General features: G+C 40.8%; 2 protein-coding genes across 2 annotated transcripts; both read right to left on the reverse strand.

Annotated features, from left to right (window-relative positions):
• Positions 1-16,017: 16,017 nt before the first annotated feature.
• Positions 16,018-19,530, reverse strand: LOC122659288. Its single transcript, XM_043854418.1, has 6 exons — positions 19,527-19,530; positions 17,897-19,319; positions 17,538-17,731; positions 17,403-17,442; positions 16,768-17,058; positions 16,018-16,636 (listed from the first exon to the last, which is right to left on the reverse strand). Exons 1-6 carry the CDS (start codon positions 19,528-19,530, stop codon positions 16,018-16,020), a joined length of 2,571 nt encoding a protein of 856 aa, XP_043710353.1.
• A 3,251-nt stretch (positions 19,531-22,781) lies between these two features.
• Positions 22,782-46,883, reverse strand: LOC122660174 (ranBP2-type zinc finger protein At1g67325-like). Its single transcript, XM_043855366.1, has 10 exons — positions 46,697-46,883; positions 46,048-46,093; positions 27,082-27,197; positions 25,989-26,262; positions 25,807-25,877; positions 25,104-25,155; positions 24,904-25,013; positions 23,560-23,584; positions 23,329-23,480; positions 22,782-23,083 (listed from the first exon to the last, which is right to left on the reverse strand). The coding sequence occupies exons 1-10, from the start codon at positions 46,703-46,705 to the stop codon at positions 23,081-23,083; spliced, it is 858 nt and encodes a 285-aa protein (XP_043711301.1). The 5' UTR covers positions 46,706-46,883; the 3' UTR covers positions 22,782-23,080.
• Between the last annotated feature and the right edge of the window lie 25,206 nt (positions 46,884-72,089).

Below are 72,089 nucleotides of genomic sequence, written 5' to 3' on the forward strand. Positions count from 1 at the left end.
GATGAGCATGCTAGGGTTTGGAAGAATTTTAGGTCACTAAAAATTGTGAACGCCCGGGCGGTCCAAGTGGAGGACTTTCACCAATACAGTCTCTTTTCTAGGTTCAACATCTTGGGTTGGACCTCAATGTTGACCCCCACTGAGCCTTGTTATCCTAACTTGGTTCGGTACTTCTATTGCAATTTGGTGCCATCTGGGGCACAAGAGTTTGGTCTGTTAAGTAGAGTGAAGGGAGTGGATATTAGGTTGACCACTGCCTCACTAGCAGGGATATTGGGCATACCCAACACAAGAGAGAGGGTTTACTACAAACCCGGGATGGACATCTACGAGATGTTTTCTTTGGAGACCAGGAGGTTGGTTTTCAAGGCTTTGACAGTTCACAGGACACTCCCAAATCGAGGCTTCCTATAAGCCCGGTGCTGAGTGATTAGTAGGTGTGTAACCTACAACATCTACCCCAAGGGCGACAATAGGGGTAGTATTTCTATGATGAGGGCGTACATCACATATCGTTTCTTGGGAGTGGCGGAGGAGGTCCAATCATAAACCTCCCATACCTATTACTCCAGGTTATGTTGTACCACGCTCAGAACCCATCGATGGGAACCTTCCATACGGGAAGTTCCTCACCTTAGTCTTTCGGCATTTTGAGCTTCCTTTGGCGGGAGAGTACATGGAGAAGGACAAATCCAGGCCTATTAATAAGACCTCGATTCTAAAGATGAAGGTGCCTGGAGAGGATCCACCGGAGGATGAGGAGCGAGATAGAGATGCAGCAGAGGGATAAGGGGCTGGAGGAGATGTAGGGTGGTGATGATCATGATGAGGAGGTGCGAGTGACATCCGGGATGTACATGGAGAGGGCAGGTGCGGGTTAGAGCGACTTCGAGGGTGTTGGCACACAGTTCACGACTTATCGCCTATGAGGCGCAGTGCCACCCTTCTCAAGTTCCAAGGCCTTCCGAGTGGGCACGATGATGTCACATTTCCCGAGCCTCGGTACCTAGCTTTGATATGGCGACTAGGATGGATCGGTGCTTCACTTCCTTGGAGAGCGAGGGTAGGGTGCATTGAGCAGCGCTTGGACTTACGGGATAGATTCTATCATGTTGACTCACATGGACACTGACCTCCTTCGAGTGAGTTACCCCACAGGAGTAGTTCTCCAGACCAGCTCTGGTGCTTATGCTACGTGGTTCCAGCTTATCTTTTTCTTTTTATGCTTATATACTTTTTTTTCTTCTTCTTTTGTGTTGGGTTTATATGTAGTTTTTTTTTTTTTTTAACTTATGTAATTATCTGAGAGTAGTACTTTCAGTCAGAACTTTTGTGGTGGCTCAACCACAGTTATTTTTTATTTAATGGAAATTATGCATTTTCTATTTAATTGCATCTACCTCCCCTGTAACTTTTAGATATTACTTGTTTTAGTGTTAGTAGCTTATTAACCCTAATCTGCACCCCGTGAATATAAGAAGAGCCTCACGCTCCGATACCAAAACCTGTCACACCCCAAACCACCCCCTGGGAGGATTAGGTAGGTGACACGAATGCGTAACGGCAATCCGTCAAATCCCAGTTCTAGAAGCAATGCTTACATTCATGGGTCCAAATTCATCACATTACTACAGGTAAGATCAGAGTGCTACAGAATAAACTACAATTATAAATAAAGAAAGCGTAGAAATACGGGAATGAAAGTGATATATACATATATATTGTGTTCTGAAACATTCCCACCCAGATACAACCCACAATAAGAAACAAAGCTGACAAAAGCTAAAAGAAAGAAAGATATACATACATATATGTACAGGGTGAGCTAACTCAACTCCAAAAAGAAAAGTAAGAAAACCTACAATAGAACCACAAGCAGAACGGGGATAAACTCCTAAACAAAATAAAAAGGAGTCCCCAAGATAAAAAGCATCAGGTGCACTCCTCAATGGTCTTCATTAATGACCACCGAGAATGCACGCATCATTGACACGACCTCCATCGGGGTCCACACCAATATCATCATAACAACCAGGGCTCTCCTCCTCGTAATGAGCCTCCATGCCACAGCGGCATCCACCTGCAGAATCATCTAAGAAAAACATTGTATAACAGAGTGTGAGTCCCACTGAGCCCGTGAGCAAAACATATCATCATGCATGCACGTGCAACCACAATTCACATGATCCTACATGATATGCAAGTCCAGATTATTTATTAGCCACCTAGCATCACAACTAAGTCAGGTCAGTACTACTACAATCCCCAATACATGTATCCCTGGTGCGGGCTTTTAACCCCTTCCCGCGATACACCCATTGAGTTGTCGGAGAGGACTAGTTAGCTCCCGCATTCGTTCACCAAGGTTAGCCCGACCAGCCCTCTGTGATTAACCTATAGGGTAATCCATCACATTTCTCATTTCCATTCTTTTTTGGCTTAAATCCCGACATATAGCTCATATTCACCATTCCGGTGCAAACACATTTCTTTTCTTTTCATTTCTTTTCTTTTCTCACATACATATATGGTAACCCTCCACAGGCATCCAACACCTTAACCACGATGGCAAGGGTGCGTAGCACGGTGATGAAACTCTAACCCCATGTCTATATGGCATCGTATGAGTCGGGTGGTGTCAACCGCATCCCATTCTATGGGCAACCACAGGCCTCATTTCCAAGCCGAATATGGCATCTACTCTAACAATCACAATCATCAGATAAAATTCATAGTGTTGATCAACAGACAATCAATGTGTAATATTTTGAATAATTGAACAGAATTTAGATAACACAACAATTATGATTTAAATTCAATAAATGGCATAGCATCACGTTACATGTACATATATAATAATATTTCACTCACTGGGTTTGGTTCTAGGTACTCGATCGCAAATTCGGTTCAACAGAAGTCTAATTGTAGACCTCGGCGCGAGAATCAAATCCTAGATGTAAATCATAAATTGTCATGTTAAGTTTCCAATCTGTCTGCAGTAGTCCTAGGGTTAACCTAAGCTCATCAGGTTGACCCGGTGTTCGGATTGGTTCTCACTTGGAACTCTTTGGGCCTTGTCTTGGGCCTTAGGTCCATGTCCGGTGCATCATCCAGAGATAGTGGTCTAGGGTAAAATGGTCATTCTCGGTGATTGTACTTGACCTAGGTCAGATTAGGTTCAAGTGTTGTCCATAGCTTGCTCGTGCTATAGGACCAAGCACGAGCGGGTTTCCATCACTGCAGGGCCCACTTAGGTTCCAAGCCATACCTTCATAGGACGGATGTGGGGAGGGGCATTTAGGTCATTTTCCACCTTCCCACACTGCACCATGGCCAATGGATGAGGTTTCCTAAGTCGATTGCAAAATCGTAGCAAATCCCTCACCGGCGATGGCTCTGGGCATTGGGTGCATCGCCTAGTGCATCGCCAAGAGTCCGCAAATCGACAAAGGGCTGAGATTCTAAGGTTGGGCTTCATAGGCAGTGTTCTCAACATCACCCCATGCATGTTAGGGGGTCAGGTAGCCCTAGGGATGATCATCATTTTGGTCCAGATGGATTCTCCACTAGGCCCACCATTTGGCTGCCGAGGCTACCCAAACAACCGAGTAAATAGTGTCACAGATTTTCTCCATACATGAATCTCGGTTTCAGCCACATGCAAGGCTGAAAACAAATGTAATATAGGGATTCATGGCCGAAATTACCAGGGCTAGGTCTATGTAGCCATGGTTTGCCTCCCGGGGTTTCAAACACTAGCCCATAGTGAATCAACGGGCAGGTGTGTACAGGCCAGATTTGGCTTCCATAAACACATATCGGTCTTGTATTTTTGTTCAAAAATCTCAGATCTTCCATGCTCTAAGCTTGCATGGCAGATCTGGAGCCATTCCTAGCATTTCCCGGCTATTCGGGCTGCCAGAGAGCGAAATACATCATCACAAGCAGAGATCTTAAGAGGGCAGCAGGTTTTTCATGAGATTTTATACCGCACAGGTGTGAGAAACTCGATCCAAGCTTGGATGGGTGGCAGCCCAGATCCCCTTCCGTCTTCTTCTTCTTTCTTCTTCTCCCTCCTCTTCTTTCTCTCCTTTCTCTCTTCTTTCTCCCCCACGGTTCCAATAGTGCTATGGGTTCTAAATGAGCCCAAGGCATCCCTATTTATAGGCCCAGCCACACTGAGGCATGTTTGGCTATTAAGGCCCATTTTGAAAATGAGTTTTTAAACGATTCGAGTGACTTTGGGCACACCGGGTGGGGTCCACAGTGAACCAAGGGTATGAGGTGGTCCCTCGGACTCCCCTCTACCTATGGAGGGTGTCCATGTCCATGTTGGGTGGTCCCTCAATTAAAATCCATTAAAATATACTATTTCACTCATTGGGCGATGTCTCTGGGCCTTGTCTGCATCGCCCAGAGATTGCAGCAAGGTTGAATCTCATTGGGGCTTGCATAGGGGTTTCACCCTTGGTCAGGGCATTATCCCCACATGCCATTTGGAGATTTTTACACACTTTTCTAGAGGTGGGTCCCACATTTATTGAGAGGAGAGAGATTACCTGGAGTCCAAGCCATACATCATGCTGTGGGTTGTACAGCCGCAAGGGTCAGTGATCCACCTACTGACAGGCATGTAGGATGATCCACACAGGGTTTCTTCATCAATCCAAATCACCGGAGTGATACTCCACAGTGTTCTTGGTTGCCTGATTAGGGGTTCCTGTCCTTCAATCAAAATCCCAGCCAGTCAGGAGCAGGATTTGACATTTAGGATATGGTGGAAAGCTTTTGCAAGGTGAACGGTCAAGCCATTAATGTGAAAAAGTTGAATCTCTATTTCAATCCTAATACAGCCTCTCGTAGGTTCTCTAGAATCTTCAAAATTCCTTATGGCAATGGTCCTTCAAAATATTTAGTGCTTCCCTCGGAAATTGGAGTGAATGAAACTCAACTTTTTCATGAAATTAATGATAGGACTACTATAAAGTTTTTTTTTTTTAATAGGTAAGTGTGATTGTATAAAGAAAATGAATAAACTACAAAGAAAGGCAGCCTCCTCCTACCCCTTAGATAGACCTAAGGAAGGAGGGCCCTCACACCCCGAGGACAATCCCTCAGTTATACAAGGATAATGAAAGACCAAAACCCAAATTAAGGGGGTCTAAAGTGGCTCTTCCTATCCGCATCATCTTGTATCAACCGTAGCAAATCACCTGGACACTTTGGAGGATAGATAATAGATTCCCCTTCCCCATTATCCATGGATGCAACCAAATCGGCTGGTTGGTTCAGCTCCTTCCAAACATGTCTAATTTCCTTATGAGGTAATTGGTCCAAAAGAATAGTAATCCGACACTTCAAGACGTACACACTCCAAGGGCAAGTAATCGTGCCATTAAGAATATCCACTGCCAACTTTGAATCAGACCTGATCGAGACGTTATGAATATCCTTCTCCAAGCACAAAGTTATCCCTCTATAAATGGCTAACAACTCCATACTGAGAACTGAGGCCTCCTCCCCTTTACCAACATAAGCCAAAATAGGAACCCCTATGGCATTTTGAATAAGACCCCCATAAGAAGCTCTATCCGCTGTCAAAGACCCATCACAATGAAGGGCTGCCATGTGAGGGGGGGCCTGAACCATGTGCAAACTTTTGGGGTCATGACCACCCAATTCACTTGAACCCCCCAATTATCAGCCAGGAATTGATTTCTTGGACTATGTGAAGGCATCGCAAGTGCGATCGCAATGGAAGTCATTCAAGTAACAGAACGAATTAGAGATCGATTATTACCTAAGCCTCACAAGTGCAAGACCTCCAATCGATGATAGCCCTTTCTCGATCATTCCACGCACAACGCAAGCTTTGCATTCCCACACGGTCAAGCTATCTCCTCCACACTTCCAAGAGCACAAAGTATGGACTATCTCTAAGATCAAACACTAAGAGAGGGGAAGGAGAAAATGGTTTTAGGAGGGACAGGGAGAGCTCCACGTTTGGGTGCCTTGTGCATTCCTTGTGTGTGATTTTGCAATCTCACAAATAAATATAGATTGCACCTCACACAATCTCAATATGGTAGCTCACATAGACAAGGCATATTGAGTTTCCTAATGGGACTCAATTGCTAGCCTATCTAATCTTTTCTCACAAGGAAAGATATGCATTGCTAGGGGAATCCGATCTTGGGTGGAATATCCAATATTCCCCCATTGGCTTTCCTTTTCTAACAATCTCCTCCATCCTACTGTAAGATCTCATCTTACAAGACGATCATGAAAAGGAAACCATGATCAACCGTTACAGCGTAGATGAATGGAACCGAAAGGAAAGGGGTAGGATCGCAATGGGATTCCACTCAGCTTCTAAGACGTGTGACATCGAAGATGCTAAGCAGATGTAATAACCTACATCCAAGGTAAGTAGTTAAAACACGCATCAGTCCCCCCCACAATGCAATGTTACATGGTTCAATATAAGGCATGTGCAAGAGACTATCAATCCTCAATGACCCGACACACCGATCAAGAGATTCAATTACCTTGATTGGACCGAGAGAAAACATTTCAAACAAACTGTTTAAGAAAATAGATAATGTTTTATATATATAACTAAAAATGTTTCACAAACATTTTGAAGATGCCACCGGATCCAGATTTGGGTCCAATCCTACATAGAATACTCTCCTCAACATACTCCCAACGTATGGGTTGTGGGTTCCATGTTGAGCATCTCTTTTGAATACAGTCAGACATTGAGAATCCAACGCACCGATATATAGTCAGAGAAAGGCATCAATCGTTGGTACACCAAAACTCTCAACATATGAATGTGTCGATAAGGACCCCTCAGGTCAAGGGACCAATCGTGAACTCCTTAAGAGAATCTCATTTTTGTTATAAACTGACAGTGAACCACATGTGAAATTCTCAAGTGATCTAGTCCAATGTACACACCAAATGTACACTCACATTTGTGTCCTGGAAAAATATCCTCCCTAAGCACACACAATGTGACCACCATTCCAGAGGGGATGTCTAGTCCCATCCCTAATGGTGAACAGTTTTAGGTATGAATACCTAAGGACAATGACTGAGCTCAACAACTGATCATGCTAATCAAAAACAAAATTCATTAATTCAATAGAAGGAGTTTTGTACATCAGTGCCATTCACCCATGGACTTCACCCCCATATTCCCAACATGTTTCTCAAAAACACTAGGAGGCTATGGCTACATCATCACGCTGTGGGTCAAATAGATTATCTGCAATATCAACCTTAGCTATGGCTACATCACCACGTTGAATAATCTCATGAATCAAGTGATATTTTCGCTCCACATGCTTGTTCCTATGATGAGCTCTTGGTTCCTTTGCTTGTGCTATAGCTCCCCTGTTGTCACATAACAATTGTATGGGTCGCTCCACTAGCTCAGGGACCACCCCTAGGTCTGTCAAGAATTTCTTGAGCCAGACACCTTCCTTGGCTGCTTCACTAGCTGCCAAGTACTCAGCTTCTGTTATGAAATCAGCTGTTGACTTCTGTTTGGCACTCCTCCAAATCACTGCACCTCCACCAATCACAAAAACATCCCAGAGGTAGACTTTCTGTCATCCTTGTCGGTTTGGAAATCTGAATCCGTATATCCAACTACTGACAACTGATCACAACCATATACAAGGAAGTAATCTTTGGTCCTCCTGAGGTACTTGAGGATCCCCTTGACAGCTGTCCAGTGTTCTTGTCCTGGATTGGATTGATATCTACTCACAATCCCTATGACATGACAAATATCTGGAATGGTACATAACATGGCGTATATCAGACTTCCTACTGCCGAAGCATAAGGAACCCTCTTCATAGTCTCAATTTCCTCAGGAGTTTGAGGACATTGTGACTTGGAGCACATTACCTCTCTTCGAATCCTGCATGTTGAACCCCTCAAGCACTTTGTCAATGTAGGTGGATTGTGACAATCCCAACATCCTTTTCTTGCGATCTCTCACAAGCTTAATTCGTAGGATGTAGTTGGCTTCACCCAGATCTTTCATTGAGAATGTTTTGGATAACCACATCTTTACAGATGAAAGTAACTCTACATCATTCCCAATGAGCAGTATATCATCCACATATAGGATAAGGAAACAGACGGCACCACCACAGACCTTCTTATACACACATGGTTCATCAATGTTTTGTTCAAACTCAAAATCCTTGATAGTTTGATCAAAACGGATGTTCCATGATCTGGAAGCTTGTTTTAGTCCATAAATGGACCTCAACAACCTGCATACCTTGTTTTCCTCTCCTGGGGAGACAAAACCCTCTGGATGATTCATGTATATGACCTCATCAAGATAACCGTTAAGGAAAGTGGTCTGTACATCCATCTGCCAGATCTCATAATCATGGTATGCAGCAATCGATAATAGAATCTGAATGGATTTAATCATCGCTAGAGGTGAGAAGGTTTCATCATAGTCAACACCTTCCTTCTGAGTGTATCCCTTCGCCACCAGTCTTGCCTTGAAATGTTCTACCTTTCCATCCACACCTCTCTTCCTCTTGTAGATCCATTTACAGCCAATGGGTTTTACCCCTTCTGGCAAATCTTCAAGAGTCCAGACATGGTTAGAATCCATGGAATCTATTTCATTGCACATAGCTTCCTACCATTTTGCCGAGTCAACGTCCTTAAGAGACTCAGCGTAAGTATAAGGATCTGTGTCTGAACAATTAGACACCATATGAAATTCTTCCACCTTTTGATCCTCCTCTATGAGAAGGTTCAAACGAGTTGGTGGCCTGATAGACCTCCCACTCCTCCTAGGCTCTTGAGGTTGTTGCTCAACTGTGAGTACGTCAACTGAAATTTCTGTCGACACAGAGGGCACTTGGTCATTAGTTACTTCTTTAATGACCACCGGATCTGATCTAGGTGAGATCATGTCATCCTCAAGAAATGTCGCATGCTTACTAACTATGACTTTCTGATTAACGGGGTCATAGAAGTAGTAGCCTATTGTAGTCTTAGGGTATCCCAAGAAGTAGCATCTATCTGTTCGGGATTCCAACTTATCTATCTGTTATTTCCTTACATGTGCAATATATCCCCACACTTTAAGATGTTGAAGACTTGGCTTACGCCAATACCATAACTCAAAAGGTGTTTTGGTCACAGACTTTGTTGGTACCCTGTTCAGTATATAGATGACAGTTTTCAGTGCGAAACCCCAAAAACTCAATGGCACTTCTGAATAACTCAACATGGACCGAACCATGTCCAACAAGGTTCGGTTCCTCCTTTCTGAAACTCCGTTCTATTGAGGTGTTCCTGGGGTAGTCAACTGGGTTATGATCCCAGCTTCTTTTAGATAGTCCGTGAACTCATCTGATAAGTACTCTCCTCCTCAATCAGATCGAAGGCACTTGATGCAATTACCCAACTATTTGTCAACCTCCGCTCGAAATTCCTTAAATTTGTCAAAGGTTTTTGACTTGCGGTGCATCAAGTATATAAAACCATAATGAGAGTAGTCATCAGTGAAGGTCACGAAGTATTCATAACCATACCTCGCTTGAACGTTAATGGGTCCACATACATCTGAGTGTATCAATTCTAACACAGCTTCGGCTCTTCTTCCCTTGTGAGAGAAGGGTTTCTTGGTCATCTTTCCTTGTAGACACGACTCACAGGTTGGATAAGGTTCTACCTTCAATGATTCCAAAGGCCCATCCTTCACCAACCTGTTTATCCTTTCTACTCTAATATGACCTAACCTCAAGTGCCAAAGATATGTTGAATTATCTTGGGCTGATTTTCTTTTTAAACAATTATTGGAGATCTCATTTATCTCTAGTACCGGTTTTAAGAGATATAATCCATTATCTAGTAGGCCAGAAGCAATAAAAGAATTATTCAGCCAAATAGTTAACTTATTACCAAAAAGGAAAGTATAACCATCCAAAACAAGCCTACTAACAAAAACAATGTTCCTCCTAAAATGAGGAACATAAAAACAATCTCTCAAAATTAAAGTACTATTATCAAAAACTAAAGTAAAATCTCCAACGACATCAGCAACGGCCTCAGCACCCGTACCCGTTCGCAACCAAACTTCATCCTTACTCAGTCTTCTTGTCAGCTTGAACCCCTGCAACAAGTTGCAAATATGGGCGGTAGACCCCGAGTCTACCAACCATGTGTTAGTAGGTTTCTCTGACAAATTAGACTCATAAAGGACCAAGGTTTCAAAAATACCTTCTTCCTGTTTCTCTTGCTTCTTTTTCTGAGCAGCCAGGAAAGCACGACATTCCTTCTTCCAATGTCCGTCCTTACAATAGAAACATGTCCCCTTGCCCTTGCACTTCTGAATTCCCTTATTGCCAACCTTAGGGTTTTTGCCCTTGTCATCCTTCTTCTTCTTCTTCTTCTTCTTGCCCTTGGGCTTTGAGGAAGAAGACTTGTCCTCTTGTAGTCAAGACCTCAACTTTCTGCTTCTTGGATGTAGCTTCCATTTCTTGCAACATGTTGCCCAACTCAGGGAGTTCCACGGTGAGTTTATTCATGTTATAATTAACAATAAACGATCCGTAGATCTCCTGAGGCAGAGAGTAGAAGATGACATCCGTCTTATAATTCAGCTTGAAGGATCTCCCAAGGTTCTCCAAATCTAGGAACAAGTTCCGTATTTTCATGACATGGTCAATAACCGGAGTACCTTGAGCCATCTTTGTGCTATGAAGGAGTGTCACCAGTTGATGATGGGCATGTCTTTCTTCTCTCCCATACATCTTCTTCAACTCCTCCATCATGTCCTTGGTCAAGTAGAGATCCTTGACCGAATCAGCAATGGTCTTTTCTAGAGACCTCAACACAAGGAGTTTTGCCTTAGAGTTCTTCTGTCGAAACAACTCATAGGCAAGCTTAGAATCGGGGTTCTCCTCATTAGGGAATTCAGGCTCATCTTCGTCCAAGACAGACATTAGACCTTCTGCAGACAGGAGTAACTTAATGTTCCTCCTCCAGTCGACATAGTTTGGGCCGATCAAAATATGATCTTTGATAGGGCGACATAGTTCATTTGGGTTGACATTTTTAAAATCTACATGATGTACAAAAATAATAATTAGCATGATCGACAACCATTGAAATAATCGGGGTAAGAACAATCAATGGTCAATCACACCCCAAGCTTCCCTCTAGCTTGTAAGGCATGAATTGGAAACCATTAACCCTCATGCTCTTGACTTAGCCTATCGGAGGTTATCATTCGTATCTTGGTTGGGTGGACTAATCTGTCCGTCACTTAGACTTCCAATATGATTTGGCCACCTGAGTGCCATGCCCATTCCTATCGGCTGACACACACTCAAGTCAAGTGTTTACCCTTAATTTTGGAGGGAACTATAGTGTTTGTGGGTTAATGCCTATTATTATAGTACATATACCACTGACCACATTCTCTACCTATCACATGTGAGATGAGTGCAGACAATTTCACCAATTCACCCAAATATTATCCTATCGGCATCTACAAGGGCGGATCAATAAAAATTCTACACTCATCAATTAAGGGAGGCCATGAGAATCCCACCAACCAGGGTTTTCCATATCACACTTGTATTAAAATGAGAAAAAACGGGAACGCATATAATCCACAACCATATATGCAATGTATAAACACAATAGCACATCCATCCAATGAAAACTATAAACATGTAAACACCAATGGTTATAGGGTAGCATCTTTAATCAACATGAGTTCATAACCATGATAAACTCACTTTGATTAAAAGATGGATGGAAGTAATCATAGCCTCATATGTCACTCCCACTCATGGTAATTATAGTGTGATAATGCATATGCAACTAACTATTACAGAAAAATTTCAAAATTGCAATAAATTTGGACATTCCAAGTAAGTAAGTCCATCCTTCAATCTTCTCTCCAATAAACCGACAAGATCCTTGATCCTTGATCCACGATCCATAATCCACAATCCATGATCCATGATCCACGATCCATAATCCATGATCCACGATCCACAATGGTCTCCAAGTGGTTACAATGAATAATTTTAAACTAATTCCCAAACATTATTACAATTCTTTCGAAATAAATAAAATTACATAACAGGAAACCAGTCCACCAAAATTGAACTGCCGGGAGGATAAAAAGGAAATTACATATAAAATCACATCCATGCCATGCCTAGCACACATATACATCTAATGCATGTAATTTTTAAATCCCATAACCATGGTCATCATTACATATATGATGCTCAAAAATAATATTCCAATATTTATGTGAAAATTATCCAAAAACACATAAAATCATCATTACTATGACAATCCAAGTCATTATGATCATGTGCATCCAATGCATCCTTCATGCAACCATTACCATGGCAACTTATGTCATAATGGTTATGTGCATTACATGACCATTACCATGACAATCCAATGTCACTATAATTATGTACATCACATAGTCATTACCATGACAACTTATGCCATAATGGTCATGACACATGCCCCCACAAAGCCATCACATACATGCTTAAAATAAAATTAATAAACATAAAATTATAATAAGCCATTATGCTTATTGGGGAAGGTGGGTGAAGGGAAGAATCTCTCCACCCATCTTCTCCAATGAAATTTCCTTCATCAAGTAAAACAGAATTTTTTTTTTTTTTTTATAATAATAAAAACTGCTACACAAAATATAGCAAAAGAAAGAGAAAATCATGAGATCAAGTACACAAAGGCATAAGGCAACACCGCACGCAGCAAGGCTGCCCACGCACGCACGCGGCTGGCAGCCATGCACGCATGCCGCAGGTAGCCAGGCACACACAGACAAAGGGGCATAGGGCGGCAAGGGGTTGAGGTGCGTGCGATAAGTGGGGCACGCGCAGGCACCAAGCCCACGGCCCCCTTATGCGCATGCATCTCATCCCAATTTTTTTTTTAATAAACAAAAAACTAAATAAAATTTTTATGAGCATCACATAATAACAAAGGCATAATAATGAACAATAAATTGAAAACAACCCCATCGATAAAGAGGCTCTGATGCCACTGAAGGCATCGCAAGTGCGATCACAACGGAAGCGTAAACAAGATCACAGTATCGATGGAGAAGTCATTCAAATAATAGAACGAATCAAGGATCGATTCTTACCTAAGCCTCACAAGTGCATGACCTCCAATCGATAATAGCCCTTTCTCGATCGTTCCACGCACCACATAAGCTTTGCGTTCCCACACGGTCAAGCTGTCTCCTCCACACTTCCAAGAGCACAAAGTATGGACTATCTCTAAGATCAAACACTAAGAGAGGGGAAGGAGAAAACGGTTTTAGGAGGGACAAAGAGAGCTCCACGTTTGGGTGCCTTGTGCATTCCTTGTGTGTGATTTTGCAATCCCACAAATAAATATAGATTGCACCTCACACAATCCCAATATGGTGGCTCACATAGGCAAGGCATATTAAGTTTCCTAATGGGACTCAATTGCTAGCCTATCTAATCTTTTCTCACGAGAAAAGATATGCATTGCTAGGGGAATCCAATCTTGGGTGGAATATCCAATATTCCCCCATTGGCTTTCCTTTTCTAACACTATGGGTAGCCGAAATAGGAGAGGCCGAACCTTTGGTAGCAACATCAAATTTAATATCTTCAAGAATTCGATCATAGGTTCTGGATTTATTATTAAACAGACGTTGATTACGCTCCCACCAAATATGGTAAACCGAAGCACAGAAAGCCAGCTTAGGGATAGCATCCATTTTATCAGTAGTGCACACCATATAGGAAAGCCAATTAACCGCATCATTGAGTTCAGTTGAACCTCTACCACTTTGGGAGCATAAGGAACTTACCCTCCCCCAACTGGTTTTGGAAAATGAGCACTCAAAGAATAGGTGGTCGTCGCTCTCCTCCCACCCAACAAAGGACACAGTTCTGTCCAACCGAGATGTTCCTTTTAATTAGTTGGTCCTTGGTTGGGAGGGCCCCCACAAGATACCTCCAAGTTATGCAAGAATGCCTTGGAAAATACCCAGGGAACCAGACATGTTTATACCAATCCACCTTAGGAGTACTCCTCCTGACCAGGTCCCAAGCTGTTTTGGTGCTAAATAAACCATTTGGGGCTTTCTTCCAGATAATAAGATCATTCCCTCCATGCAATATGGGAACACTAGGGAGATCCCTCCAAACAGTAATCAGATCAAACGATCCACGAGGTCGAGGATGCCAATGGCCATCTCTAATAATATCCGAAACCAAGGCAAGGCAATGCGAACCAGCATCATACCGGATACAGTCCCCAAACATTTTGATCAAAACTCCCTTGGGGTGCCAGTTATCAAGCCATAGTCTGGTGGCCTGCCCATTCCCAACAAAATGGTGGATATGAGGCTCAACCAAATCTCTATATTTTAGCACTTTCCGCCAAACCCAAGCACAGTTTTGAGGGGTTTTAGCAGTCCAAATAGAATCATCTTTTAGGTAATGGGTGTTTACCCATCTTACCTAAAGGCTGTCCTTTTTAGAGGCAATCCACCAAATTTGTTTAAGAATGTCCGCTATGTTCATGTCAGAGATCCTCCTGATTCCTAACCCCCCCCCTTCATTTTTACCTTTGCAAACATTTTCCCAAGAAATATAATGTACCTTCCTTTCCAAAGATGGGCTTGTCCAAAGAAAATTAGAGAAGATGGACTCGAGCTTTTTCTTGACTCCCCCAGGAAGGGCAACAACCCCCAACCAATAAATATAGCAACCTTGAAGCACGGAACTGAGGAGTTGAGTCGGCCAACAAAGGACAAGAATCAAGCCTTCCAACCATCAAGTATGCTCCTCACCCAATCAATAATAGCAGAGCAATCAACTACAGACAACTTGCGAGAAATAAGTGGAACACCAAGATACCGGATAAGCAGCTTGGTATCCACAAAGTTCGTTAATTCCAAAAGTTGCAGTCTGGCCATTTGGGTAAGGCCCCCTAAAATAATAAAGGACTTAGCTCTGTTGAGTTTCAACCCAGAATAGGTATGAAAGTCATTCAGAGCCCCCAAACAAGCCGAAATAGAGTCTGAAGAGGCCTTCACAAAGATCATTAGATCGTCTGCAAAAATGAGATGGGAAAGATGGGAACTCTTACATCTGGGGAGGAGACTGATTCGGCCTTCAATTTCCAACTTCCTCATTAGAACAGAGAACCCTTCCATAGCAATAGTAAATAGGTAAGAGGATAGGGGATCCCTTTGCCTAATTCCTCTTCTTGCTTGGAAATAACCTATAGGGCTTCCATTAAGAAGGATCGAGAAACATGGGGTGTCAACACAAGCCTTCACCCAGTTTATGAATTTTGTGGGGAATCCCATTCTTCCCATGATTTCAAAGAGGAACTTTCTGCTAAGAGAGTCATAGGCTTTATGCAGGTTAATTTTCAGCATCGCTGTAGGGCTAACTCCCTTCTATTCAATGCCTCTAACCACATCATTACACACCAGGATATTGTCTACAATGGACCTCTCTTTGATAAATGTTGATTGGATATCACTGACCACATTCCCTACAACTCCTTGTAATCTATTAAATAAAATTTTATTGATAATTTTGTAAAATAGATTGCAAAGAGCTATAGGTCTATACCAAGCAAAAGAAGTCACATCCCTGGTCTTTGGAATCAGGCTGATAAAGGTAGCATTGATAGAGCTTAGAAGGAGAGGCTTGGAGAAGAACCACTTCACAGCCAACAACAGGTTTTCACCCACAATATCCTAGGAATGTTTGAAGAAAGCAGCCCCAAACCCATCAGGCCTTGGAGCTTTGGAATTTCTCATAGAAAACACCACCTCCCTTATCTCCTTGTTTGACACTTTCCCAATAAGACCCTCCTATTGGGCACTGGACAGCCTACTTTGTAAAGGGACAGAATTAGGAAAAAAACCCTTCATCATCAGCATTGGCCCCATACAAATTTATCTAAAATGAAATTTCTTCCTTCTTAATGAGATTTGGTTCCTTGATAATGACTCCCCCTTCATCCCGAATCTCCAAAATATGATTCCTATTCTGTCTGCAAACCATAGATTTATGAAAGAAGCTATTGTTTCCATCACCCAACTGGATATGTTTAACCCTGGATTTCTCCTTTAGGAACTTTTCATCAATAGCCAGAGCTTCCCATAATTTTGGTTTGGCTTGTGATTCCATGGAGACCAAGTCTAGATCTTCTGGATAAGCACCAAGAGTGCACTGAATCTGATTCAGCTTAAAATCTGCAGCTTTAACCGCTTGAAACACATCTCCCACACTTACTTTGTTCCATTTCCTAAGCTCCTTCTTTACATTTTTAAGCTGGGCAGCAAAACGGAGGATAGGGTTAAGAGCCATGCTAACCGACTGGTTCCATCCCTTAAGAACAGTGTCATCAAAACCATTTCTGCCAATCAAAGCCTCAAAGAATTGGAATGGTTTTGGGCTGAAGTTAGCATCTTCAAGAATGGACAAAACTACTAGAGAATGATCCAAAAGACCTGGAGGAAGAAAGACAGCTTCAGAGGATCTTAAAACATCCATCCAAGTCAAATTAACCATAACCCTGTCCAATTTGCAGCAAATACAAGAGCTACTACTCTGCTATTATTCCAAGTCAAAGGTTCTCCCTTCCAATTCAAATCAACTAGCCTTGTATCAAAAATGAACGAGTTAAACTCATCCACAACATCCTACCGAATAGGGTCTCCTCCAACCTTCTCATTTTGATGTCGCACCACATTGAAGTCCCCAAGGACTACCCGGGATTCCAAGATATTGTTGGCAATTGCATCCACCTCCCTCCAAAGATCCCTACAGTCCTCCATAGAATTAAAGGCATATACTGCAGTACAGAGAAAGGCAACAGAAGTGCCCAACACCGACACCTTAACATGAATAAATTGTTGAGATTTTTGAACTTCTTCAACCTTAAAAACATTTGTATCCCAGCCCAACCAAATCCAAATAGAAGAATCAGCTTCACCACTATGCATATACTTCTAATTAGTTACAAAGGGGTCAAAAATGTCAGCACAATTATCCACCTTCACTTTGGTTTCAAGCAAGCAAGCCAACTTAACATGATAGTCCTTTATCACCTTTTTAATCCCTAATCTCTTTGTAGAGGCATTCATGCCTCGAACATTCGAAGAGATGCAGTTCATTTGGCAGCCAGGCGAGGAAAGTCACCCTCCACCTTACTAGATCCGTCCCCCTTAGCACCAGCATTTTCTTTAGAGTTTAAAGGGACCCATTGGGCCTGGAACTTTGACCCCCTCCCAGTGGGTCGGCCCAATAAGGATGAAGAAATTGAATTTAAGGGCCCATACCTTTCCTTGAAGACCCCTGAGTGGAACGAATCTCTGCTGCCTGCTTTTTCAACCTTTCAAAATTGGCAAAAGGTTTAGAAATCGGGAATGCCCCTTTCTCCCTCAGAATCCGCCCTCATTCTAAGATCTTGTCACCTTCTAATTCTGCCTCATCTTTATCCATCGTCAGATTAGAATAGATCGGATCCAATGAAGTCGACTTGGAGGAATTAAGATTGCCTAATCCAAGCATATCCATCGGATTATCTTTGGCCACCTCAGCGAATCTTCCTACAATATTCACTCCATCAATCTCTCCCTTCTCCAAAGAATCAGCACCATTATTCTTGCTCAGGCAAGAATTTGAAACAGAATCCAAATTAGATAGGGAACCCTATAAAAAAAAGGAAAATCCCCTAAATCTTCACATCGAATCTGCATTCCTCCTCCAAGATTTCTCCATCTAAGGCACCATTTCCTTCTCCCAAACTAGGAAGAACATTCAACGGTTGGACATAAATCTCTCCTTCCTCTTTGTCCTCCTCGGCAAATAATTCATTTCCTCAAAGAATTGCGCATGAATCTGGGTCAGCATCATGTCCTCCGGGTTGTATCGAATCTCCTCCGTTAGATTTTCCAGCAAGGCAAAGGCATTTGGGTGTGCAATTTCCTTCTCTTTATCTTTATCCACAGAATTAGACGAATCTCTCCCCATTCCTTTTTTACTCAAGATTGAATCAGGTTGGCTTCTTCCAACTTTCCCTTTATTCTTGCAAGAAATAATGGGTAACAAATTTGAATTTGAATCACCCGAGTCAACCTGTCCAGCTGGTTGCAAAGCACCACGATCAGCCCCACCTCCGGTCAAATGGCCACCTTCACCTCCGACCAAGGAACCACCACCATCTTGGGCCAAGGAGTCTCCACCATCTCCTGCATCCTCACGATCATGATTCACTGAGTTTTTCACTCTCCACTCTTTCTTGGGCTTTGAATTCTTCTGATTTGCATCTCCACTACCAAACTTACAGGTATAGTCCGAGTGACCAAAGACCTTGCAATGCTTGCATAAGGGCGGCTTCCAATCATAATTCACACGCTGATAAAAGCAAAACCCCTCATCATCATAGATCGGAATAGAAGATGGGAGGTCTTCACCGGCAGAGATCTCCACATATAACTGGGCATAAGACAAGCGTTCCATAGAACTTGTCATTTTATCAGTTACAATAGGTCTCCTAATAACACTGCCAATTGAACTGAGAGCTTCCGACAACCAGAAATGAAAAGGTAGATTAGGAAGAGTAATCCACACCGGTACAGAACACAAATCCACCTTCTCCATACTAGCAAATGGACTCCAAGGTCGAAGGATCATCGACCTTTTCGGAACATACCAAGGACCCCCCTCAAGGACCTTAATTTTATCATCTTCAAGGTTGAATCGAAAAATGAAAATTCCACTATCAAGCAGGTTGACATCCACATGCCCCACAACCTTCCATTGCTTCAAAAGCATATCTCTGGCATAGGGGAGGCTAGGTCTTCCTCCAATAAAGTGACCCATAAGGGTATTCCTCCACTTTTCCAGCCCATTATTGATCACCCAAGAAGGACATTTAGCAGCCAGCTCTCCATCTATCTTCAAAGGTTCAACAAAAGAAAGCTTTAATCCATCTTCAATAGCCGAAGAACTTGAAGAGGAAAACAAGGCTGACCATGGCAACCCGATCCTCTTCTTACTAGCATCAGACCCTCCTTGCACATCATCACCCGAAACAGAAGTTGCAGTCCCACCACCCAAAAAAGAAGCACCACCACCATTTCCTCCACTAGCAACACCCCCATTCAAAACAACAAGAGCACCCCCAACACCCGAGACCCTCCTTGCCTCCCCTTCTCCCGGAATGAGAGTGGGAGGGAGACCATAAGCCGGAGCTAATGGCCATCACCAAGAGCAACCTGTTCACACTATCTCAAAATCGTCAGACTTTCTCTCTCCTCTCAGAAAAATCTCCTTTTTTTGGACTACTACAAAGTTGAGTGGGTGCACCCAACATTACTTATCCCATGCAAGGAGTGAGGTGCTTCCGAAGGCCTCAGCTATGCCGATGTCAAATTTCGTTGCAGCTCAGCTTAAATTACCCATCACTTTCCATAAATGGTCCAATATCCTAGCGGCCTGTTTCTTTTGGGGAGGCAGTGATGATTCTCTAAAAGTTCATTGGTTATCTTGGGGGAAGTTGTGCCAACCGAAACACAATGGAGGATTGGGAATTAGAGATTCGGCTCTTCACAACAAAGCCTTACTCACAAAGTCTGCCTAGAGGCTGTGGAAGGAGCCGCAATCAGCCTGGATCAGCGTATGAAGTATACCTACTTTTCCTCTTGTGATTTCATATAAGCACCTTCTGGCCATTATCCTTCGTACGGTTGGAGAAGCATTATGAAGGGAAGGAAGGTCCTTGAAGAAGGTTAGTATTGGAGAAATGGGACGGGTGAGAGTGTAAATATTTGTAGAGACGGGTGGGTTCCAGGTCTACCAGGTTTCAAGGTGTCAAACCATAAGGGTTATGAAGGAACTATTCAGCAGGTGGCTGACTTAATTGAAGCTGATTCTTGTCAATGGAAAATGGAGGTTCTTGATGCTCTGTTCTCGAGAGAAGTTAAAGAAGCAATCTCAAACATTCTCAATTGTCGGTTTTTCCAATGACTGATCAGATGATATGGGGTGAATCCAAAGATGGCAGATTATCAGTTAAGTCTGCATATTACTATGTTCTGTAACAAAGAGAATGGCCTTATCTCTTAATTTACCAACTTCAGCAAAGGACAGATGGGTTTCAGCACCAGAAGAAGTTTAGAAGGAGATCTAGAAGTGTAATACTTTACCCAAGGTGCTCTCCTTTTTATGGCGTGTGTGCGCTGATGGACTTGCTTCCAGTGAGGGGATGCATAAACGCCATTTCAAGATAGACAGCCATTGTTTGAGGTGTAAAGCTGAGTTGGAGTTGGTGGATCATATTCTACTACACTGCCCTTACGCCCAATCAATACGGTTTGGGTCATATTCTACTACACTACCCTTACGCTCAATCAATATGGTTTGAATGTCACCATCTTTAAGTTCTTTAAACCCAGATCTCAAGTTTTCAGAGTGGATTGCTGAATGGAAAAAGCTCTATAGTCTAAGCAAAAAAGAAGGGCAAGCTTTTTAAACGTTCAATTGTAGTTGATGAACATGTCATTGAGTCAGATAATAGGGACATGATCGTGTTGGACACTTCCAGGGTGATCCCTAGCTTGCTCCAACCGACCATCAACGACATCAGGCATCTTGCTACCTTCTTGTTTACCTGTAATTTCACTTACATTCCTATGAAAGCTACCGCAGTTGCAGCCTGGAAGGCTGTGTCTATGCAGTGTGCGATAGTTTGGCCAAGTCACACTGCAGCTAAGGGAACATTGTAATTCTCCGGCAATGAATAGTTTTGATCTTTACCACACAAAAAAACCAAAAAAGACAATGTGCTACCGTAAGACAAAATGTTTTAGGGAAGCAGTTTTCTGTACGGAAGTGTGGCCTACGCCAACATTCCTATGTGTCTATCTCTCTCCTTAAAACAAGGGGGCAGAGGTGTCTTTTCACATGGGGAGGAGAGAGATAAACTCATGAGAGTGCTGGCATAGGCCACACTCCCGGACAGAGAACTTTTTCTCAATGTTATATTAACTTCTCTCCTCATAGATTTATCCAAAATAAAAAGTTCAGATATTTTTTGGATGACTAATTTTGCTTGGAAATCAGTCCACTGCCATCGACACTTTTTGTATGAAAAAGACACTAAATACTTTGTTCATACCTTAATATATATATTTTCTAGTTGCAGAAAAAAAAAAAAGAGTTCTAGTACTGGAATGTTTTTTCATAAGAGGAAATTTCCTCCCAAGAACGATTTTAAGAAAGTGTTTTCGATAAAGTGGGAACAATACGAAGAAAACTCCTCAGTTTCCCTAGTCTTTCCCCAAGTGCAACTAAAAAAGACATTGAGGGAAACCCTTTTCCTTATTTTTCCTCTCCCACATCTTTGCCTTTCCATGCATCCTCCTCCCAGGAGTTCAACCAAACAAAAGACTAAAGACTCGAATTACCACTGATCCACCAATGTATTTCATGATCACAACAGGCTATACAGAAACATATGATTCCCATAAACAACAGAAATGCCACAAACAAGTTCTCAAGCATGTTGTACTGAATACAAGACCTTGAGAGCGATAAATATAGGGCAAATAAAGAAACAAATAAGCAAAGAAAACAAAAGAGTAAGTAACAGCCTTCGGACTCTAGACGATCATAAATCGGTAGTCAAAAATGATAGCAATAAGACTGCTAAGATTGGGTCAACTGTACAATATCAGGTCAACTCGCCTGAGTTCTGATAGGATCAGTTAAGTTCAGACAACAAACAGTGTATTCCACGCCTCCCGCAACCAAATTCTCGAGGGAATAGACTCGGGCGATATGGCCAATCTGATCCTAAGTCCTGTATCCTTGGTGTACACCACAACTCTTGCCATATTCAGCATTTAGCAGAATTGATTACTTCAGAAGTAAAAAAATCGATTACTTTCCAGACTAGCTTGGGAGATAATAGTAACCTAAATTTTAACAAAAACACTTAAACAAATGGAGGATAAACTACTCAAATCACCAGACAGAAACAAACCACTGAAGAGAAAATAAGGCAAACCACCGGAAATTATACTTCAAAGAGGAAAATATATTTCCAAATCACTAATTTCTGCCTTGTGTTTCTTTAAGCATTCTAACACCATTGGGCAGACGGGAATTTCCATGGAGTCTCCTCATTCCAAATTAGATGGGCAATGTCAACCATATGATATGTGGTTTTTCAGTGGTCCTTGTTCTGTCACCTACCCCGCCCCGGCCCTCCTCTTCTTTCCCACAGTACCAAAACAACAAATAAATTGTCAGGTGGACGATGAGAGCCTCTTTTTTTTTTTTTTGGGGGGGGGGGGTTGGGGAGGGAGGGGATACTGAACATGGAAGAAAAAATGAAAGGCAAAAGGCAAATCCCCAACCAAAAAAAAGGCATTAAAAGGATCTTCCTTCTCACCTGAACATGCCAAATGCTACTGACCAGAATTACACTAGAAGTTTATCTATCCTAACAAGTCATGAAACCTAGGTGAGAAAAAGGACGACTTTGGTGGGACTCAGGCAAATTCTATCAAGATCTGAGTAAATTAACTATTCAGACCTGAAGGAAACCACACAAAAAAAATGCAGCCCGACAAAATCCTATGCTTAGCTCACATCTACAGTCCATACCAACTAGAATAGACGAGTTAATTTCCAAAGTACAAAGGCCTAGCTGAAACCAAACCAGGAGAACCAACCTGTAAGAAAATCATACCAAATTAAATGGCTGACATATGACAAGTTCCGAATAAAAAAAGATCCAAAAAGCCCACAAGTGCCATTTTCCAAGTATCAAAAACCACCATAAAGGTTTCTGCTAATACAACAAGTTTGACACTGATAATGAGAAGGCAGAGTAACTCGACAACCGCTGCAACATGATGAAGACAACAAGACTGACTTTCGGACACCCAAATTGTGCAATGCCGTACGATGACTCTGGACCTTCTCAACCCTCAAAGTGTTCTAGTACTCACTGGAACAGTAGACAACGTGGATCAATGGATGAAATGGGAAATACAGAAATACTCCGAGTGGGAAAAAGATGGAAAAGAAAGAGGAAAAGCAGCAATATTTTGAAAAAAAATCAGTAATAAAGAAAGATCATAGCTATTTTACGTATAGCAAGTTCGAACCAGTTACACTGAAGATTATGAATAGGTAAGACCACAAAGTCAAGCACTTAATGGACATACAAAAAGCAAACACCCCACAACAAACCTGTTCTTCCTCTTCTGATGTTGGTGCAGGGGACTTGTTTGTCTCAGACGGTTTCTCAGCACCACAATTCTGTCTATTGCACTTGGTCCTAAATGGATAGTTTATGTTATTACATTTCTCACATTTCCAGCTACCCTCAGGCATTTTTTGTTCTGCAAGACAGGAGGATTGTTAGTAGAAGATCAGAATGGCCAGCCAACCAGATGAATATTTATCCAAAAAGTGACTTACTGGAGTTTTTCTCAGATTTGGCAGCCTGCACCCAAAAAATAACAAAAGAGGGTGTTACAGACTTACAGTGCAGTATGAAAATTGAAGTATTGAAAGAACTCCAGAGAGTCCAAAGGGTCTCAAACTATCAATATCTGAAACAGTGAAATCCTATAGAATAACAAAGCATCAGCTCAAGTCAAGAAAAACAAAATTATGCAGCAATGCTTATATAGATACACAACTGTGGGGTTTAAGAGACCAGATGGTGGGGGATAAGTAGACTGAAGTCACTGAACCCAAGATCAAGAATTCACACCCCTTTAACAGGATCAAACCCTAAAACAGAAACTACGTCAAATAAAGTCGAAGTCAACCTTTCCCGATGGAGCCCAGATTCTGATCAATAGTAATACTGAAAAAATAGATAAACCCCAGAATACAGCAATGTTTCGACAGTCAGATTGAGCACAATAGTCAATACAGTGAAATCTGAAACCCAAAAACCAGAATTTGGGAGATTTCTTGTATCAGCAGATCTGATCAGCTTGAGACACTGGTCAAAGTATTGGAAGCCTGTTTCATTCCACAAAATATGGAGGGAATCTGATGGTTAGATTCCTGTCAACAGTAGATTTTGATCTCAGCCAAATAGACCCCAAAACAGGGCTGCCGCCAACTTCACTTGGTGGTAACTTGCTGTATTTTTAAATCTCAGTACTAACAGCATGTAAATAGAAATAACAGTAGATGATGACCCCACCCAAACTTAGACTAAAATAAGTTCCAGCAAGCACACAAGTAACAGTTGATAATAGTCCTTACTTGGAGAAAACAGAGCATAGAGAAGAAGGATATGACCATTGATTTCCTACAAACAGGCCTAGATCAGAATCTATCTAATCCTAGAGTTTCTCACTCTTCACTGGGTCTCACAGCAGCCAAAGGCAATAGCCAATTATTCATTCATCAATTCGTTGGATGGCAAATAGCCTACAATAAGTCTTATTAAAAATAAATGAGTCCCTCACTAAGGTTAAGAAATTTGTCTAACCAACTTACATAGCCAATAAGAAATTTAAAACAAAGGACACAGAACAAAGAAACCCCCTACACTAGGTAAAGGTCTTTAACTTAAATAAAACTTAAACTTACCTAATAAAGTAAATTCTGCATTCCTACCTCCTACTCTTTATTTTGGCCCATTACCCATTATTTAGGCCCATTAAAGTGGCATATTACAATGAAACCCATTGGACCAAAGGCCCAACCCAATGCTTATTTCTAATAAAAATAAGCCCATTTATATGATTTATCTGCATCGCCAGAAAATACAAAAAACACAAACTGCAGTAGTACTCATACCTGGGATCCTGGCTTCAGGGTACTGCACTTCCTCATATTGCAAACTGTTCTAAATGAGAAATTCACATTTCCACAATTGGGACAGGTCCAGTCATTATCACGTGTTGTCTCTACCAGGAGAAAAGCAGGCACTTGTTACTAACACACAATAGTGTTAATGTAAAAATGTCAGAATCCACATACAGAGTGACAATGCCTACCTGCAGGCTTTTTCTGAGGATTTTCACCTGGAAAAACTCCTGGTCTAACCCCCTATCCAAATTTTCAAACATTCAGATATTTAAGATGAGAAACCTGGTTGTAACTCATGCATGCAATGCTTGTGAACAGAAGAACAAGGCCAAGAACAAGTGCAGGTCTTTTTGTCAAGAAACCCATGCAATGCATGAGAAACCAAGTACATATCAAAACCTCCAAACGAATGTTTATGGAACCGATGGTTGACACTTGACAGCCAAGGCTACACACCCTGGTTGAGACTGGGAATCATTTCCTTGAAAACGATAATATAGTGAATCTACAACTTACGTGATTGAATTCTAACATTTTGATCCAATGATCGTTGTATAGTGTTATGCAGTCAGACCTCAGCGCAACGGTAGGTTTGCTCCATTGCAACCTAGTGACTACAGGTTCTAGTCAGGAAACAGCCCCTCATGAAGCGGATGTAAGGCTGCGTACATTAAGACCCTCCCAAGACCCCGCATTGGAGGAAGCCTCATGCACTGCGTCCTGATCTTTCTACTACAACAAGATACTAGCCACTGTGTGTGTGGCCGTGTGTGGGCGTGAGTGTAGACATAGGAGTGCTTCTGTGTGTGTGTGTGTGTGTGTGTATGTGGCGCGCAGGCATGTATATGCATGCATGACCAACCAGCACTTGGGAGGGCACTTGATACATACCATAGGAGCATGACCCATGGGCAAACCCAGGCCATAGCGGTCCATCAGAGGGGGCATACCGTACATCCCTCCTGAAGCAAGAGTACTCAAACAATATTAAAATATATTAAAAAATAGATATAACTGACGGAAAATGAAGAAAAATAAATGTATCTTTCACCATGAAAAGAGGGAACACTTACCAGTTCCAAGCATAGATCCACTGGAATATGGAGATGGCCCAGACAAATGCAGTGGTCCATAAGGGCTTCCTGATGAAAGGCGGCTGCCATAATCATAAGGATATCCTGAACCCCCAGAGAATGGAAGATCATACGGAGGAAGAGACGTTCCATTAAAGAGTGAAGAACCATATGGTGGAACAGCCAGATACATTGAAGAGGGTGCACCAGAACCTAGATAGGGAGCTGATGAAGAGTAAATCTGAGGGGCTTGAACAGGCTTTGTGGCAGATTTCTGGAAAGAGGACAAATATTAGTTTAAGATTGTACCCGAGCCTCTCAGTTTCTATAATGTTTTCTTTAATTATAACTTGTGCAGTAGAAAACAAAATTTCTGAACTTTTGAGCACTAAATATAAGTTAAGGAAAACACATCATAAAAAATAGAAAAAACCATCAGCATTGAATCTCAAAATGGAAGGTCGAGAGAATATCTACAGATATGAAGTGTCTGTTGGGTATGAGAAAAGGCAAAATGGGGTTCTAAATTCTAATACAGTTGTTAAAACAAGATGAATCATCAGCACATTTGGGGACATTGCAGAGGGTCGAGTCAGACAACCCTTCCAAAATATCATAGGTACAATAACATGCTTTCTCCAAACCATATGGTTTCCCTTTTCTTCTCTATCAAGAGCAGTTCTAGAGTACACTTTTTACAAGTGGCTAAGTGTTCAAGAATACATATTAATAACCAAAAAAAATACAAGCAAGAAGCAACATGGACAAGAGCATCCAGTAGTCAAACCACTGATTCAACAGAGTTTTCTTATAAGCAGTATCCAAACTCTTACAGAGCTATTGGTTTTCTTGCAGTTGGTCATTAATGACTAAATCTGAAATTTCATTGCTCATAATTACAAGCCTGCATACAACCAAAAAGGTGACGAAGCACAAGGCCCAAACACATGTTCACAAAAAAGTGCTGAATATGGCAAGGACCTTGTCGTTAATATTCCTCGGCAAGGTCCCTGTCTTAATCATTATATGAAGCTCATTCATGATTAACATATGTGTATATATATATTCAAGGTATACTAAGTTGTGATCTTACTAAGTTGTGATCAACCGGCCTGGACTGGGTACAGTTGCCCCTGTTACAGGTTGTCCTAAAAGAGAAATTGACATTGCCACAACTTGGACATGTCCAATCATCTTCCCGGCGGCTACCTACAAATGGTAAATCAAACAAATAAAGCATTAAAATTATTATACCAAAATATGCAAAACAAAAATTGTAAGAGAATATGAGTATCACAACCATATCCAGAACTAGTGTATTAATATGACCAATGCAAGGCTCTTCAATCCTGTTTTTAACAGAGTGCTGTTGTATTCAAGGTCTCAAGTATCAGTATCGAGCAACATGTCAGAAAGATGGTTGTAAAGGACATCTCAGAGACATATTAGAGAGACAGTAGATGCGCTTAAGATACGCTTTGATTCAGATGGATAATGTTATGATACATGCAAAACTAGAGTTTTTAAGTATGTGCACCATAAATAAGTAATAAATAAGGATATCCAACCAATGTCAGGTTATCTATGTATTCGCGACAACTATGTGAATCAATTATCATTGGCAAGTGAAATATCAAACCTACTAATAAGTAATAAGAAACAATTAAGAAAGAAGATTTGAAAGATGAAATCTAACCGATTCAATCTTCATTGTAAAGTGCCCATTTTTGCTCGTTTAACTTCTCTTGAGCTGTTTTTTAGAGTAGATGGGATCCAATTAGGGTTTGACCAAAAAAAAAATCAGACTAGGAAGAAGCTTTCAGAAATTGGGATTTTTGGGCTTTGGCAGCCTCTGTATCAAGCATATCAGTCCGTAACAGTAACACATCAGTCCATATCAGTACAATAATGGTTTTGATACAACTCTGTACATAAACAGTTATATGTGTCGGTTCTATGTTGTATAGACAAGGCTAATCCTAATATGCATCTGACCGTACCAGTCAATACGTATCAAGACTTAACACCAAGATCGTATTTTAAATTTAAGACGAAATATACTTGACAGTTTAGACACATCATCAATTGCTATAAAAATGGGAAAAATAAAAAGGAAACCAAAAATAGTCGTATAGTAAGATCTATATATATTATACCCAGAGTACATGTTTGTTTTTTTGTTCCCTACAAAATGTGACCAACTTAACTAACAAAATTATTCAGCACAACCCTTACACCGTTACTTTCATTAAGGAAATTATTGTCTAAATCTCATCTTTAGTTTGTTTAGACTTAAGAATAGAGGGATAATTAAAAGAACACACTTGCATAATGAGAAGACATTGAATGCAAAAGTTTTCTACAAGATTCATTGTCCAATGCTTTGAAGTTTGAACTATAATCAATGTTCGTAATTTTAGTTAGAATGACTGAATTTCATGAAATCTTTAGGGTTCGACAAAGGTGCAGTACCTGGGTGATGCAGAATCATCACTGAAATGGGCTTCTTGTATTAGGAATAAGTCTAGGGTTTGGTTATATACATGTTGGGCTTTTGATCCCATGGGTTTTATATGTAATAGGCCACTTTAATGGGCCTAAAGTATGGGTACATAGGTTGCATACGGGATTAGCCCTATACTTGGTTTATTTTCATGTTTTTAATGTTTTAAATTGAACCGGTCCAAAGCTGGTTTGAACCAATGGTTTAATTTAAGTGATTTTATTAGTTTTTTCTTTTAGTTGTTTAGTTGGGCTAGATTAAGACTCTATTTTGAGTCTATTTCAATTTCCTAGTCAGTTTAAGTTAGCTAATAGGTTAAGGATTGGGTAGGCCTTTCCTTTTTAGTGTATGAGTCTAATTTGAGTCTTTTATATAAGGTCGTAAGGGGGCCAAACATTGAATACAAATTTAATTAATGAAAAAAATTTTGTTTGTTGCCATAGCTGCTGCTCTGCTCTGTTGAGTGAACCTTATGAGTACTATCAAGGTGAAGGGCTGGTGGATTCTAGTGACTCCTTGAATCTGTTCATGATCAGGAGGTTTTTCTTCAAGCTTCTTCAAGTTGCTGCTACTGCAGATCTTCAAGTCCAGTAAATTTATTTAAATTCCTGCAATTCCCTTCTTCCTCTAATCCTCCAACCTAGCCCTAACCCATCCCATCAATTAGCCCTAACCCATCCCATCAATTCCCCCTAACCCTAACTTCACTTAAACACTGTTTAGCCTATTCCCTCCAATCAATCATCATTAAACTTCATCCACAGCCTTCATACTTTACTTGACAACAACCCTAATTTCAATTCTTTATTGCAGCCTTATAATCCCTTAAACCCTAATTAAGCCCTACAACCCTAACTTCAACCTAGACCTAACCACCCATCAAAATCTGATCTTTTTATTTTCATCTCACTCCCCATACTGCCATTAACACTCAACCAGCTCACTTCACCCAGATTCCATCTCGAAACCTAGATTTTAAAAACACCCAATTTTTACAAGGCCTCTAACCCGAAACCCTAGATTTCCAACTTCATCCAAATCAAACTAAACTTACATTAATAGACTCCTAAAAACCTACACATCATTACCAAATAAAACCCTAACTCAAAACCCTAATCCTAACCGTAATTCTGCCCTAGTTTGTCTATTCTGCCCCATTCGGCAAGCATAGTTAAAAACTCTGATTTACCTGGCTCCTAGTAGGTCTCCTACCTATCTAGGTCTACATTATTTGGTATCAGAGCTATGGATGAACATGGCCAACATATTACCTCTGCCTCCACCAACCCTTTAAACAAAATTCTGGAGATGCTTTAGTAGTTTCAAGCTGGTCAAAGGGCTATAAATGAAAGGTTGCAGCAAATTGAGCAACACCAAACTACTCCAGTAAGGGACAGCAACATACCAATGGAAGAGGACATATATCAATTACAGTCCCAAGGTCACCGACCTCATAGAAGGCACAGGGAAGAAAGGTACAGAGATCACACCGAAGACATTTATAGAGAATATAGAGACTACAAGGAACAGCCTAAACCTCCAGAGGCATTCAAGTTGAGGGAATATGATGGGAGACCAGATCCACAGGTATTTGTGATTGGTTAGCTGCTTTAGATGACTATTTTGATTGGTATGATTTGCCTGAGCAAAGGAAAATGAGACTAGCATATACCAAGTTAGTGGGACCAGCACATAACTGGTGGAGAACCCAGATGGATTATCTTGACTACCGTGGTAGAGAACCCGTTACATGGACAAAGATGAAAGAAGATCTGAGTAAGAAATATTTACCACGAGCATTCAAAGTTCGACGGAAAGGTCAAGTAAATTCCCTTCGACAATATTACCACCAAAAGGCCTTCAAAGCTAAAGGCAACTTGAAGCCTCCATCGATGAGATTCAGTTTGCAAGTTGAAGATTGTTGGAAATCTAACACCAACCATGTTAAATCAAAGGCTAAATGCAAATTTAAAATGCCAAAAGAAATTGAGAGAGCACCAGTTGAAGATAAAGCTGAAGTGATCACAATGAATTGTGATGAAAAAGAAGAGACAATGCTTGAGGTTCAAGGATGGAAGTTCAACATGTAGAAGATTCTACTGAAGAGGTACACATTGAAGAGAACAAAGTAGACAAAGCTAAAACAGCAGAAGATGAAGAGATGGTTAAGAACACTCCATAAGAAATCATCGACATTCAAGATGTTGTTCTTGAAGAGGTACAACTTGCGCCTCAAGTCTTAGATGAAAAGGTTACCAATACTGAATACTCTATGAACACGACATACACAATTGACATTGATTCAGAGGTCGAGCACATAGAGTTTGTTATGCCACTATGGTTCTTTGAAAAGAAAGCTCCACGCCTTGAAGACTACCTCCTTAAAGTCTACAAGCAACTAGAATTTTGTTTCCCCCTCATCACAGTAAAATTCGAGGACGAATTTTTTCAAGCTGGGGAGAATTGATGCAGAATCATCACCGAAATGGGCTTCATGTATTAGGACTAAGTCTAGGGTTTGGTTATATACATATTGGGCTTTTGATCCCATGGGTTTTATATGTAATAGGCCACTTTAATGGGCCTAAAGTATGGGTACATAGGTTGCATACGGGATTAGCCCTATACTTGGTTTATTTTCATGTTTTTAATGTTTTAAACTAAACCGGTCCAAAGCTAGTTTGAACTAGTGGTTCAATTTAAGTGATTTTATTAGGTTTTTCTTTTAGTTGTTTAGTTGGGCTGGATTAGGACTCTATTTTGAATCTATTTCAGTTTCCTAGTCAGTTTTAAGTTAGCTAATAGGTTAAGGATTAGGTTAAGCCTTTCCTTTTTAGTGTAGGAGTCTAATTTGAGTCTTTTATATAAGGTCGTAAGGGGGCCAAACATTGAATACGAATTTAATTAATGAAAAAAAATTTTGCTTGCTGTCATAGCTATTGCTCTGCTCTGTTGAGTGAACTTTGTGAGTAATATCAAGGTGAAGGGCTGGTGGATTCCAGTGACTCCTCGCATCTGTTCATGATCGGGAGGTTCTTCTTCAAGCTTCTTCAAGTTGCTGCTACTGCAGATCTTCAAGTCCAGTAAATTTATTTAAGTTCCTGCAATTCCATTCTTCCTCTAATCCTCCAACCTAGCCTAGCCCTAACCCATCCCATTGATTCCCCCTAACCCTAACTTCACTTAAACACTGTTTAGCCTATTCCTTCCATCAATCACCATTAAACTTCATCCACAGCCTTCATACTTTACTCGACAACAACCCTAATTTCAATTCTCCATTGCAACCTTTTAATCCCTTAAACCCTAATTAAGTCCTATAGCCCTAACTTCAACCTAGACCTAACCACCCATCAAAATCTGATCTTTTTATTTTCATCTCACTCCCCATATCGCCATTAATACTCGACCAGCTCACTTTCCCCAAATTCCATCTGTAAACCCTAGATTCTAAAAAAACCCAATTTTTACAAGGCCTCTAACCCGAAACCCTAGATTTCCAACTTCATCCAAATCAAACCAAACTTACATTAATAGACTCCTAAAAACCTGCACATCATTACCAAATAAAACCCTAGCTCAAAACCCTAACCCTAACCCTAATTCTACCGTAGATTATCTATTCTGGCCCATTCGGCCAGCATAGTTAAAAACTCTGATTTACCTGGCTCCTAGTAGGTCTCCTACCTATCTAGGACTACATTACTAAGTCTTACCAAGTTTCAGTCGAAATTTGACTCATCGGGTTTCAATATCAACAAACCCATTGTTTCAATCAAAATGGAATTTGAATTTTCAACGCATTTCATTAGTTTTCACTGTTTCAACTTCAAAGAGCGAAATTTCTAGAAAACCTCAATTTTTTGTGATTTTTTGCCAAATCACTCTCATATCTTTGTGGATCAAGGTGTTGGGCAGTACTGGAACTCATCTATAGCGATGATTTGTTGCATTTGTCGAAGTTTTTGCAAGATTCAAACTTGAAGGTATATCACTTTTCCCAAAACTAAATCTTTACGAGAAAAAAAAGGTAAATGCTTAGTGGTTGGCCTTCAACAGTTCAACTTTTTATATGTTAGACACTGTAGGCCGATATACGATTTCTTGGAGTCAGATTTACCTTTTTGTTTTTATATATTTCTTAAATTTATGATATAGTCAAAGCATAACTTGCTTCAGAAACAACAACAATTTGCTAGTGGTTTTGACCCTGTCCAGAACTCAATGTGGTACTAGGAATCTATGATAAGCAAAGGATCCCATGTAACTTGCTTGTATTCTTCACTCTTCAGAATGTTTATAATGAACAATGTATAACATTTGATAACTATGAAATGGTTTCCAATTTATTCTTAATACATAATTTTAATTGTTTTAATTGAATTATGTATGTTCTAGTACTAAACTGTGTAGAGTAGGTTATATTAGAGAAACTATACAGCAACGTACAAGGTACACTACAACCTAGGGTCCATAGCCAAACTACCATTTTGGGTGTTTTTTTCTTTTACAATCTAAGGGTTTCACTATGTTTAAAGGGCCTAAAATAAGGATTCCCAGAAGTTTCAAGATCTACGTCATTTGGGCCTCAAAACCAACAGCCAAAACTTACCAAATTTCAAGCAAGTTTAACCGAAACTCAAAATTTAGTTTTGAGCTAGACCAAAACCTGGCTCAAAACGGAAACTTCAAACCTTGACTATAATATCCAACTTTTGATGAGGAAACAATATTTATAAAATCGCAAGAGTAAAAAATAAATATACAATGATGAGAGAATGCAACCACGCCGAAATAGAAAAAGAAAAACATGAGGGAAAATTAAGAATGCCAAAAAATATATGGACTGCAACCACCCCCACAATGCAATGGGTTGCCCCCTTTGACATCACTATGCAAGGGTTGTGGCGATTTCCAATTGCCCCACCATAGTCATTGTAGGAGTGTTTCTATAAGCTAGCACTAGATCTACATTTGGCATGGAGTAGGCAAATTTATCCAATTATTCCTCACATGCTGTGCTCTTCAATCTCCACTAGTCTAATGAAGGAGTTCACTACAAGGTCTCTTTCCCTAAAGAATGCAAATCCCAATGTCTTTCCACCTTCATGAATAAGTTCCTCTGCTTCAAATTTAAAGGGAAATTGTCCATTCACATTCCATATTAATCTCCCCATGCTCTAACAAACTTTCCCTCCTCTTTTATTAGTTAACCAGATTCCTCCTCTAAATTATTGGCTACCAAGGCTCAGAATCAAAACTCTTTCTGGTTAACAAATTTACGCTAATAAATTCTTCCTCTCTCTCTCCAAAGACACATTCATCCACAGTAATGGCCTTTCCAAGTCTTGATGCGCCAAGTCCCACTAGAGCAACCCTACCGTTGAGCAGTTCATCAGGGAGGGTAGGTGCCCAAAAAAAAGATTGTACCCAGTACACGAGACTCCCGCCACTGCGGGGTCTTGGGAGGGTCATAATATACACAGCCTTACCCCTGCTTTCACAAAGAGGCTGTTTCTAGACTCGAACCCATGACCACTTGGTCACAATGGAACAACCTTACCGTTGCACCCATGATCGCAGGTTCGAGTTGGGTAACAGCCTCCTCCCCAGAACCAGCAGTGGTGGCAGCCTCGTGCACTAGGTACGCCCTTTACATGGCACCTACCCTCCTTGGTGAACTGCTCATTCCAGTGGAATTCGAGAGGCAAGACCAATGAGGTGGCTTATTAATGTAGTCCTAGATTGGAAGGAGCCAGTACACTAGGATTAATATGAATTGGTTGACCGATTGGGGCAGAATATGAGTTTAGGATCTGATATGAACTGGTTGACCGATTGGGGTAGAAAATGAGTTTAGGTCAAAATTAGGGTTAGGGTTTGAGGTATTAAGAAGGTCCTGAGATGTTTATCAATGTAAGGGAGTCTATCAGTGAAGGTTCTGAGATGTTTTGATGAGCGGAAGTGTGTTGAGTAGGCAGCAAGTTAGAGTTAGGGTTTCGGGTTTTGGAAAAGAGGAAAAGATGGATTTCTAGTTTTGGCTAGACAGAAGTTACCCAAACTTGAATGGTTTTCTTAGGTAGGTATGAGGGATAATCGGTCAGATTTGTAGACTATTCTGACAGTTGATTTGGGCTGGGCAGAAATTAGGGTTTTTGGGTTTTGATTTGAGATGGGGGAAATTAGGGTTTCAATGGTTGGGATGGGCAGCAAGGGAGGTCGAGTTCTTCTCATGGGCAGGGGGTGGTCTGGTTGAAATTTGATGAAGTTCTGATGGCTGGTTAGGTCTATGGGGAATTTAGGGTATGGGAAAACTGAAAATAACAAAGAGGAAAACTAGGTGCCCGCTTGATAACCTTACTGTCGTTTCTGTTCTGGTTATGTGCTGAGAAACAGCAGAACAGTTTTTTTCTTTTTTGTGCTGAGAAACCGTTTTTGACCCACTTGGTAAACCTATTCTGGAAAACGTTTTTCTTTCTTCACTTTTTCCTCTTCTTCTTCTTCTCTTGGTTATTGGTCTTGTCTGCAATTGCAACCTGCTTTTAAATCTTTTATCAATAGATCGTACCTTCTGTGTGTGTTTGCTTGGCGAGTCACTGACTTGGCCGACTTGTATTTCTTCCCTTCTCCTCTTGGTACGATTCCCTTCCTCCTTTCAATTTCTTCCCTTTTTTATTCCTTCCTTACCTATGCATCCCTGTTTTGTTCTGTTCAGTCCCAGCTTAATCTGGTTCCACAAGAGAGACACAGATCCTTCTCAATTATTCATCTTTCTATCCCAAACTCTAGGGTCTGAATCGATTCTCTTGTGCAACCCTAGCCCTTGTTTCTTACACCCTAAATCCAACCCTGCTGTCATATATTAAACTGAAACCAAATCTGATCTCTGTTCTACCACCAGGTATGATTCAGTGGCTTGGCTTTATTTCTGGCTTGATCTTTTGGGTGAATAAGTACTCTGTACTTGAGAGGGTATTCCATTCGGATACCTACCCTGAAATTTCCCTTTGATTGGGCTTTCAGTGAGGGAGGTCTTCTCATTTCTAGTAATGGCGAAAGCATATCGAAACTGTGATTTTGTTGAAGTTTGTAGCAATGATGAAGGTTTCTTGGGTTCCTACTTCACCACGAAGGTTCTCAAGTGGGAAACCCTAATAACCACGGCTTTCAGTTTACTCCAATGGATGAACACAAAAACCGTGGTTCTAAAGGTTTCTGTGAACCAAATCGTGCACAAAGAGCGAGCGACAGAAAGAGAGAGAGTTGAAGAGATAGAGTGAGAGAAAAAAAGGGATAGAGTACGTGATGCAGAATGATCACCAAATAGGGCTTATTTCTTTAGAAATAGGCCTAGGGTTGGGTTATATCCATGTTGGGCCTTTGTTCCCAAGGGTTTTTTATGTAATAGGCCACTTTAATGAGCCTAAACTAGGAGTACTTAGGTTGCATACGGGATTAGCCCAATACTTAGTTATTTTTATGTTTTTAAATTGAACCGGTTTAGATTTGGTTGCATCCAATTGGTTCAATGGGTCTAATTTAAGTGAAGTGTTCCTATTGGTTAATAGGTTCTTTTATCCTATTGGCTAATATGGAATCTTCTTTTAATTAGTTGTTTTTAAGTTAGATTCTTTTATTTTAAGTTAGTAGGGGTAGTTAGGACATTTTAGTATTTTAAATTAGTAATTTGAATTTGATTAGATCCCTTCCACGATTTAAGTGAGGAGGAGATTAGATTGTATTAGGATTTGGCTTAGGCCTTTAATTATAAATAAAGGAATCGTGGGAGGCTCCCCCACAATAGATTTGAATTACAACACTGAATTCGTGGCCGGTTACTGCTGCTGCTCCTTGCTCTCAAGAGTTTATGCATCCTTGTGGTTCTATCAAGGTGGAAGGGTGGGTGGAGTCCTGCGACTCTTTATGCCGGGACGGCTGGGAGGATCTTTCTTCGAAGGTGGCTTCATCCTTCAACCATTCAAACTGCTGTTAGAGGATTCGAGAGTGAGTTTGAATTTATTATTTTCTGTTTATCCTTTCTTCCCTTCCCCAATCAATTCCTTTTCTCTTCTGTCCTATTTTCATAAACCCTAGAAGACTCTAAACTCTGATTCAGATCTGCTCCTCCATTGGAATCTGATCAGATTTGGACCATAACTTCCCCTCATCCCCATCTCCACTCGACCGTAGCTGCTGCCCATTCTGTCCAGCCAAACCCTAAGATCCCTCTTCTCCATTGAACCCTAAAAACCCTAATTTTCTGCTGGGACACATTCAGCCATCAGAAACCTTCCATATTGCAACCGAATCTTCCCCCTAGCCCCTCTAACAGTCAACCTTAACCCCTGCTCCTAAATCCTACTTTAAACCATAATTTTAGTTGTTTACCTTATTTACAAAACCCGAAACCTAACCCTAATATATGCAGGAAATTAAAACTGATTCATATTCAGATATTTTTATACCATAATGACCCTCTAAACCTGCAGATTAAAACCCTATAAGCCCCATTCCCAAATTCCCATCCTAAACCCTAATTTTGCCCTAAAACAGCCCCTAATCAGCCCTAAACAGCAGGCTTACCCTAAGCTTGGTTCTACTTGGTTCCTAGTGGGATTAATTCCTATTCTAGGACTACATTAGTACGAGGTCGATCTTACCTCTAAGATGAGTTGCAGGTTGTACAAGGTTTCAATGACTAGAGGCGTAAGAGGTGAGAGAGAGGTTAGAGACGTTGAGAGGTGAGAGAGACGTTAGAGGCATGAGCAGTTTATCGGGCACAATTTTTAATTTTCAACACAGAACGACAGAACATGTCCAACATATTCTATCAAAAGTCTTCCAGGGAGCATAAAATTTGATTTATGTTTCCAAAAACACTCACCAAAAAACACTTCGTTATCAAGCGGTTTTTGGGTGTTTTTCTGTTTCTCAGAACGGAAAAACACCAAAAACTATTTCTCGTAAGGTTATCAAGCGGGCTCTAGGTTTGGGGTTGTAGAGGGTTGGAAGAAGAAGAATGGGGATGTGGATATCTCAAACTTACTGTGGTAGCAGATTACTCTTGGCAGCAGCTTGTTTGAGAATGAAACTTGAATAAAAATCAGATCTTGAACTTGAACTTGAATAAAAAATAGCTCTTGAACTTGAACTTGAACTTGAGAGGAACCACTTGGGCTTTACACTGCAGAGTGTCGATTGGATCAAACACCAATCCCACCAACGAACCACCCGGGCTTCACACCGCAAAGTGTCGATTGGATCACACACCACTCCAACCAGCTTTGATCACACACACAAATCAACTCTTCAATAGAAGATAGGTTGTAGTAGCTTGCAAAAGCAAATTCATAAAGCAGTGAGGTACAGCCTAGGAATAGGAAATCCCAGGCTGCATATAAATACAAAACACTCCCTCCCTAAATTCGTGTAAAGGTGTGGACCCTAAAATATGACTTAAGTTAAAAATATTTTATTCTAAAAGAATGTTCTAAAATGACTTAAATTGGACCAATGGTTCAATCAGTTCAATTTAAAACACTAAAACATGAAAATAAACTAAGTATAGGACTAATCCCGTATGCAACCTATGTATCTACTTTAGGCCCATAAAAGTGGCCTATTACATAGAAAATCCATGGGACCAAAGGCCCAACATGTCTATAACCCAACCCTAGACTTATTTCTAGGGGAAAAAGCCCAATTTAGTGATAAACCTGCATCACTTATTTGTTGGCAAGACAAGAAGTGGTTGCCCTTTGTTGTGTTCTAGGAATGTTTTCCATTTGTGAGATTTCAATTTTTTTTTTTTTTTTCAAATAGCCTCTCCACAAAACGACGGTGAGGCTGCGTACATTATGACCCTCACCAGACCCTGCAATGGGTAGATGCCCTATAGGTCTAATAAAATGAGTAAAACACTTGTCTCCATCACCAATTTTGCCAACAAATCAGCCATCATCTCATTTTCATTTCTCCGATTCCACTGGAACAAGAAGTCCAGCTAGGAGGGTAGGTGTAAGTGCTGCATGAGTCTGACATGAATGATATGATCAGCAAAACTCCGTAGCTCCTCTGCTGAATTTCTCATCCAACCAATAAAATTGGCTGAATCTCCTTCATTACATGAGAAAATCCCTTACTAACCAATATCACAATAGCCTACATTGTATCAATTCAGCCCTTATCGAGTCACCTTCTCCTACTGTCCTAGAGAATACAACAATTATTGTACCATCCCTCAACATGATACCACCACCGATTCCTAACAAACCCAGGTGATCCATATTCAATTCATAGAATCTGTCAGGTTGGAAGTGAAGGGAAGGTAAATGAAATTAAAACAAAATAAAATGAAAATTTTCTAGTCCGTACAAAAAGCGACTGTGTAACTAACCCAAAAATATTCCAAATCTAGTAATGAAATTTTACTTCAGTTTTCATCCAAATTCCTTAGATTTGAATAGGGAAACAAAGAATCCACTTGACAAGTTCAATTACGATATTTGATAACATTTTAAGTGAGTTGCAAAATCATAATTAAAATAATTTTTTCTTCCTAAAATTAATTTCATTTCCTTTTTACTTGCAACTGGACAGAACCACATCTCAGTGGTTTATAGATTCACAAGCCTTCAAACACATAAGAAATACATGACGGCAAAAGACAATGCCCACGTTAAATTGAAATCATCCCCCCTTCCATATCACTCAAAACATTATCTTTAAAATCCTATTATCTCTAATTCCACCAATAAAAATGAGCCTAATTCCCAATAAATCTGCCTAAACCACCCAGCAAACTTGTAGGAGTTCCTTGTGCATTCTCCATGCAATTTGCATGTCTTTAACCACACCATGGAAAAAAAATTTAGATAATTTCAGTTTTACTCCCATCTCTAACCATCACAAAGAGCACCATCATGGTAAAAGGTTTCGACGAAATTTTACAAAACCAACAGCAATATTTCAGTTTCGCAAGCTGTCGAAACAAAATAGCCTGCAATCCTGAAGCATTGCAATGTTTCGACCGAAAATTCGCAGTTCCGGCAAAATTTCGAGCATGTTTCGGATTTTGATATTGTTTCAATCAATCCCTTTCTATAAAATGGCATGGTAACGATCAAATTTCGTAGTTTCGATCAAATTTCAATCATGTTTCAAGTTTCGCTATTGCTTCAATAGTTTCGACTCTAAAGAGAGAAACTTCCTGCAAAACCTCCGTTTTTGTGATTTTTTGACAAATCACTCCCATATCTTTGTAATGAAACATGAATAATATTTGATAATTATAAAATGGTTTCTAATTTTATGTCTATTCATTCCTAAAGCATATTTTAATTGTTTTAACTGAATTATGTGTTCTAGTATTGAATTGTTGTATACAGCATCATACAACATGCCGTGTACACAACCAACCTAAGGTTCCAAAGCCAAACTACCATGTTGTCTGTGTTTTTTAACAATCTAAGTGTTCCACTACATTTAAAGGGCACAAAATAGGGTTTCCTAGAAGTTTTAGGAACTAATTGGCCATTGGGCCCTGAAACCATCAATCGAAACCAGCTACCAAAACCTCCCAAGTTTGGACCAAAATTTCGCAGTTTTGTGAAATATTTATTACAAGCCTGGTTTCCACTAGAGGCTCGAAATCGAAATCTTGAACCTTGGGCAGTATGTAGCCCGACCAAATGTTACTACTTACCTGAACCTTTGCATCTGAACTTCTAGAACTCTTTTCTCACCCCAACCTGATTTCTAAATGGCATCCCAACAGGACAAATAAAGTAGAGAACAATAGAAGTAGCATAAAATGTCTATCATCGCAAAAAATCACTCTAGCAAACATAATATTGTGCCGAATCTAACAATCACTCCTGAGCTTGGTTTTGCCCATCAATCTCATATGGCAATGAATTTACAATTACGATGGCACTTCTTTTGGTAGGAATTATGATGGCACTTGAACAAAAAATCATAGTATTTTTGGGGAAACCCAATGAAACATATGTTGGCAGGGATGATCCCGGTTCAAAGATAACCACAATAAACATCAATCTTTAGTACACCAAAACATACAATGTCCCGCTGCAACGGTAAGGACCTCTCAGGCCTAGAGACCAACAACTATCACAGAGAATCTTATTACAACAACAACAACCATAACCTTATCCCAACAAAATGTTGTCGGCTACATGGATCCGATAGAGACTACAACAGTAAAAGAAATAAGAGAAGTAAAAAGACGTAAGAGAAATAAAAGGAAGAAGAATAGAAAATAAGTAAAGGAAAAAGTCGAAACAGCATCCCAGGAACATTCCTAATGTAGTCCTAGATAGGTAGGAGACCTACTAGGAGCCAAACAACCGGATCAAATAACAAAAGGGGCTGCTGGTTCGAATGGACAGCACTAGGATTTAGGTCAATTCCTAGGGTTTGGGTTGGATATTGGGAAAGGGGTTTATAGGGTATTAATGGGCAGTTCTAGGGGGTCAATATGGTATAAAAAGGTTAGGGTTTGGATGAGTTTTGAAATTCTGCAATTCTGGACAGAATTGAGTTGCAGGTTTTGGGCTTTAATGGAGTTAGGGTTTATGGGATTCAAACAAAAAATAAAGGGGATCAATTGGGGAAAAGGATTAGAGGATTAGAAGAAGAATTTTGGCGACAAACTTACTGGAGATTCCACTGGCAGCAAGCTTCGACAGTTGTGAAGGATAAAGCCAGATTCGAATTTGAAGAAGATCCTCCCAGCCGTCACGGCGTAAGGAGTCAACCGGATTCCACCAGTCCCTTTCCACCTTGATAGAACCACAAGGATGCACACTCACAAGGAGGACAGGAGCAGCAACAATGGCAGCCAACAAGCAAAAGCTTTTTTCATTAATCAAATTCGTGTACAATGCTGGCCTCCCTTACAAACTTATATAGAAGACTCAAAAATAGACTTCGACACTAAAAATGAATGGCCTAATCCTATCCCTAACCTATTAGGTAATTTAAATTGACTAGGAAACTAAAATACTAAAGGAAATAGACTCAAAACATGGCTGGACTTATAGAGTCCTAATCCAGCCCAACTTACATCAAATGACCACTTAAGTTGTCACATGACCACTTAACCAAGTCACATGATCACTTAAATTGAACCAATTGGATGCAACCAATTTGAACCAGTTCAATTAGAAAACATAAAAATAAACTAAGTATTGGGCTAATCCCGTATGCAACCTATGTACCCCTAGTTTAGGCTCATTAAAGTGGCCTAATACATAGAAAACCCTTGGGAACAAAGGCCCAACATGTATATAACGCAACCCTAGGCCTATTTCTAAAGAAATAAACCAATATCTATGATGAACCTGCATCAACTCTCCCCAACTTGAAAAAATTCGTCCTCAAATTTTGCAGTGATGAGGGGGAATCAACATGTGATCAGCAGCTTTGACCATCCCCAAACAAAATTCCTATGAGGCAGGAACATTAGGGATAAAGTCTTCAATGCGTGGAGCTTTCTCTTCGAAGAACCATGGTGGCATAACAAACTCTATGTGTTCTACCTGTGAATCAACAGCAACTGTCAATGTCTCTGATGCAGATTCATCATCAAATAGGGCTTGTTTCATTGGGAATAAGTCTAGGGTTGGGTTACATACATGTTGAGCCTTTGATCCCAAGGGTTTTCTATGTAATAGGCCACTTTAATGAGCCTAAACTAGGGGTATATAGGTTGCATACGGGATTAGCCCAATACTTAGTCTTATTTTTGTGTTTTTAATTAAACCGGTTTAAATTGGTTGCATCCAATTGGTTCAATTGGTCTAATTTAAGTGAAGTGATCCTATTGGCTAAGAGGTTCTTATATCCTATTAGCTAGTAGGGAATCTTCTTTTATTTTAAGTAGTTTAAGTTGTTTTTAAGTCATTAGGACTCTATCTTGAGTCTATTTCAGTTTCCTAGTCAGTTTAAGTTAGCTAATAGGTTAAAGATTGGGATAGGCCATTCTTTTTTAGTGTTTAAGTCTAATTTTGAGTCTTTTATATAAGGTTCTAAGGGGGCCATGTATTGAATACGAATTTTGATTAATAAAAACTCAGCTTTATGCTTGTTGCCTTTGTTGCTGCCTTTGCTCCATCGTGAGTGTGCCTTGTGAGTAATATCAAGGTTGCCTTGTGAGTAATATCAAGGTGAAGGGATTGGTGGACTCCGATCGACTCCTTGCATCTTGTAGATCGGGAGGTCTTTCTTCTTATTCAATCGAGCTTCTTCAAACTGCTGATGCTGCCTTTGAAGGAGATCAAACTAGTAAGTAATCTTAGTTTCCTACATATATCCTTCCCCTCTTCATCCTCTAACCTAATCCACACACCCCTCCATCCATCAAACCCTAATTTCCATTAAACCTGCAACTCCTACCTCAACTAGGACTCCCTCATAACTACAGATCTGGCCATCAATTTCGAACCATACTTCCAGCCTATATTCTCCACACCTTTCCCTACACTCGACCTTAAACACAGCCCTTAGTCTCCACTACAACCCCTCCATTCCTCCACTCCATTAAACCTAAAATCTGCAACTCAATTCTGTCCAGAATTGCAGAATTTTAAAACCTTCCTAAATCCTATTATTTTTATACCATATTGACCCCCTAGACCTGCCCATTAAAGCCATATAAGACCCATTCCCAAATTCCCATCCTAAACCCTAGAATTGACCTAAATCCTAGTGCTGTCCATTCGAACCAACAGCCCCTTTTGTTATTTGATCCTGTTGTTTGGCTCCTAGTAGGCCTCCTACCTATCTAGGAGTACATTAGTCTTGTCCATAGAGCCTTCAGTGTTAGCAACCTTCTCATCTAATGCATGAGACACAAGCTCCACCTCTTCAAGAGCAGCATCTTGAAGGTCATTGTTTTCCTTTGGAATGCTCTCAATCAGCTTTTCATCTTCTATTGGTTCAGCCTTATCTATATTGGTTTCTTCAACATAGATCACTTCAGTAGGATCTTCTGTTGGTGCATGTGCCATTGGTGAAACTTCAAACACAGTCGATGCCATTTGCGTTTGAGTTGACATGTTCGGCAGTCCCTGTGGCTATACAGTCGATGTGGTCACCTTTGGTTGTAACCCTTTTAGAGTAAATAAATGGTATAGACGGTGTCAATCAGGTAGGACACACGAGTTGTTTTCAGGTTCAATCCAACCTTGTCGCTCGTCCAACCAATCACCACCTACTGCAATAAAACTCTTTGAATGTGGTACCGGCTGACACCAAGCACCATCATGATATGAAGAACACCCAAATTCAACACAGATTTTACCTGTAGACATTATGCAAATCTCTCCTGATTGGGACAACATATCCACCACGGATTGTGAAATAATATTGTTACGTCGCCTCTCATCAACAATTAATATGGTTGTGCTCCCATTGGGTAGACGAACTCGGGTCTTAAAAACGAATGGAGGTGGGTCTTTCGAGGCTTAGTTGGAGCTTCCCTCCGACATAGCTTTGATACCAATTAATGTAGTCCTAGATAGGTAGGAGACCTACTAGGAGCCAAACAACCGGATCAAATAACAAAAGGGGTTGCTGGTTCAAATGGACAGCACTAGGATTTAGGTCAATTCCTAAGGTTTGGGTTGGATATTGGGAAAGGGATTTATAGGGTATTAATGGGCAGGTCTAGGGGGTCAATATGGTATAAAAAGGTTAGGGTTTGGATGAGTTTTGAAATTCTGCACTCGACAGAATTGAGTTGCAGTTTTGGGCTTTAACGGAGTTAGGGTTTATGGGATTCAAACCAAAAATAAAGGGGATCAATTGGGGAAAAGGATTAGAGGATTAGAAGAAGAATTTTGGCGTCAAACTTATCGGAGATTCCACTGGCGCAAGCTTCGACGGTTGTGAAGGATAAAGCCACCTTCGAATTTGAAGAAGATCCTCCGCCGTCACGGCGTAAGGAGTCAACCGGATTCCACCAGTCCTTTTCCACCTTGATAGAACCACAAGGATGCACACTCACAAGGAGCACAGGAGCAGCAACAATGGCAGCCAACAAGTAAAAGCTTTTTCCATTAATAAAATTCGTGTACAATGCTGGCCTCCCTTACAAACTTATATAGAAGACTCAAAAATAGATTTAGACACTAAAAAGGAATGGCCTAATCCTATCCCTAACCTATTAAGTAATTTAAATTGACTAGAAAACTAAAATACTAAAGGAAATAGACTCAAAACATGGCTAGACTTATAGAGTCCTAATCCAGCCCAACTTACATCACATGACCACTTAAGTTGTCACATGACCACTTAACCAAGTCACATGATCACTTAAATTGAACCAATTGGATGCAACCAATTTGAACCGGTTCAATTAGAAAACATAAAAATAAACTAAGTATTAGGCTAATCCCGTATGCAACCTATGTACCCCTAGTTTAGGCTCATTAAAGTGGCCTAATACATAGAAAATCCTTGGGAACAAAGGCCCAACATGTATATAACCCAACCCTAAACCTATTTCTAAAGAAATAAGCCAATATCTATGATGAACCTGCATCAATTCCCTAACAAGGGGTTGGCTACATGGGTCCTTGTCTTCCAAACAACTCTATCTGCGGTCATACTAGGATCGAGCCCTACCACATGCATATCCTTTCTTACCACTTCTCTAATAGTCATTTTAGGCCTGCCCCTACCTCTTTTAGCTCCGTCAAACTGAATTTGGTCACTCTTCCTTAGCGGTGCATCCAACAGTCTCCGTTGGACATGACTATACCACCACAAGCAACTCTCACAAAACTTATCCTAGATTGGTGCAACTCCCAATTCGGTTCTAATACAATTATTCCTTATTTTATCTCTCCTGGTCTTGCCACACATCTTCCTTAACATCCTTATCTCCACTACACTCATCTTATCTATATTACTCTTCTTAACTGCCCAGCATTCGGCTCCATAAGTCATGGTTGGTCTTATGATTGTCCTGTAGAATTTTCCCTTAAGCTTAACAAACATGCGTTTGTCACATAACACTCCAGATGCACCTATCCACTTCATCCATCCTACTTTAATTCTGTGGTAAACATCATCTTCTATATCACTCTCTTTGTTAATGGTTGACCTTCGGTATCCAAAGCATTCACTTTGTGGTAGCTCTCGCTCCCCAAGTTTCACTACTTCATCCCCTCTCCTGGTTTGACTGTAGTTATACTTCATCATAGAGAATCTTATTACTTAAAACAATTGCTGGTAGTCCATGTAGTGATTACTCACGCTTATATTTTGGAATCACATTCCAGTTCGATATACATACAACTAACACTTATATTTTGGAATCATATTCTGAAATATATACAATGTGACAATCATATGAACAGAATGCCCAATTTTGTCCCTAGTTGCAAACACTTTTAAGGCATAACATTGGGACATCAATTACCATAATAAATATATGCAAATTAATTAGCATTAAACAATTTAATTGGATTTGACACACAAGACAAATATAAGCAACAACATGGACTCAGCTGCAACAGGGAAGTAACATACCATCAGTCCGAGCTCGCTTGGCTGCAGAAGAGTTTCTATTATCCACCTGCAAATAAACCATAAGGACACTAGTTGCAATGAACTGATCGATACAGTGTTTTCATCTCCACATAACAGGTTAAGTAAACAAAGTATAGACAATGCATAAAGTAAAAACATCCTATGACAGTAACTTGAAAGCGACAATTACCCAATTCCCTAATAATATTGACAGCTACTGGCAAACAAACCACAATATCTAAAATTTAAAAGATAAAAAAAAAAATTAATAAATAAACCAGTAGGCTGATGGAAAAACAGTGCAAGATACTCAAGGGATGGAGCCAGGCTCTTGGATTATGATCTCAAACAACCTGAAGTCTTCAACAAAGCAATCCCAATTAAACAGGGATAGTCTAGCCAGGTAGGGAACGCAATACACTACTACAACTTGAATTAATTAAATTAAAAGTTGAGAAAACGAATTGCAACGATGATCGTATCAGTATCAGTAAAAATGTTGGAAATCTCCAAGATTTAATACGATGGTAAGAATCACTAGACCAGTAAGACAGGATATTACAAGCGGTAAGAATTCAATAAATACAAATAACCGAAAATCTTGAAAGTGAAGAACGTCAGATAGGATGATAGAACGAAAAATAAGTACCTGAGACATATTGGATGAGAATTACAGATCGAAAAGATCTTTCTTGGGATCGATGGAGCGTGTATATTACTTTCCGTAACGCAGATGGAAGAGAGAGTATGGGAAAATAGGGTCGGCAACGAGAAGGGTTTTGTTTGCTCTAGGGTTTCGGTTCGAAGATTTTGGATACGAAAGGAGGGATGTAAAAGGAAAAATTATATATATTTTAAGTTTCCAAAGATTTTCAGAAACCTCCTTCTTTCAAGTAGCCAAATAGGGGTGAAACAGGTCGGGTTGGGCCGGGTTTTTTAAAACCCTAACCCAACCTAGCTCATCCCTACCCCAACTTGGCCCAAAGTCGGGCTGAGATATCCCAACCCAGGCTCAACCCTGTCAGGCTCAGCCCAGCGCAGCTCAGCCCAGCGTAGCTCGGCCCACCCCTAATTTACCTGATCGGGCCAAGTTGGCCTTGATTGACACTGATTTTTGTTAGGGCCTGGTTGGCCCTAACTTGCCTGGCTTTTTTTCCATTTACATCGTGCTATGCATTTAAAAATGGTTAAATACACATGCGCCCCCTAGTAGTCCAAAAATTTTATATGGTCCCCTGATATTCCAACAATTCCACATGCACCCCTTGATAATTCCACGCGCACCCCCTACTTTTCAAATTATTCCATATTTAAGTCCATGCTGTTAATATCAGACGTTAAAAATTTTGTTTATTGGCCAAACTACCCTTTCTTCTAACCACCCATGTAATTGGAAAAGACATTTTTTCCTTGACCTATTTGTTCTTAAGAAACTAATCTCACCCAACCTATGTTACCATTGCATACCCACTTGGAGCGAGAAACGAAAACCTTGGGAGCACCTACTGCTTTGACGAGGCACACACCTGTTGACCAGTTGCTGCTCCGACAACCATCTCCTTCTCTAGCGGCCACCTGCTCCGGCGACGACTACCTCTTACTATGTTTTTTATTTTTTTAATAAAAAGTGGGAGCCACCACTCATTGAACACGGATTAGTTAGATATATAAGCAAACGAAGAGGGGAAAGGGTTGGATTGCAAAAACTGAGAAACAATAGTAGCAAGCATTTGGAAATCAATGAATTCTCCCGAAAAATAGATGTAAGTTTTGAATTTGCCCGAAATCATCGTTATAGGAGGTAGGAACATGAATTTTAACCCTGGAAGCGATCTTGGGGCTACATCCTTGCTGGATCTGGCAACTTTCTCTGCTTTCTTTATCATTGTTGAAACAACATTGTCCTTTGAAATTCTCTACCAATGAGCCATAGAAGTTGACAATAATGAAGAGGAAGAGGAGAATACCGAGTTGGACCCGTTCAAACTACGGTGATCCTGCCCATATGGGAAAGATCATGCGTCATCCCTCCGCAGTGGAGTGGTCGGCAACGTGCGTTGAATTCAAACCGTGTAGCCGCAGCAAGGAACACATTCAAGAAAGCTCTTCATAAGCCTTATTACAAACATAAACACGACAGAGATAGAGAAATAACTAACTTAGGTACCGTTTGACAACGTTGCTAGTGTTTCTGTGCCGTTTCTAACCAAAAACGTATTTTGGTGCTACTGTTACCAAAATAACATTACTGGCTTCCCGAAAGGTGTTTGATAAACCTGTTCTAGAAACGTATCCAGAACACTATTAATACTGAAAGGTGTTTGATAAAACCTATTTCTGTAACAGTTTTGTATTTATTAATATAAATTACAAAATTGCCATTAATAGTATAATACATATAAAGTCAATGATGTTAGGACATTAAAATTTATTATTATGTTACTAATATGTTACTATAAATTATAGAAATGCCAATAGCAATATAATCCATATAAAGTCAACGATGTTAGGACATTAAAAGTTATTACAAATCCATGTAAAGTGTATATTAAAATAAAAGATACAGAGATGCACAAAAAGTATTTAATTTCAAAGATGCCATTAAAATTGGGTTCTTGTATGGATTAATGCTATAACTGACTATGCTATGAACAGTTGAATAAAAAGGGCCTTGGTGGATTCGAACCACCATCCCCTTGGAACATGCTCATGTTCCAAGTGCTCTACCAATTTGAACTAAAGACCCATCAAGTAGAGCTTGGAATTTACAAACAACCATGAGACCTTGCCACAAACCTTAACACATGATGCTCATCCTGGCCATGTTGCACACAACATCATAACACCAACGGGAAATGATACACATCAAAGCACAAGATGAGTCCACATTAAAGAAACCTCCAATGGTCATAGTGAGTCCAATAATGAAGTTGCATATATTTTTGTACTTATAATTTAAGGTAGTTTGAGTACTCCAAAGGTATCTGCAACATCTCTCATTATTTTGAGAGTAAATGGAAGGTGGGTATCTCATCCATTTCATTCCATTATATGTATTGGACCAGAACCACAAGTGACAAGTCACTGGAATAAAGGAGAGCATGCACAGCTTCACGTGGGGCTATATTGGTTTTAATTACCAAAAGCATCATTGAGTTGAATCAACCATCTTAATATAAGTCAAGCAATAAATGATTCAACTAATGAAGACCAATTCACAATAGAAACAAACCAGATACAATTACATCCAAATCTACTCTGATTAGATTGAATTTTCAATTGGTTTGATATCATGATCAAATCCATTGAAATCTCATGTATGGAAGCAAGCATTTGTGATTACCTTCTAATTTAGCTTTTAGCATGTGAGATGGGTTCCATTGGAACAGGAGTAAGAGGAAGTTGTAAAGAAGGAAGAAGACACTTCACAAAACAAGTTTTTATGGATTTTTCCTTGTGATACTGACCTCTTCTATCACTCCCATTTAGGCTTCAATTCCCATAATGAGAGCTTTATACTGAGAAAGAAAGCTTTGTTCTACTGAAAATGACTTCCAAGTCTTCAGTTGGTAATGGTGGGTAGCATCTGTTTTTATCCACTCCACCTTGGAAAGAAAAAAAAAAAAGAAAAGAAGAAAAGGAAGAGCTCAAAGGAAGCCAATGAAGTTGCAGAGCATATTGACCCATTAATGTGTTGGACAAGTGTGTGTCCATCAAACCCGGTTCGGTCCGGTTCAACCCGGTTCACCTTTGTATTGAACATTTATACATTTTAGTTTGATATTGTCACATGTGATATAAACTTTTTTAGCATTGTGTGTCCGTAAGTTATACTTAAAATAGTAGTCACGACTAGGGTTTGGGCTGGGCACCCTTATCATATGGTCATCGCATTGGGTATGCCTAGACATGTGATGTCAGGGTACGAATGCGAGTGCTCACATGTTTGATGTGTGCATTGGTGAAGAATCTACTTTGTCAATTCTCTCATGTATTACTGCCAGATGTAGGAAGGGATAGACATGTGTCACCGACACCCTGTACCTGAGGGAACTCTGTCACTGCAAAGTGTGATCGTATTCTTTGGTTCATCAATGACTGAGACTCAAGCGAGTCAAAGACGGTGTTCTGGGAATGCATGAACACTTTGTGAGTGAATGAGTTATCCAACACGGTCACCACTACCCGATTGGGGAACACCAAGATAGAGACTGTCTGTGCATGGTCGGATCAGAATCTGGATCCAGTACCGTTTTGGAAATGGTTTTGCAAAATTTATTTTACATAAAATGATACATTATTTATAGTTATTTCAAATAAAGTGTTTTATCGAGTTTTGCAGGACCCGATCGGATGCACAGACGCTCTTATATGGACATGTACTATAGATTGGGGTTTGGCAGTACATGTGTACATGCCCTAGATTCCATAATGATGGTGTTGATTAGTGGGGGGGTTGTATATGATAAATTGTTATCATATAGGGAGTTATTTGGAATTTGTTAATTTAATTAGCTCTTTATTTAATTAATGGATTTGGTGCTAATTGTAATTATCCATTAATAATTAAATAAAGAATCTAATTAATATTTTCCCTATTAGATTCTGCTTCTTCACCTGTGTAGCACTTTGAGTTTAAACAGAACTGCCAGACTGAGAGAGAGAGAGTCAGACTCTCACTAGGGCTCTATTAAATCTATCTAGGATTTAATTAAACCCTATTATTATAAATAGGGGACCATAAAACGTAGAAGAGAGCAGCTCTCCACATTTTTGGAGCAGACACTCTCTCTCCTACGTTTTTGGTTTCTCTCTCTCCCTCTTGTGATCTCTCTTCTTCTTCTTGCTTCTCTCACCTGTGTTTGAGAGTTAGGGTTTGTGAAACCCTAGATCTGTGCTGAGGAGTTTGAGGGCATCTAGGACTGGCGTGTAGAACCTTGGTAGCACCATTGGAGGTTCAGATTTGTTTGCTTGGAGCGCTCGCTGGAGGAAGAACCACTGTCTATTGGAGGAGCAACACTTGAGGCTCACCAGGTTAGCAGTTCTTTATTAATTCCTTCTGTTCATTGATTATTAATATTTATAGGATGCGAAAGAAACTCGAATCGACCTTTTCCGCTGCACATTCGAGTTAGGGATGGATCCCCCTTGCCATGTGATGGACTAGGGATGAGTTTCTTCATCCCTACTGTGATAATAAATTTTATGGGACACATGAGGGAAGGAGAAACCCTAACAAGGATGCACCAGGGTTCCCATGGGTGACCATGGGAAGCCCTAAAAATTAAAATGGGGCACCCATGGGACACCATGGGCTAACCCAGGGCTTGCAAAACCCTAAGGATAAATATCTTGGTCTCCCTAAGGAACCATGGTTTGATCCATGGACCGTTGTTTGGCCAACAATGTAGTATCAGAGCCACATTTTCCACCCATGAATATTAGATAATTAATAGTTTAATGTAATTATCATGAGTGGGATGCAAGTTGGCACATGGGTGGTTAGAATATGGTTGTTGTAACAACCTTTCCATGTGCACATGGGTAGTTACAAGGTTGTTAGTGTAACAACCTACCCATGTGATGATGGATTTGGTTTGTTTATTTATTCCAATTATTGAAGCATGTATCCAATTAGGTTGTGATTACTAATATTAATTTTAAAATTTTTTAATCATATTCTATATGTGGGGGGAGGGGGGGGGGGAGCGCACGCTGCCAAGCCTCTGCGCATGCCCTCCCCCATGAACCTACCCTTGTGCGCATCCCCTTGCGGGCTGCTGCCTGCGGGCAGCAAGCTTGCGGGCTGCGGGCCTGCAGGCTGCTGTCCGTGGGCTTTAGCATACTGGTAGTAGGCCTACGGCCTGCAGCCCAAGGCTGCTGTCCATGGGCCTTGTGCCTATGGGCTGCGCAGGGAGTGCCTGCAACCTGCGTATGTGGGCTGCATGCACCCCCCTTGTTTTTCCTCCAGTTTAACAATAAAAAAAATACATTTTTTTCAAAACAGAATTTTATTATTTTGTTTTGTTTTTTGGAGGATGATGATGGGTGAAGAGATTCCCTCTTTACCCACTTGCAATTAAAATGCGATTTTAATTTTATGGGCTTGGATACATGTTATCATATGCGATGTTATGGTTCAATAATTGAAGGAATCCATGTTTTAATTTTGGTTTACTTGCTTTAATGCCCATGCATGAAATTATATTATGATGTGATTATGGGAATGGCATTCTAATAAATGGATGGATTGTTTATATATGTGATACATGGGGTTATGGGTGGATGTGATGCTTCTCTCTCTTTCTCTCTCTCCCCCTATCTTTTTTTATAAACAAATGTACTCCACCCCATGGGCAGCCCAAATGGTGGGTTGGTTTCTCCATGCGGGATTTCTTTATTATTATGGAAAGGAAAGTGTATAAAATTTTTCTTAGGTTTCTATTGTAATTTTAGAGGAGTTAGGACTCCCAGGGCATGTTGATGGTGATCCACAAGTGGTGCTCAAAGCTTATGGAGATGCAAGTCATCTACTTTGAAGACGTAATCGGGCGGAGGAGATGATCGAGGCGTGGCATCCATGGCATGATAAATGCACCCAAAGTTATTAGTTTTATTTTTATTGGGAGGGTTCTTTAATTGCTTCTGATAAAAATGCCGCCATCCCATAATCACTTTTAATTAATGTTGATTAATTATGTTGTTTAAATCTATCCATGTATGTGAGAGTTAATTAATCCCTCTTTATTCACAATACATGTATGATATGGACTAGTCTTAATCAGTAGACATGTCCATGGCCTCCTATTAAAGATAAATGTAGAAAGTGTGTGACATGACCCCGCATAAGCCGATAGGACATTGCCAGGACCTCTGTCACACATTTATCTATATTTACCTCTATCTAGATACGTTAGGGTATGGATAGTGAGAGGGCACTGCGACAGTGGGCCATCTTTCATGATTCCATGATTCTAACTAATGCAATAGGTAAGTACATGACTTGGGTGTATGTCAGCTGACGGGATCTGGACATGATACCCAGGTGGCCGAAAATATTGGAAGTCCATGAGGCAAACAGCTTAGTCCACACTACCATGGTGTGTATAATGACTTTCGACAGGGTAAGTTATGCATGCAAGGGTTGTAGGTATCCAATTCATCTTTTAGGTTATGAGGAAAACCCAAATCATGAAAGACCATTGATGTGTGTGTGCTCAATTTATTATTTTCAATGGTCATTAATCAGCATGTGGTTATTTACTTGTGCATGTGTAGATTAATATACAATGGCTGTCGTTAATTCCAACCTGTTAATACTCATTAGCGAATACAAACTTAATAGTACAAACTATGTCGATTGGTACCGGAGCATTAAGTTGCTCCTGACTGCTGAAGGACTGTACACAGTTCTAGATGAACAAGCTCCTCCTCAACCTGACCTGAATGATTTTGAGGCAAATGAAGAGATGCAAGAATTCCTCATGAGGGATTCCAAGGCATCACTCTATATCCTAGGATCGTTGGAAAAGTCAGTTGTAGACTCAGTCAAGGATATAAACACTGTTGGGGGTAAAATGGATAAGCTTGTTGAATTGTTCAACAGGCAGTTGACACACGCACATTCTGATGCGGTGAGTCAAATCCATAACTCCAAGATGTCCCAAGGGACTCCAGTGATGGATCATGTAATGAAAATGATCAATCTGTTTGAAAAACTAGAATCCATGGGGATTGATTTCAGCCTACAATACAAGACTGATGTGATCTTAGCGTCACTCACTTCTGCCTACGCACCTTTTAGGATATCCTACAAGATGTGCGAGAAGGAGATGTAGCTCACCGAGCTTGCTAATGCATTGGTAGAGGCTGAAGCGTCCTTGAAAAAGGACAAGGCTGAGGTCAATGCAACTGAGGCAAAGCCTTCTTCAAATGGGAAGAAGAAAAAAAAGGGAAGTAAGGGTAAGACCCTGAAAGCCAAAGGTGGGAAGTCTGGTAATAAAGGCAAAGGCAAGTGCTTCTATTGCAAGAAGGAGGGTCACTGGAAAATAAACTGTCGTGCTTACCTTGCAACTTTGAAAGAGAAGAAGCCAGATGAAATAGAGGCTGCTAAAGAAGGTACATGTGATGTTCACATTCTTTATGAGTCTAATTTGTCTTTTGAACCGACCAATTCTTGGTTGGTGGATAGTGGATCCACTGTTCACATTTACAATGATTTGCAGGGGTTCAAGGAGATAAGGAACCTGGAAATAAATGAAGTGCATCTTCGGATGGGCACTGGAGCTGAGACCATGGCGTTGGCTGTGGGAACTTTTATTTTAAATTTTAGTTCTGCTAATTTAGTTTTAAAGGATTGCTATTATGTACCCTCTTTCAAGAGGAAGATATTTCCAGTTTCAAAACTTGTTTTGAACGGATATAGTTTTTCCTTTAATTCTAAATTGATTATTAGTTTTAATAATTCCTTTGTGGCATCCGGATATATGCAAAGTGGTTTGTATTTTCTAGATTGCCCTATTAGAACGAATGTTGTTTCAAATGTTGATTTGAAACGGAAAGCAGCTCTAGTGAACTCAACATATCTGTGGCATCTAAGATTGGGTCACATAAATGTGGACCGAATCAGTAGATTGGTGAGGGATGGACCCTTAGAGAGTCTGAGGGTGGAACCATTCCTCACCTGTGAGTCATGCCTTTAGGGCAAAATGACCAAGAAAACCTTTAGCATTAAAGGTGCTAGAGCCACAGATCTATTGGAGTTGATACACACTGACGTGTGTGGACCCATAAACATACAAGCAAGATATGGGTATGAGTACTTTATCACGTTCACCGATGATTACTCTAGATATGGTTACATATACTTTATGCGTAGGAAATCGGAAGCCTTTGATAAATTCAAAGAATTCCAAGCCAAGGTCAAAAGACAGCTCTATAAACGCATCAAATCCTTACGATCAGATTGTGGAGGGGAGTATCTATCGGATGAGTTTAAAGAACATCTCATATCCCAAGGGATAGTTAGTTAGCTAACTAATCTAGGCACACCACAACAAAATGGTGTTTCCGAACGACGCAATCGAACCCTATTGGATATGGTCAGGACGATGCTCACTTATAGTGAGCTGCTTCTTTCTTTCTGGGGGGCACGCTTTAGAGATGGCGATATATATCTTGAATAGGGTTCCATTTAAGTCTGTAGCCAAGACACCCTTTGAGTTGTGGAAGGGACGAAAGCCCAGTATTCAACACCTTAGGGTATGGGATTGCATAGCACATGTGCGAAAGCAACAGACAGACAAGTTGGAATCCAAGACTCTTGAGATGCTATTTCTTAGGCTACCCCAAAGGCACGATAGGCTATTATTTCTATGACCCATTGACCAAAAGGTCATTGTAAGTAAACATGTCACATTTTTTGAGGAAAAATGATGACCCGCAGGTCGAACCAGTAGTCATAAAAGAGCTATCGGATGGCTCGAAACGTCACTTCCAGAAGTGAGACCAACTGACATACCCGCTGAAATACCAACACATGAGGAATCTCGATGCAGTGGGAGGACTATTAGACCACCCACCAGGCTAACTCTTCTAACCGAAGAGGAAACTATAGAAGAGTTCCACATGGTATCGGTTGAATCAGATGATAATCTAATGACACACTTTGAGGCTCTAAAGGATGTTAATGCCACTAGGTGGCTGGAGGCAATGTGCTCTGAAATTGATTCGATGCATTCCAACAAGGTCTGCACTCTAGTCGATCCACCACTTGGCGTCAAGCCAATTGGATGCAAATGGATCTTCAAGAGGAAGAAGGGCGCAAATGGAGAGGTCGAAAGATTCAAAGTGAGACTGGTAGCAAAGGGCTATACCTAGAAAGAGGGTATAGACTATGAGGAAACCTTTTCACCAGTAGTGATGATGAAATCCATCAGGATTTTATTGGCTATCGCAACATACTTTGATTATGAGATCTGGCAGATGGATGTGCAGACTGCATTTCTAAATGGGTTCCTTCAAGAGTAAATCTACATGGAACAACCAGAGGGGTTCTCTTCCTTGGAGGAAGAAAGAAAGGTGTGCAAATTACAGAGGTCCATTTATGGGCTGAAGCAGGCTTCCAGGAGCTAGAACATCAGGTTTGATCAATCAATCAAATCGTTTGGTTTTGATCAAAACATGGATGAATCATGTGTTTACAAGAAGATCAGTGGGAGGACAGTATATTTTCTTATTTTATACGTAGATGACATATTGTTGATTGGTAATGATGTAGGATTCCTTTCATCAGTAAAACAGTGGTTATCCACAACGTTTTCGATGAAAGACCTTGGTGAAGCTAGCTATATCCTTGGGATCAAACTCGTAAGAGATCGCCAGAAAATGATGCTAGGCTTGTCACAGGCTACCTATATAGACAAAGTCCTGGCCAGATTTAGTATGGAGAACTCCAAGAGGGGAAGTGTTCCCTTCAGACATGGAGTCAGTCTTTCAAGATCTCAATGTCCTCAGTCTCAGACAAACATTGAAGAGATGAAGAGGATTCCCTATGCCTCAGCAGTAGGGAGTCTTATGTACGCTATGTTGTGTACGAGGCCTGACATTTGCTATGCAGTAGGTATGGTAAGTCATTATCAATCTAACCCTGGACGCGAGCATTGGAGGGCTATCAAGAATATCCTCAAGTACCTGAGAAGGACTAAGGAATATTTCTTGGTTTTTGGATCTGATCAGTTGTCAGTATTGGGATACACAGATTCAAATTTCCAAACTAACAAGGATGATAGAAAATCCACGTCCGGGATGGTATATCTAATGGGTGGAGGTGCCATTGTATGGCGGAGTGCGAAACAAAAGTCTACATCCGATTCTACCATCAGAAGGAATACCTTGCAGCCTTGTGATGCAAAGAAAAGAAGGTGTTTGGTCGAGGAAATTCCTATCGATTTGGAGGTAGTCCCCGATCTTGTCAAGGGCCCTATTCCCCTGTTATGTGACAATAGAGGGGCCATTGCACAAGCTAAGGAGCCTAGGGCTCATCAGAGGAACAAGCACGTGTAGCGGAAGTATCACCTCATCAGAGAGATTAGTCAGCAGGGTAACGTGAGTATCTCCAAAGTGGACACAACTGAAAATGTGTCTGATGCCATGACAAAGGGTTTGTCACCAGGAGTGTTTGAGAAACACATGGAGGGCATGGGTTTAAAATGTATGGGGAATTGGCTTTGATGTACAAGTGGGAGATTGTTGGACAAGTGTGTGTCCATCAAACCCAGTTCGGTCCGATTCAACCCGGTTCACCTTTGTATTGAACATTTATACATTTTAGTTTGATATTGTCACATGCGATATAAACTTTTTGAGCATTGTGTGTCCGTAAGTTATACTTAAAATGGTAGTCACAACTAGGGTTTGGGCTGGGCACCCTTATCATATGGTCGTCGCATTGGGTATGCCTAGATATGTGATGTCAGGGTACGAATGCAAGTGCTCACATGTTTGATGTGTGCATTGGCGAAGAATCTACTTTGTCGATTCCCTCATGTATTATTGCCAGATGTAGGAAGGGATAGACATGTGTCACCGACACCCTGTACCTGAGGGAACCCTGTCACTGCAAAGTGTGATCGCATTCTTTGGTTCATCAATGACTGAGAGTCAAGCGAGTCAAAGACGGTGTTCTGGGAATGCATGAACACTTTGTGAGTAAAGGAGTTATTCAACACGGTCACCACTGCCCGATTGGGGAACACCAAGATAGAGACTATCTGTGCATGGTCAGATCAGAATCTGGATCCAGTACCGTTTTGGAAATGGTTTTGCAAAATTTATTTTACATAAAATGATACATTATTTATAGTTATTTCAAATAAAGTGTTTTATCGAGTTTTACGAGACCCGATCGGATGCACAGACGCTCTTATATGGACATGTACTATGGATTGGGGTTTGGCAGTACATGTGTACATGCCCTAGATTCCATAATGATGATGTTGATTAGTGGGGGGGTTGTATATGATAAATTGTTATCGTATAGGGAGTTATTTAGAATTTGTTAATTTAATTGGCTCTTTATTTAATTAATGGATTTGGTGCTAATTATAATTATCCATTAATAATTAAACAAAGAATCTAATTAATATTTTCCCTATTAGATTCTGCTTCTTCACCTGTGTAGCACTTTGAGTTTAAACAGAACTGCCAGACTGAGAGAGAGAGAGAGTCAGACTTTCACTAGGGCTCTATTAATTCTATCTAGGATTTAATTAAACCCTATTATTATAAATAGGGGACCATAAAACGCAGAAGAGAGCAGCTCTCCACGTTTTTGGAGTAGACACTCTCTCTCCTACATTTTTGATTTCTCTCTCTCCCTCTTGTGATCTCTCTTCTTCTTCTTGCTTCTCTCACCTGTGTTTGAGAGTTAGGATTTGTGAAACCCTAGATCTATGCTGAGGAGTTTGAGGGCACCTAGGACTGGCGTGTAGAACCTTGGTAGCACCATTGGAGGTTCAGATCTGTTTGCTTGGAGCGCTCGCTGGAGGAAGAACTATTGTCTATTGGAGGAGCAACACTTGAGGCTCACCAGGTTTGCAGTTCTTTATTAATTCCTTCTGTTCATTGATTATTAATATTCATGGGATGCGAAAGAAACTCGAATCGACCTTTTCCGCTGCGCATTCGAGTTAGGGATGGATCCCCCTTGCCATGTGATGGACTAGGGATGAGTTTCTTCGTCCCTATTGTGATAATAAATTTTATCGGACACATGAGGGAAGGAGAAACCCTAACAGGGATGCAACTGGGTTCCCATGGGCGACCATGGGAAGCCCTAAAAATTAAAATGGGGCACCCATGGGACACCATGGGCTAACCCAGGGCTTGCAAAACCCTAAGGATAAATATCTTGGTCTCCCTAGGGAACCATGGTTTGATCCCTGGACCGTTGTTTGGCCAACATAATAAAGGTTCAAGAATGTGAACTTTTAAGATCCTATAACCTTGGTCACGACTCAGTGATTTGCTGGGTCAAATTGAATATGGCCCCGATATCTACACATGGCAGGTCCAATGGGGCTATATTTTGTGGATTGCAAAGACCTAAGGTCCTCTGCTTACAAATAAAGTTTAAGTCGAGATAGAGTTTGGCCACAAGGATAAATAAAGCTACGAAAAATCATCTAAGAACAACACTGAATGCAATTATTTAAACTTCAGTAATTGCTATTAATTAAACTGAAATCAGACAATTGGCTTGCCACAGCATTTAAATGCATCTAGTCTTCACAGAGAATGTCTCATTTTCTATTCATGTTAAATATGAATGGATGAAAGAAATGACTTTTAGAGTCTTGTGAAGTGGACTGGTTGTGTAATGGAGGACCTTACTTTCGATTTGAATAAACATCTAATCAAACATTCAAACCAACATATGCTAATCTCACATCTCAATCTTTTAGATAAATTAATGAATTAAAAGACCTAACAAGTTTGAATAGACTTTAGCATTTTTTTTGGGGGGATGGGGAGGAGGGGGGTTTGGGCTGAGGGGGATGTGAGGGATTGAGTTCATCAACTTCTTCTACCTTAAGAAGTCCCTTATTTTCTACTCACTGAAGCCTTTTGAGATCTCTCTCTCTCTTCATCATACAATAACCATAGAAATGCCATTAACACTAGAAGCAACATAATTCATTCAAACTATCAATAAACACTTGTTTTCCCAGATCAAAATTTCAGCAAAGGGAGTCACAAGTATCAATCTTAGAATGAAGAGAAATCATACGTTGTTTTTTTATTCCCATTTATACTAATAAGTTGGGTTGCTATTAGAACTGCTATTGAATGCTTCAAGAGTTCTTGGAAGTTTCCCCATCAGTTGCTTGTTGAACAAGATTATTCCCCTTGGGGATTCACTGGACTAGATTTTTCTTCCAAAATTTTTGAGACTCAAGATCCTTCACTCTAGCCATCGTTTGTTGCCCATCTTTTGAAGGTCAAATCACCATCCCTACTCTGCTGTTCGATGGCAGTTTAAGGACCATCCCATGGTCCAAGATCTCTGTGGTGATTAGTTACTAAATACTGAACTTTACTTTATATTTTTGAGACCTGCAAGTGTCTTAGCATCTAGCCATTGTTTTAAGATGAGATTTGGAGAGTTTATTCAGTCCTATTGGACTGCCACTCAATGGGAGTATTAGCTCAAGTATCTCAGCATCTAGCCATTGTTTTAAGTTGAGATTTGGAGAGTTTATTCAATCCTATTGGACCGCCATTGATGGGAGTATTAGCTCAAGTATCCCAGCATCTAGCCATTGTTTTAAGCCGAGATTTGGAGGGTTTTCTGTCAATCTATTGTTCATACTTACTATAATCTGGCTTTATACTGTTGTAGAGTGATCCTACTATGAGACAAGAGCCTAGTCGGCTATTGCAAACTAGTTTTATAGTAGAAGGGGGGGAATCAACTAAGATGGTTTATTCATGTTACAATAACGACTAGTGCAGCAATTGCCATGTTTAATTGAAACTCAATATGAACCTATAGGAGTGCTTTTGTTGTTGATATCACTCCCAAGTCTAAAGGTCTTCTTCTCAGCGACATAAATCCTGTTTGCCTAAACTATATCAAGACTGGTAATATTCACTTCCTGTTTAGGGCTCAGCAATGTGACAGTAGACAGAGGAATCCAATAACTCCAGACAATTTTTCATAAATATCACTATGGTGGCTGCTTTTAGCATACAGCTAACGGTAAATTCCTCACACTGCTGTCATTTATCTTCTAGAGGAAGTGCTACGGGTAAAAGATGAAGAAGTTAATTGAACCAACATAAAACACATAAATTCAAAAGAGATAATGATTTTTAAAATTAAATAACTAGTGCAACAGAAATTTAGAGCACTGCAACTCCAAGTACTTCTCAAGAATATCATTAAATTTAATTACAATTACAATTCTATATGAAAAGAGGGAGCATGGAGAAATAAACCTCAACCAAGGCATACATGAGGACTTCCATGGAGTGGGTTGAGAACTCTATTGGAGAGGATGAGGATGTTTTATTGGGTTTTCACGAATGAGATTCGAACCAATCTCTTGTAGCATACATCCCATTCTCTTTTACATTTTGAAATCCAAATTTGGGTATTTTAGAACCCTAGATTCGAACAAATCAAATGCCACAAACAGTACATTGCATCCGAATTTGGGTATTAGAACCCTAGATTCGATTGAAGAAGAAGAAAATTGTAGGTCAGATTACTTACTTCGTGAGACACTGTCGAGCAGAGCAGATAGTTACAGGTGATGCGATTGGCAAATTCCATAAAATTCTGAAAATTCAGTGGAGGCTATTACATTTGATTTTCAATTGGAAGTACTACTTCCAGTTACAACCCAGTAGAAAAAAAAAAGAGACTGAAAATAAAAGCTACATAAAGCACGATAAAACAAAGGGAGAAATACATGAAGGGGAGTTGAAATAAAAGACATAGGTTCCTAAAGCAAAAGAACTTTGGATCTGGAAGAACTAATCCTGTGGAGGATCATTGCTCTATGGAGGTTGAGCCTGTCGTGAGTTAACCCGGTAGTAGGAGTCCCAGAAATCTACATGCTGCTCGACAGAACCTACTCTCCCCTCCAGGGAAGTGAAACCCTGGTCCATCATCGATGACATCTGGGCAAGCTGAGTGTGTAAACCTCGAAACTGAGCCATCATATCCACCCAACCATAAGATGCTGGCGCCTGAGGTGGCACCTATGAACTAGAAGCTCTGGTAGGCTCATAGGTAGGGAGATCCCCAAATTGTGTGCCTGGGTCCACTGGGTCGCCCTCCTGCTCACCAGCTCCAACCCCCTTAGCTACCTCATGTCCCTCCTCCATCTCCTCCTCAAACTCCGAGTCACTCTCCGGCTCCCCTAACATCTTCATCTTCTTGATGGAGGTCTTACTGGTAGGCTTCAACCTATCACCTCCCTCATATTCCCCACTAAGAGAAACCCTGAAATGCAAGAATACCTGGGTATGGAATCTCCCATATGGCAGGTTCCCATCAGAAGGATTCTGGGCATGATAGAGCATAACCTGCATAGGAAGATAAGGAAGGTTGATCACTGGACCTCCCTTGCCTGCCCTCAGCAAACAATATGTGATGTATACCCGTAGCATGGAAATGCTGCCCCGATTCCCACCTTTGGGATAGATGTTGTTGGAGATACACCTACTCAAAATCCTCGCTGTTGGTTTGTAGTCCCCCTCAGATTTTGGAGTCCTTTTGACTCCTCCTAGTCTCCAATGAAAACATGTTAGAAATGTCAACTCTAGGCTTGTAGTAACACCTATCACTAGTGTCTAGCACCCCGAAAACTTCTGCCAAGGTGGTTGGAGTGAATTTCATGTCCACCCCTTTCGCTCTGCTCTCGAGACCGAATCCTTATACCCCAGAAGCCGATACAAGATTGCAGTAGAAATACCAAACCAGGTTTGGGTAGCAAGGTAATGAAGGGGACAGCATCGGTGCCCAACCTAGGGCATTGAACTTTGCTAAAAACCCAAATTGATGGAAGTCTTCCACTTGCACCACCCTACCATTCACTATATTCTTGGAAGAGGACCTCCCCCAATCACGGGAATGCTCATACTGTGAGAACCAGTACCAATCAAACTCGGGTTCTTCGGATGATGAGTCATCTCCAAAAGATGGAGGTGGCAATGGTAGTCCAATATTATCCTAGTTCCCAAGAAAGACGAGAAAGTATGGATGTGTGTGGATTTCTGAGATCTCAGCAAAGTTAACCCCAAGGACGACTTCCCATTATCGCACATTGACTTGTTGGTAGATAACATAGCAAAGCATGCCCTATTGTCGTTTATGGATAGATTTTTTGGGTTTAATCAGATCAGCATGTGTCCTAAGGACAGAGAGAAGACAGAGTTTACCATACTATGGGGAACTTATTGTTACAAGATAATGCCCTTTGGTCTAAAGAACGCAGGAGCACCGTATCAAAGAGCAGCCACGGTCATCCTACATGACATGATATATAAAGAAGTAGAAGTGTATGTGGATGATATGATCGTCAAATTGATCACCCGACAGGGGCACTTCTTGGCACTAAGAAAGTTCCTTGAGTGAATAAAAAAATACGAGCTCAGATTGAACCCTACAAAATGTGTATTCAGAGCAACGACAGAGAAGCTTCTGATATTTCTCGTCAGTGAAAGAGGAATAGAAGTAGATTCTAAAAAAATAAAGGCTATAACAGAAATGCCATCACCAAAAATAGAAAAAGAGATCCGAGGTTTCTTGGGTCGCATCCAATATATAAGCTGGTTTATAGAACGCTTAACTGCGACATGTGAACCCATTTTCAATCTCCTGAGAAAAGAAGAACCAAAAGAATGGAACGATAAGTGCCAAGAGGCATTCAAAAAGACAAAGAGTACTTTACTCATCCACCAGTACTTGTCCCGCCAATGTTGGGTGAACCATTGCTGTTATACTTATCCGTTGAAGAACGGCAATGGGATCAATGGTAGCCCAGCTTGATCAGAAGAATGGGGAAGAGCACGAAATCTACTACTTGAGCAAGAAATTGCTAGAGTACGAAACTTGCTATACCCCTTTGGAAAAGACATATACCGCCTTGGTTTGGGTAACTAAAAGATTGAGGCATTACATGCTTTCGCATCCAATCCTACTCATCTCAAGGATGGACTCGATAAAGTACTTATTAGAAAAGCTAGCACTAACCGGAAGGATGGCCACATGGCTGTTGTTATTATCGAAATTTGACATAACATATGTCAACCAAAAGTCTATGAAGGGGCGAGCAGTCTCAGACCATCTAGTTGCGCATCTGGTGGAATCGGATTCGAGATCAATGGAAGATAATTTCCTGGATGAGGACTTAGCATGCATAGAAGAAGAAGAATGCAAGGAATGGTGGCAGTTGTACTTTGATGGCGCAGGCAATCAAAGGGAATATGGGGCCAAAATATTGCTGATAACACCTCAAAATCTTTATCACTCTCCTGCTTTCGATTAGAATTCCCATGTACCAACAACATCGTAGAGTATGAAGCATGTGTGATTGGCCTTGAGGCCGCTATGGCATTGGGAATCAAGAAGTTAAAAGTTTATGGGGATTTGTCAGTTGTAATCTGTCAAACTCAAGGGAAATGGAAAATGAAAGATGAAAAGTTGAAATCCTATCAGGAACACTTGGAGAGGATAATTAAGAATTTTGAAGAAATCACATTTAAATATTTACCAAGAGTCAACAATAAATTCACAGACGCTTTGGCCACCCTCGCCTCAATAGTTGAATGCAACCCATAAACCCAGAATCGACCATTTTTTGTGGACAAAAGATGTGAGCCGGCATATGAAGAATCAGTGAAGGTCTTGAAACCAATGGAAAAATATGGTTCACGCCCATGATTGACTTCATCAGGGAAAGGAGGTATCCAGAAAAATTCACTATGGGTGAAAAGAAGCAGCTACAAAAGTACGCCACACAATTCATGCTCCAAGGAGACTTGTTGTACAAAAAATCTTACGATGGCATACAACTGCTCTGTGTAAATGAGGAACAAGCTCAAACAATCATGAAAGAAATCCATCAGGGAATCTGCAGATCACATATGAATGCCAGAATGTTCGCCAAGAAGATCCTAAGATTGGGGTATTATTGGGCAACCATGGAAGAAGATTGTGCTATGTTCATGAAAAGATGTCACAAGTGCCAGATATTTACCAACATTATTCACATTCCTTCCATGGAACTCTATTCATTGAACGCTCCCTGGCGGGCATCGACATTATAGGGAAGGTGACGCCGAAAGCATCCAATGGACATGAATTCATCCTCGTCTCCATAGATTATTTCACCAAATGGGTGGAAGCATAGTCTTACACCATCTTGACAGCTGCGAAGGTAGCGAAATTCATCAAGGAAAATATCGTATGCAGATACGGGGTACCACACGCCCTCATATCCGATCAGGGAGCTTTTGCACCAAGTTTGGTATCAAGAGACATTGGTCTATGACTTACAGACCACAAACTAATGGAGCAGTGGAAGCAGCCAACAAAAATGTCAAAGTCATATTGTAAAAAATGGTTGATACTCATAGAGATTGGGTAGACAAGCTCCCAGATGCGTTATGGGCTTATCGGATGTCCATTCGAACTTCTAATGGGGTAACTCCTTTTTCATTGGTCTATGGAATGGAGGCAGTATTACCCGAAGAAATCCAAGTACCATCCCTCAGAGTATTGATGGACTGCAAATTACCCGAAGGAAAATGGATGCAGGAAAGGCATGATGAGCTTAACCTACTGGATGAGAAAAGGATGAAAGCCATGGATCACCCCAAAAAGTACCAACTCAGAATGGCGAGGGCCTTCAACAAAGGAGTTTGCTCACGGAACATTGAAGAAGGAGATTTGGTTCTTCGAGAGCAAGGAGCACCTGTCCACGACCCAAGAGGCAAGTTCAGGCCGAATTGGAGCGGGGACCTTATCAAGTAAAGGAAATCCCAACCGGGCAAGCTGTTCGACTCGTGGATCTTGATGGAGAAGACGTCAAGGGCCTTGTCAACATGGACCAACTCAAAAAATATTTCGTGTAGCTGTCAGGTCTACATGAACTACGTTTGACCTGATTCCTTTTCAAAGGATACGTAGGCAACTTGGCATGCTCAAGTGCGGTCACAACAACCCTTTATAAGGGGCATATTCCTAAATCCGCCACCCGGCAGTCTCCATTACCCATCAAAAACAAAATCCCGCTACCCATCAAAAACAAAATTCCGCCACCCATCAAAAACAAAATCCCGCCACCCAACAAAAATCTGCCATCCGCATCTTCTCATGTGTTACTAATAGGAGCTGACTATTCCTTGAGTCCAAAATATATAAAAAAGAAAAAATGAGATCTTTTCCAGTTTACTAAAAAGTTCTTTAGTAGAGTACAGGCAAGATGCATCCCCCAAATAGAGCAACTCTCAACGAGACTTTATGTAAATGGACCATTGACATGAGTTCGAACAATCCAACCACTTTAGAAGATGTACATCTATCGATCCTTAGAAGGATTATGTATGTGGAGATCCATCATGACATGCTTCGGCAGGTATACCAATGTTGGGATCCAGAACTACAAGTTTTCAGATTTTGAGACATGAAGACAACCCCCACAATTGAAGAGTTTCGAGTTTGCATGCTCTCACCACCGTCAGGAAGACTTTTTCATCCCTCCCTACGCAACAGCCATGAAGAAGTTCTGTGAGATTTCTTTGGATGGACTAAGAAGGAAGTCAAGAAGGTCATGGGATATGGCAGAGTTGACATATAAAAGTAGCTGGAATCTTTTCCAAGCAAGAAAGAGTCGGAGAAGCTCGGTAGGAGAATAGAAGGAAAGCATATTTATTTTTCATGATTGGGAGATACTTTTTGTGCACCCCGTGAAAAGGTGTTCTCCCGTAATGGTCGACGTTGTTCAGCAGCTTCTAGAAAGATGTGATATCACCCCTACAGTGCTAGCTAAGACTTTCAAAGGTCTGGACGACATGAGTGCTTCCCAAAAATATGGTACAGATTATTGTGTAGGATCGCCTGCAATTTTACAAATGTGGTTACTGGAAAGGCTACGATTGGTCCAACCAATACTGATGCTACGCTGCACCTAAAGCATTTTCGAATCCGAAGAGAACCTCGATAGAGTTTCATGCGATCAAGGATTGGAGGAAATATTTGGAAGAAAGAATGGATGAGAAGATTCAGTGGAATTGCCATTGGTGGAATATAGAGGCCCCGATCTTTAAGATCCAGGATTGTAATTATGTGTGGTTGATGGGTTAGACCCATACCACCTTCCATTTGCCTCATCTTGTACCCATGCAGCGTCATTTGACTCCAAAAGCATCGACAGTGAAGGTTCGACCACCAGAAGAGCTGACGCCGAAGATCATGAATCTACTAGATGAATTGTGGATGAAACATGTAATTGCAGGGTGATCTTATTGAACTATGTATCAATTCCATCACTCTTTTTTCCGTTGCTTTACTATTCCCATGCATGTAACAATCAGGGATTAAATGAAAAATGTTTGTGATTGTGCCTTGCAAATGAAAAAGTAAATATCTCAAAATATTTAACATGTTTTGTTCATAAGACAGAACAAAGAAAACAAACCACAACATCTGAAATCCAAACAACATCTAAAATCCATACAACATTCTAAAAATTTAAAAATCCATACAAAAAGGTTAAAAGAAAAGTATGTGTAATAACTGCGGAGGGTTAGAAGGCTAATTCTCGCCACCAAAGGATGAAGCCTCCCTCTCAGCCTCCGGAATGAACTCATCATCATGACCGCTGTCATCATCATCATCTCTATCACCATCATCATCATCATTGCCCTATGCCATAAATGGCGATGGGAAGAGTCCTGCACATGCAAACTGCCTCCGAAGGCGCCTGTTCTCCTCAGAATACTGCTGATAGCGATTCCTGAAGTAGTCCCGGGATTCCCTCATCTCATTGAGCTGACCACTCTAAAAGGGAAACGGAATGGGATTACTTCAAAAGAGAAAAGATTCCAAAGAAGGGAAAGGAAACATCAAAAGACATGGAAGAGGAAGTACTCCCAACCGATGGATGTCATATATCCGCTCTAGGAATTCGGCGTCCATGCTTGCCTGCATCCGGCATATATTAATGTATCCTTCAGCACTAATCTATTATGATGATACCAAGCAAGGGTTAGCGCCGAGACCAGGGAATCAATTATAAAGAAAAAGAGAAAAAGAAGAGGTAACATACCCCGGCAAAGGGAATTGGGAGTCCCAAATCTTGATCAAAAACTCGACAGGCAGGAAAGATAATCTGGAGACTGGTGTCAAATCTGGAAGGAATGGTCCATCCCCGGTATCTTGGGATGAGGTCACCCATTTGCGTGATAGGCAAACTAGCACTGGCCGCATAGGAAGGGCGAGAATTCACGTTGCAACCATGTGAAGGAGGCAATCCGTACTCGCCAGGAATTAGACGGTGGCCTGGGTACTATAAAAAGAAGAAAGAAAAGAAGAGACAAAATTGTCAATTTCAAGAAAAAAGAAAATGTCACAAAGGGAGATAAGGGTCAAGGTAGTACCACGGGACCCTCCCGAGTCAAGTGAATGCAGACGGTCTCCCGATAGAGGAAGTCCTGGTAGTTCTGATCTGCCACTATCATCTCCGAAGCTGGGATCCCAACCCTCAAGACCTCGATATCAAGAGATAAGAGAGGGGTATGCATATGAGAAGGGGGAGGTTGAGGCACCATCTTAGCAGAATACCATTGGAGGGTCACCCTCTCCCCAAGATAAAGCTCAACTCCGGAGGGACCCTTGAAGGCTATCCGCTTTTGAACAAGCCTAGAGACATACCGATACTCCTCCTGGTCATCAAGATCATCAATCTGATCCTCATTGTAAGGCTGCTAGTGGATTTGCCAACAGAATCAACTCAGTTAAACCGATGCAAAGGAGGACCAATTCATAAAGAACAAAAATGCTTAAAGAAGTTTCTTTTATGATTACCCGATTGACTGTCAAGTCATTGAGCTAAAGGCGTACTTGCAGCTCATCAATAAAAGAGCACCCGGCCTTCCCCCAATGAGTCGCTCGGGGGATGTAAGGAGCTGCTTCATCAGGAAGACAAGGGGCATGAATCCACAGAACCTCGTACCACTATACCTGTCAAAAAGAGAAGAGAGCAATATCAAGAACTAAAGAAAGATTGAACATAGGCACAGCCAATCAAGCCAGGCGTGTCGAAAGCAAGGTGATCCAACATCTTTAAGAAATGGGCGTAACCAGACCCACCCCAGTCAAAGGACTCTGCCTCCTCAAAATCTTCAAAGAAACAAGCAAGGAAAGTATCTGTGCGACCTTGTTCATCACAGACGAGGACATTGGAGACAAGATAGAGGAGAAAACTCCTAGCAGCTTGATCGAATAACTCCTCATGGGAGCTATCATCAATTACGTGGTTGTCCCACTCTTTTTTCAGAGTGGTCAAGAGAATGACGTGGGAAGTCACTTTGAAACCCAGGAGGTCAGTAATCTCCTCAAGAGATTTCAGATGAATAAAAGGAGTCAACGAAATAGGTCTCCTAGAGAAAGGGATCCCCGTGATCATAAAGAAGTCTAGAGCGGTGATAGTTACCTCCCCAGCAGGCAGATGGAAGGTGTGGGTCGACGGCCACCAATGGTCCGCAAGAGCATGAACTACAGGTGTATCAAGCTTTTGGTGAAACTACATGAGCAGTACGCCCAAGGCTTATCAGGTCCACCCTCTCTCTCACAACAGGATGGAGTCACTGGAACCATGACAAGACATCATTGGTATGGCAGTATTTCTTATAACTGGGAGAGTAAAGCTCCTATAGAATAATTGGTAGAAATCAATTATTGAACAAAACATGCACTGCATAAAAAGGAAGAGAAGGCAAGTACCACTTACCTTTTTGAGGGCCTGACCCCTAATGGTACAGCATTTATGGAGGGCAGTGTCCACCAGGATGCTGCCAAGATACCACTCCGCCTTTAGATCACCAGTCATCTCAGAGGAAGACGATGATGACCTACCCCGCTTTGATGAAGACATGGCAAATGGCCAAACTAAGAAAAAACAAGAAGAGAACAAAAAAGAGAGAGAAAGAGGATAGAGGGCAGACCCCTTAGTGGAAAATCCAAGCCAAGAAGGAGGGGGAGGTAAGAAATGAGGAGCCCCCCTTATTTATAGAAATTTAAGGTTGGCGGTGCTGCAGGACCTTGGGCGTGTGCCTAGTGGCGCCACAGCCCTACATAGCGCTGCCACGCAGGCCCTCGGCCCTGCATGGTAGTGCCGCCAAAAAAAATGGTCACGATGCCATCTCATAAAAATTGGTCATGATGCCATCTCATCGTACATTTTTCAAAAAAAAATTTGGTCATGATGCCATCTCATCGTACGTTTTCCAAAAAATTGGTCACGATGCCATCTCATCATAAATTTTCCAAAAATTCGGTCACGATGCCATCTCACCGTACATTTTTCAAAAAAATTGGTCACGGTGCCATCTCATCGTACCTTTTCAAGAAATTGGTCGTGATGCCATCTCATCGTACATTTTTCAAAGGAAATTGGTCATGATGCCATCTCATTATACATTTTTCAAAAAAAAATTTGGTCACGATGCCATCTCATCGTACGTTTGTCAAAAATTGGTCACGATGCCATCTCATCATACATTTTTCAAAAAATTGGTCCCAATGCCACCTCATCGTACATTTTTCCAAGTGGGTAGTGATGCCATCTCATCGTACATGGTCCAAAAAAGCTGGTCGCAATGTCATCTCATTACATATTTTCCAAAAATTCGGCCACGATGCCCTCTCATTGTACATTTCTCAAAATTTGGTCACAATGTCATCTCATCATACATTTTCCAAAATTTGGTCATGATTCCAACTCATTATACAATTTCAAAATTCGATTATGATGCCATCTCATCGTGCATTTTAAAAATTCGGCCAGAATGTCGTCTCATCATACAACTCCAAGAGAAATTCGGTCACGATGCCTTCCCAGTCGAACGATGCCCAAACTCAAAACTTTGTAGAGCGATGCTCAAAACCAAACTTTTCCTAGCGTTGCTTAAAACCAAAAATTCCTATCGATCGTTGCTCAAAATTAGATTTTCGATCGAGCGTTGCTCAAAACTTTGCCGAGCGTTGCTCAATACCAAAAATTCCTGCCAAGCGTTGCTCAAAGTCAGATTTCCTACCTAGTGTCGCTCATAAATCAAAATCTAATGGAACGTCACTAAAAAACCATTACCCTTTTTGATCTATTAATCACCCATTATTATCTGATCTTTGGATCGCCCATTGCCATTTGATCTGTTGATCAGCCATGGTCATATGATCCTTGGATTGCCCATTGCTATTTGATCTATTGATCACCCGTTGTCATCTGATCTTTGGATCGCCCATTGCCATTTGATCTGTTGACCACCCATTATCATCCGATCTTTGGATTGCCATTGCCATTTAATTTGTTGACCACCCATTATCATTTGATCCTTGGATCGCCCGTTGCTATTTGATCTGTTGATCACCCGTTGTTATCTGATCTTTGGATCGCCCATTGCCATTTGATCTGTTGATCACCCATTGTCATCCGATCCTTGGATCGCCCATTGCCGTTTGATCTGTTGATCACCCATTTTCACCCGATCCTTGGATTGCATGTTGCCATTTGATCTGTCGATCACCCATTGTCATCCAATCCTTAGATTGCCCATTGTCGTTTGATTTGTTAATCACCCATTTTCAGTCGATCCTTGGATTGCCCGTTTCCATTTGATCTGTCGATCACCCGTTGTCATCCGATCCTTGGATCATCCATTGCCATTTGATCTTCCCGTTGACATCCGGTCCTCTAGATCAGCGGATTAAGCGTCTGTTGCTATCGAGCGATTTATCAAAATAGGTTTTATCGTTCAAGATTAAAAATAAAAAAAAACAATTTCACCAAACGGTTTGCCGAGATAGGTTTTATTGTTTAAAACAAAAGATTTTCATCGAATGGTTTACCTAGATGCGGTTTTATCGTTCAACTTCACTACCTTTGAGCAAAGTGGTGGCAGTACATGCTCCTGGTGACAAAACTAAGCGGTCTTTTGTCTTTACTGTTGGCACAAGTCTCGGCCAAAGAGGGGCAAAATGTAGACGCTGAGTTTTGTCACCCCCTAGTGATGACGACAACCAAACGCAAAAGACTGGCAATGCCCTTTAAGCTCTTTTTTCCTTTGGAGTAACTCGAACACCCCCGGTTCCACCTCGTTTCCACCCATGGTCCCCCGCATCCTGGATACGACCCCACATGACCCCCCGCCCAAAGCCACGACTTGGCAGTGCCGCACCTAACCAACTCTTGGCCCCGCGGTGCTGCACCCCAAGCTGCGGCGCCGCTGGGGACCCAAAACATAATTTT

The sequence above is a fragment of the Telopea speciosissima genome, chromosome 4 (assembly GCF_018873765.1).
Source record: "Telopea speciosissima isolate NSW1024214 ecotype Mountain lineage chromosome 4, Tspe_v1, whole genome shotgun sequence".
In the NCBI taxonomy this organism is placed as follows: domain Eukaryota; kingdom Viridiplantae; phylum Streptophyta; class Magnoliopsida; order Proteales; family Proteaceae; genus Telopea; species Telopea speciosissima.

Bases quoted from the DNA above. Each gene is read 5' to 3' on its own strand.
- LOC122659288 (XM_043854418.1), bottom strand. The intron at 17,732-17,896 runs GTCCAACCGTTG...TTCTTGCCTGAG, and splicing joins AAGAGGAAGGAGAGATTTAT to CAAGAATAATGGTGCTGATT. The intron at 16,637-16,767 runs GTAGGATGTTGT...CAAATTGGACAG, and splicing joins GTTGGAGGAGACCCTATTCG to GGTTATGGTTAATTTGACTT.
- LOC122660174 (XM_043855366.1), bottom strand. The intron at 25,878-25,988 runs GTAAGTGTTCCC...CTCTTGCTTCAG, and splicing joins TGGATCTATGCTTGGAACTG to GAGGGATGTACGGTATGCCC. The intron at 23,481-23,559 runs GTAAGTCACTTT...CCTGTCTTGCAG, and splicing joins CAAATCTGAGAAAAACTCCA to AACAAAAAATGCCTGAGGGT.